General features: G+C 37.9%; 1 protein-coding gene across 1 annotated transcript; it reads right to left on the reverse strand.

The window, feature by feature from the left end:
• Positions 1 to 1,173: 1,173 nt before the first annotated feature.
• Positions 1,174 to 41,900, reverse strand: LOC110170919 (sodium/potassium-transporting ATPase subunit alpha-1). Its single transcript, XM_020936604.2, has 22 exons — positions 41,724 to 41,900; positions 41,279 to 41,392; positions 32,957 to 33,016; positions 29,851 to 29,952; positions 25,756 to 25,857; positions 25,119 to 25,232; positions 23,512 to 23,646; positions 22,028 to 22,145; positions 20,696 to 20,964; positions 17,912 to 18,220; positions 16,271 to 16,405; positions 15,994 to 16,186; positions 15,195 to 15,370; positions 14,970 to 15,106; positions 13,350 to 13,500; positions 11,859 to 12,182; positions 11,635 to 11,758; positions 10,926 to 11,071; positions 9,821 to 9,951; positions 9,263 to 9,364; positions 6,250 to 6,341; positions 1,174 to 1,388 (listed from the first exon to the last, which is right to left on the reverse strand). Exons 1-22 carry the CDS (start codon positions 41,733 to 41,735, stop codon positions 1,360 to 1,362), a joined length of 3,075 nt encoding a protein of 1,024 aa, XP_020792263.2. The 5' UTR covers positions 41,736 to 41,900; the 3' UTR covers positions 1,174 to 1,359.
• Between the last annotated feature and the right edge of the window lie 30,189 nt (positions 41,901 to 72,089).

A 72,089-nucleotide genomic window follows, 5' to 3' on the forward strand; every position in this document is an offset into this window, starting at 1 on the left:
TGTACGAAGCAAGGCAGAGATGGCTGGGTTGAGACTATGGGTGGGGGCTCCGTCTCAATCTTACAATTGGCCCAGCCAGAAACGGGACCCCCCTTGTAGGGGCTCTTATGACTGAAAGACAAAATAGGGGATGGGAGGGTGGGGTCGAGTTAGCCGAGACAAACTGGGATGATGGGAAAGGCTGCTACATATAGGATTCTGGGAAATTCGAGGCGTGGTGGAGGTGAGTTGTGGTTCGCTGGTGAGAGGAGAGGGCGGCTGAGGCCTGGTCCTGCTCCTGAATCTCAGTTAATCGTATTAACTACATTTAATGTCACTTCTCTGTTGGAGGAGACACCTGGAGACGCTATTCCTTTGCCTGGAATGTTCCATAGTGTGACATTAGACGTGTCTATGGTGCAGAGCAATAAAGAGTATTTGAAGTACACATTAGGTAATCTTTACTTGAATACATTTGTTTCCAAATGCCAACGCTCAATAAGTACTTTTACTCCAGTAATATTTTAAATATCTTGTGAGAAATTTACTGAAACCAATACCAAATTACCAATATTTACACTACTACTAAATCTACTGCTACTGCAACTACCACTATTAATTATACTGCAACTGCTACTACTACTGCTCCTGCAACTACTATTTCTACTGCTATTGCACCTACTACTACTACTACTACTACTACTAATTCTTCTGTAACTGCTACTACTACTACTGTTGCTACTGCTACTGTTGCTACTTCTACTCCTCCTCCTCTTTCATTTGGTTGCTTTCAGAACACTTTCTTCTTATTCACTAATTCTAAATAATTTAATTGTAATTGTAATGAAGTTTGATTCTGTGGTTGCTATAGTCGTGATTGCCTGCTCTTGCCTGCTTTACACAGATTTGCATTATAAGTATTACATTAAGTAAATACATTAGAGGCATTCAGTATTCTGTAATTTAGTATATTTTCAAAGTATTCTTCCCATCACTGTCTGGGAATCTACTTTCAGGTACCATATGTAAAAATAAACAAAAAAAATTACATCTTTTTTGCTCTTTGTCTTTTCAAATCCCATAAGTTAATATCCAATAGTGATGTTTCTAATACACGGTTAAACCCACATTATATTTACACAGGATACCACAACCCTACCCATGTACTTTGAATAAACAAACTCCAAACCAGCGTAAAGTACAACAGAACAGTTTTATTGTGAATGACACCAACACATAGAAATGCATAAGTTACTCATGTTTGGCTTTTTCTTTTTCTTTTGGTTGAACTAAAATCTTAAACACAGATGTAACATGGCAGCAAATGTCTCGATTTGATGTGTTTTGATAAATGATTTAACGGTTTCTCCCAGTCTGTGCTCAGTAGTATGTCTCCTGCTCCACCCAGCCTAAAAAACACAACAAAAAAACATGATTAAGGCTGTCAAAAGTATCGAAAAAAGATACGAATCTAGATACTTCTTTGAGCAGGTGTCGATACTAAAAAAAGTCACATTCACAGGACAGAAATTACACTTTAAGCATCGTAATGATAAGAACAAGTCTGGTGAAAGTGATTGGACTTTGAAAACATGGAGGAGCACTTTCTGGAGTACCACCTGATGACATCATAAGTTGAATTTAAGCATTCTGAGCTAGACTTTAATTGGGTATTAACTGCTAACAAAACATATTTAGATCATCACATTACTTTTTATTGTTTTGAATCGTCAAACAACAACACTCAAACTAATTTCACTTTCGTTTTTACCTTTTTGTCACTCCCCCTTCAGAGCGCTATCAAAACACAATGAAACTACTGCACATTGCACCAGGTTTGTGAAGTCGTAGTGTGTAGTTTTGAATACATTTTTGTACATTTATTGAGAATTGTCGTGTGGGAGCATGAGGGATGTAGGATTTTGGGCGGAGCCTTGGACAGGAGGGTTCGAATATGGCCCGGGAGAGATCTCTACATTACTCAAACATGCATGGATGACAACTAAAACCTCTTCGGGCATGTTTTTGATGAGGGATTAACGTTATAGTTTGGTAGAAAGCGCCAAAAAGTCCAAAATTTAGCATAACACACCTTTAATCACTCAAACGTGAAACAAAACGCAACTCCAGATTTTTTTGTGACGACGGCGCGACGTTATAAACACAGCTAAAACCTTAAAAGTAAATTTGCCGTGATATAGAACCCTTAATTGTCTCGAAAAATCCACAACTGTGAACCAAAGCCAGCGACTTTTGACTCAAAGGTCCGCCGGATGATATCGTGGATCAGGTGCGGCGACAGTGATGTGAGGGAATCAGACAGGGTTCGGCAGGGTCGGCACAACGCGCTCTAAAAATAGAGCCGGGTGACAGGAGCGCACCCCGTCAAGACGCGTCCGCCGCGCATTGTTCTACGGGATTTACTCGTCATAGTTAAAATCGCTGTCACAGAGAAGTCTCGGTTCAAAGTAAACGAGACGGCAGATTGGGAATTATTTTGTTTGTACGTAGTGAATTACTTTAAACATACTTTTGCTGTGGTATCTCATGTTTTAGTACTTCAAATTACGACCATTTCTACAACCAGACGTTTTTTTCCAGCTTCATAATAATTGTAATCAACATGTTAGCGTAAGCAAGCAGTAGTAATAAACGTAATTTAACATAAAAAATGCTTTCAGAGAGTCTGGCAGGGATTTATAGGCCTAAAAACTGCACCCGTTTTGACCTATGACGTAACAAACTTGGGAAAATTCAAAAAGTGTATTCTCTGAGGCTCAGCGGCAAAGGACTTTTTCCTCAGAGGATTAATGAAACCAGAGTACTGTCAATAGTCAATTTAAGGACAAAATAATTGTTGAGAGTGGTTTGTGACATTTTTAAGATTTAATAAAATAAAAATAAAGATGTTTCCTTTTAAAATCATTCGTGTTAATTTTTTCACTATAAAAAGGAGCCCAAACAAGATATATTGGATATGGCCCTCTTTTCTAGAAACAGCCCTGCTTGGGTCTAAAACGGATTCTAAATTCCAAACAATAATTGCCGAGAGTGGTTTGTGACAGTTTTAACATTTAATAAAAATGGCCCTCTTTTTTAGAACTGGCCCTGTTGTGTCTATTACAGATTCTAAGTTTCAAACAAATATTATAAAATAGCTTTTGGTGGTTTGTGACATTTTTAAGTAAAAAAAAAAAAATATATATATATATATATATATATATATATATATATATATATAAATATATAAATGTAATCCTTAAAATCATTCTGGTTAATTTTCTCACTATAAAGGGGGGCCAAACACAATACATTGGACATGGCCCTCTTTTTTCTAGAAACGGCCCTGCTTGTGTCTAAAAATTATTCAAAAACAAAAAATTATAGAAGTTCTCGCAAATAAGTAAAAAAGCATAACTTTAAATAAATAAGGATATAAGAATTTTGAATAAATAAGGATAAAATAATTGCTGAGAGTGGTTTGTGACAATTTAATGATTTAATAAAATAAAAATAAATGATGTTTCCTTAAAATCATTTGTGTTAATTTCCTCACTATAGGGTGCTTGTGTCTAAAAAGGATTAAAAATTTCAACCAAAAATTATAGACATTCTTGCAAATAATTAAAAAAGACACAGAATTGGAATGAGGGGGGAAAATGATCAATAAAACGAATTAAATAAAACTGTGACCCCTGACATCGCGTGTGTTTTTCACTCGTTATGTCCATCGGTTAAGCGTGTTCACTGATGTATATGCGGCGTCGACTGTAGCGCAGGTCCTCTTCTGTTTAACAAAGGCTGGGGGTTGAGGGTTGGAATCCCGCGGGGCTCTGTGCATCTGCCACGTGGAGAGTTGGCACGCACACGAAGCGGGCTAGTATACACCTGATTCACTGGGCTACGGGCGTTTGAACAGTCACCACAGCCCTGTACAAGAGTCTCCTCAGGGACCGCGGTTAAATATAGTCCACCCACAAAATGTCACACGGGGCTACTTCATTTTTTATTTATTTGTTGTTTGTATATTATAAGCTGCAGTGTGTAACGTTTCGGAGATTTTACTGCTTTTAGTATTGTACTAAACTAATCGTGTGTTTTGATTACTTAAAAAAATTATAATAAATAAAATACTCTTGCATTCTTCTTACTGTTACTAAGCAATAGCAGTCTAGCCATCGGAAAAGTTAAAACCTGCTCCTAAACTATGTCAAATTTACTTTTAATCTCAAAACAGCTACGTTATGAGACAATGTCCGACCTACGCCATGAAGCTCCTTTGTGTTTTTAAAGTCCGTGCATCGTAACCAGATTTGTTTAGGTATTTTAAGTCAAATGAAACAGAAAACGCACACCAAAGTTCTTGTAGAGGTGCAAATGCGAGGAACAGCAATTAAAAAAAATAATAATAAAAATGCATTGCCGCACTTGGATGGCCGATGTCCAAAAGCTTTTTTTTTTTTTATATTTAAGTTTTGGCAAAAAGCCTTCGTCAGATCATTTCTCTTGCTTTTGGACCACAGTAAAATTAAAAGTAAAGTAGGTATTTTAAGTGCACAAATTGCCCGTGTACGTTTTCTCGCTGCGTCATCCCTACTGACCAGAGGGCAGTGCTTCCAGACATCCAGGATTCAGAGAACCATAGTTACATTTATAACTGGTTTATACACTATGCAGTCACTTATGCTCGTCAAGTGCCATCAGATTTTTTTTATTTTTATAATTACTAGGGCCCAACTGGTATGTCTCCAAGTGCCCATATCAGCCAGCAGATATATTGATTATTGGTTTAAATCTTGCCGACCTGGGCCAATAGTTCAAGTGAGCATGTTGTACCTCTTTATAAAGCTTAGACTCTCTACATTATGTCCATTTAATTTACAGACAGATAAATGTCCTAATATGTGGCACCGCATTAGTATTTATCTGTAGAGTCTGTGTGTGTGTGACGCCGTACTGTCCCTGAATGCACCCAGAGTCATGTCACTCACATGCTCTCGTTTACACCCGTGCACAGTCACAGATCCCCGTGCACATCACTGAGGTGCTGATTTAAACACTCTCATGTCTGAGCCACGATATGAACTATAAATAAAAGTGAACTTCAGCACAGTTTAGGCCAGCAACAATACTGCTGCTTGTTTTTATGAAAGTACAGGGCAGAGAGCAAAGGACTGTCCCACAGACAGAGGACACACTCAGTGGCTGTCAACATGCTGGATGCTTTTTACAGAACATCATTTTGGGTGAGGAATAAAAGGACACTTATTTGTGAAGACTTGTGTTCTAAAAGCTACTTCTTGTTCTTTCTCATTGGTTAGCTTAGCTGCTGTAGCTCGCACACATAAAGTCTGTTTTCTTACAAAGACTTAGTTTAAAGTGACTATAGTGTCTGTACTAGTTACTGGACATGAGGGGTGAAACGATATCAAGTGTCACGATACGATATCGCCACAGCATGAAATTTATTGCGATATTGTGGAAAAGCTCATGATATTGTGGAGAGGGTCACGATTAGGGATGTAACAATATCCAAATCTCTCGGTACGATATTTTCACGATATACAGCTCACTGTACAATATTTATTGCAATATTTTGTGGAGGCAACAAAACTGTTAAAATGCTACTTTTTCCTCTTAAAATGTCTTGACAAGACTTAATCCAAAGAACTAAGACTTAAGAGTTAGAACTGTTATTTCTTCTTGTAGTCTGCAATGAAAAGGAGCAAAGGATCATGGTCTATGTAGTTCCCTCCATCTCTTTTGAGCTCTTGCTGCACCATAACTCTTCATTTTAGCAAAGAGACTTGTAATTCGATATATTGTGATGGTCCACGATATTATTTACCATTTAAGGCTAATAACAGTAGTTTACTTTCTTTACTGGCTAGAATGTCACACAAAAATGCCATTAGGCCGACCTACCGTCTTTAAATATGATTGTAAAGAATAACAATAAATGTCGCCTAAACAAACCCATTTTAAAATCCAGTAGAGCCAGACCTAAGTTTTATAATCAACTGAAGATTTAGAGTGAATCTTTACATCATTAAATATGTTGATATATTTAGTGATGTAAAAATTCACTGTAAATCTTTATTTTATATCAGCTATCAGCACTTCCAACTCCCGTTTTATCGAAATACTATCAGCCGCAAAAAATCCATATTGGTTGGGCCCAATAATGACTTCTGATGATTTACCAAGGTCTACAAAGATCCTGTCTCTGCAAAAGTTTGTTGATTTACACGAGGAGCAGTGTGGACTTACCGCCCGGGTTGCGTCGGAGGATATATCTTCTGGCTTCATCGTATAAGAAGATGAGGAGGGAGTATGGGAAGGCACAGAACCACCAGCTGGGTCTAGACACGGAAAACAAATTAGACATTTTATTTACAGGGAAAAGGAAATTCATTTAAAAAACATGAAGAGAAAAGTGTATTTTTGTGCGTGGAGGAAGAGTGAGAGAAGAGAACGAAAGATAACCAGAGGAAAGTGGAAGTAGAGAAGGGAAAGAAGAGGACAAGAAGAGAGGAAAGTGGAAAAATATAAGTGGGGTTGAAAGGAAGAGGAGAGAGGGAGATGGACAGAGGATGAGAGAAGAAGATTGAGGGAGAGAGAAACGAAAAAAAAGGAAAAGTGACAAGAGAAATAAAAGTGAAATGATGAAGAGATGAGAACGGGGAAAAGGGAGAGAGGAGAAGAGGGGGAGAGAAAGAAAGGACTGGAGAGACAGAGAGAGAAAGGGAAGATTGGAGAGAGAGAAAGAAAGAAGAAATGAGTGAAGAAAGGAGGAGAAAGAGGAAAGTAAAGAGAAAGAGGAAAGGAGGAGAAAACGGGAAAGGAGGAAAAAGAAAGGAAAGCGGAAAGGAGTAGAAAGAAACAGGAAAGAAGGAAAAACAAGTAGGAGAAAAAACAAAGAGGAAAGGAGGAGAAAGAAAAAAAGAAACAGGAAAGGAGGAAAAAGAGGAACCGAGGAGAAAGAAAGGAAAGAAAAAGAAAAGAAAGGAGGAGAAAGAAACAGGAAAGGAGGAAAAGGAAAAAGAGGAAAGGAGAAAAAGAGAAACAGGAAAGGAGAAAGAAAGGAACAGAGGAGAAAGTGGAAAGGAGGAAAAAAGAAAAAAACAGTAAAGGAGGAGAAAGAGAAAGGAAAGGAGGAAAAGGAAACTGCAAAAGAGGAGAAAGAGTGAAAGAGTAAAGAAGGAGAAAAGAGAAAGAGAGAAACAAAAACAGGAGAATAGAGACAGCTATAGACCAGAAGAGGAGAGGAGCAGAGATTGGCTATGCTAATGAGGCTCCATTTGAAGCTGGTGCGCTAATGAGCTTTAGCCGCGCTCTCCAGTGTTTGTAAAAACACTCTCTCCTGACTAACTCCACACATCATATTATGTGTGCGCTTGTGTCTGATCAGAAGAGAGATGAAAGCGAGCCCGCATGAATACCTCCCGTCTGGAAATAGGATCAAACTAGCATCGCGCTGCCAGGCTAACGCGGCGGCTAATACAGGCACATTAGCACAAATAGGATTTTATGGATTACTTCTTTCAAATGCGCGGGAATTATTCATCAATGTGAGGCGTATTAATACAGCGTCGTAAATCAGCGGGAACACAAATAGAAGTGTAATTAGATGATGGGAGCGGAGCATTCGGAGCTATTATGGGTTAGCATCTCTTAGGTTGGCGTCGTATTGTTTGGGCGTAGATCATTTCAAAGTAACTGTGTGTGGTAAATAAGGCTTTGGGCTCCTAGCTAGCACATAGACAAAGTCGCTAAATACTTTTGGATACCATGGATATTAAAAAGAAAGTTATTAATTAGGGATGCAACAATACCAATACTTGTATCAAATATCCCCGTCAGTACTGAAAAATTAGCTGGTTCATGTATAAAGCTGGGCATCATTAAGAGGTCGCTGATATGATACATAGGCAAAAGATTTGATAAGTTTTCGATACAGTGCACTTTCGATTTAAAATGATTCGATACGAGACATTCAAGTGAAAAACAGTCTACAAAGACCACTAAGTCTGTTAATAAGTTAATATAAAAAATACCCATTTTAACTCATCAAAACTGTGAAAATTTCAACACAACTGTTGCCCTTATACAAAATAATTGAGTAAAATATACCTAAAAACACTATTGGCAATATATCAATATGGCAAGACATGATATCAATACTGTATCATCAAATCAAACAATACAATATATTGATATTTCAATATTTTCGCACACCTCTAATCCTGTATCACTTTCGTGATATTTGTTAAACTGATACCTTGGTTGGGCCTTTAATTGGATATAATAAATATTTACATGCTGATTTTGTCATAACATCTCAGACAGATAAAGTCCTACAGTTTTCAAGTTTGGTCACTGGTCACCCAAGCCTAATATTAATATTAAGACAGACGTCCCTGTTTACCCAGGACAGTCCCAGTTTTGAGCCTTGTGTCCCCTGTCCAAACATTTATCCACAAACCAGTGATTTGGCCCAGTTTTATTCAAGAAATGTGACTGGTGTCCCTATTTTTGACCAATCTGATCCCTACAAACAGTAAAAAAGAGAGGCATAAATTGTCATTACATTTTACATTTTGTCGTTACATTACAACTGTCATACAGAAAAGCTGCTTAAAAATGACCAAAACACAAAGAAAATGTGACTGTACTGACTCACCGAGTGCATTACAATTTCCCTTGTATATATTAGTTTCACAATTTTATTATCAACCTCCTAAAACAGATTTTTTGAAATTCTGGTCACCTTAAGATAGGGATCGATCAAGGTTTTTCTGTTCCGATACCAATGTCAATATCGATATTTTGACTTTACGTATCTGCGAATACCTGATGATAAACAAGAACAGTGAAGGAACAGGAAAAGGCTCTTCAAACACAGTTAACTGAAGATCTAACAGATCTCTTGCGCAATCAGTTAGTGTCTGAAGGGCATTTTTCTGTTTCTTCACTAGTATCGGTTAAGTATCAAGTATCAGAACCAAAAAAAGCTTTATCGGTGCGTCCCTATTATTAATATTATGTACTGTGACCAAACTTGAATAGTATAGGACCCTATCTCATCGAATGGACCAAAGTGGACTAAACTTGGTAATGAAACTGGACTAAACCAGGACTAAAACAGGACCAAACCAAATCTACATTAGGACTAAACTCCATGGGCACAAATCAGGACTAAACTGTTGATTACTTAGTTGAAAATAAAACAAAATCAGTATTACAGTATGTAAAATAGAAAACTGACTGAAGTGCGACTTACTTGAGAGGGTACATTCTGAGGGCCACGTCCATACCAGGACAGTAAGAGAGGAAGGCAGCCAGAGCGGTCTCCTCAAACAGCCCGAAGATCAGGATACGGTTCCTGTAAAGCAAGCAGGTAATGAAAGTTAGGGAATATTGTCAAATCATTTTTCCCAGAAACAGAATAATTTTGGGAGTGTGACATCGCAACATTGTAGAATCCGTATAGTTTCAACTGAGCTGGAGTCAGAAGTCTAATTTTGGAATTTGCTTCTTAACTGTCAGATTGCAGATTTGTGGTACTAATTTATTACTTGGCCAATCCACATGAAGCTCAAATCTCCCACAGAATTCTATAGGCTCCTGCCCTCCATCTGAAACTACGTATTCTCCAAATTCTATAACGTGAACCTAATCGACTAAATACAATCTAGTACAAATCAAATCACAACACATCTGGTCAGCCAATTTGTTACGTAAAACATGACCAAACAAAGACAGGAACTTTGTCAAAATTTTAAATGTGTACTCGAAATAAACATTGTTCAGAAGGTGCTCGTGACTGCGCTGTACGTACTTCATTCCCTGTTGTAGAATGGAGTTCCTCCTGGTCTTACAGATGATGAGATCGGCCCACTGCACGATGACGATGCTGGCGAAGAAGGCCGTGTGGCAGGTGAACTCTACGATCTTTCTGCGTTCATATGTCTGAAAAAGAAGCAGTATATAGTCAGGTTTACACTGTACATAGAATAATTGAAAAAAAATACGCTCTTAAAAATGGTGAATTGTGTAACTTTTCTTCTTTTTCATGCTTTTCTAAATGAAGATGTTATTTTTTGGTCTTGAATCTTTCACAGTATGGTATTAAACATTACTATTTTCAACCAGATCAAGTTACAGGTCAGATCTGCGGAGAGGCGACTACGCTCGTGGTCAGAATGTTGGTTTTCTAGCTCAAAAATACCTACAAAAACAACCTATAATTGAATAAATGTAAGGTAGAGCTGTTTAATGTCACACTGTGGAACATTCCAGGCAGAGAAACGACATTTTCATAGAAACAATCAGGTGGCGGACCCCCAACCAAAAAGTTATAGTGTACCTTTAACATTCGAGCTTCATTTTGAATGAAAAGTATTCATTTTATGAGTGTACTTGAAGATTAAGTATTACATTACATTTTAATTTGAAAATATAATGTAATATACAAAATGCAATGGAAAAAAAGTGTCATTATATTTTATTATGTTTTGTTTTAATTTATTTTATTTGACGCTTAAAATTTTCATTTAAATTGGGAAGGAAAATGTATTTAAATTTGAAAAAGGAAGAGCATATTTGGTTTATTAGCATCTACTATGTAAAAGTGCACTGTCATTTTTTGGTTGGGAGTCCATCACCTGCTTGTTTCTTTGTCATTTCAAACAGATCTTCTCCACAGATCTGACTTGTAACTTGGTCTGGTTTAGTCTCCATGAAGATTGAAATGTTCAGTACCATACTGCGACAGCGTGATTACATCTCCTCGGGGGAAAGCATTTGCCAGACCCTCTACCAGAAAAGTTCCAGCTCTGAATCAGCGCTGTGTAAGATGGAGAATGACTTGCAAGAAAGTTAAGTCTTGATTCGACGCCAGATATTTTGGCAGTGTGCTGGAAAAGCTAGCTCGTAACACTCACCCACTGCTGGCCGTAGCTGTCCTCCAGGTCGTTGACGTATTTGTCATCCCACAGCACTCGGATGCCCAGCAGGTCCATGGGCAGGAAGCCATTTTCAGCCAGGATCACAAAGTACGTGAAGAACCCGGCTACGGCCTGCATCATACCTGCACAAAGCAAGAAGAGTTAGAGTATTAGAGTTAAAGTTGATAGAGTAGCCAAACATGTAAGTAAAATAAGGTTACTTCAACTGAATACAATCAAGATATAACCACTGTGTACAACTGCATCTATATTTCACACCAACTTCATGAAAATATGTATTACTCCACAAGTAAAAAGGTATGGAGTGAAAAAGCTGCAACTACAATACTGTTGGACCCAGATAAATGACAAAATCAGCCTGCAAATAGTCTTATTACATCCAGTTTAAGTCTATTTGAAACTGATCTTCAATCAAACCTATTCTCCTTAAACATCGTTCAGTATTGACTTATTCAATTCCCCTCTAATTTAAGTAAAAAGACCCTCATTTATTCTCTCTAGATCACATGGCTACTCTACAAATGTAAACAAATTAAGCTACTAGATAATCACAGTATAACCACAAATGGCAACCATTTTGTGTACTGTGGTCCAAAGCAGGAAAAATGATCTGACGAAGGCTTGTTGATGAAATGTTATTTAGAAATTTAAAAAAGCTTTTGGACATCGGCCATTGGGTACTTACCAATTTGACCATATGCTATACTAATAAGTCTTTCGTTCACGAGTTTGTCTGTTTTGGGGTTTCGGGGCTGTCTCTTCATGATGTCGCTCTCAGCTGCTTCGTAAGCCAGGGAGATGGCAGGGACCTGGAGACACAGCCACAGTCAATTTGCAGCACAGACTCAGCCAGAACGAGCACAAACCGTCACGGAATATTTGTCAAGATTCCACAAAAGAAACCCTTACCATGTCAGTTCCCAAGTCGATACAGAGAATGGTGACAGTTCCGAGCGGCAGTGGGATGTTGGCGATGATGAAGAGGAGGAAAGGAGAGATTTCGGGGATGTTGCTGGTCAGGGTGTAGGCGATGGACTTCTTGAGGTTGTCAAAGATCAGACGGCCTTCTTCCACTCCGGTCACGATGGAGGCGAAGTTGTCGTCCAGCAGGATCATGTCTGCGGCCTGTTTGGACACGTCGGAGCCGGCGATTCCCATGGCAACGCCGATGTCAGCCTTTTTCAGGGCGGGAGAGTCGTTCACACCGTCACCTGTCACAGCCACGATGGCTCCCTGAAGAGAGGATGACGACAGGTGCAAGGTAAGAGAGTATATCAGAAACAGGTAATTCTAGATAAGTAGTTTGTCAATTTTTCTCTCCTCTGGATAAAATCTTATTTAGAACTGCAGTGCCAATGATGAAGGCTAGTCCACTTTTAGGTCCAGTTTAGTCCTAGTTTAGACCTGGCTTAGATCTGGTGGTACTCAAACAGCCAGATCTTTTCTTTGATCACTGGTGAAAGGTTTGAGAGCCACTGTTCTATGAAATATCAAAACATCCATTTCTCAAAGTCTTTCTAAGGACTGAGAATCAAAAGGCAGCAAGGTACATTTTAACAACTTCTCTTAAGGAAAAACCCCAAACTCACATTAGTGCAATTTTTGTGGTAATTGTATTTTTTTGGAGCAGTTTGTTTGAATATACTTGTAACAATGTGATTACCGTATTTTACGGGCTATTAGGCGCTCTGGATTATAAGACGCACTATTAAATGGTCTATTTTCAAACTTTTTTCACAAATAAACCACACTGGACTTTAAAGGAAACACAACAGTGTGATGGGTGAGTGGTTTTGTTTGTTTGTTCGTTCATGGTGACTCTGGGCTTTGTTCAGTTGTGGCGTGTAGGGAGGTGCTGTCTGGGACCAACGGATTGTCGGCGAGTGACTCAGTTGTTCAGTTGTGTCTAGAAGTGGCACATTGCACTCGCTTTTTTTTGTTTGTTTGTTCCTCTGTTCCGTTCCTCGCGACGTGGAGTGATGAGTGTGTCTGTGGGTGTGTTTCTCTGCGCGGTCGCTGTCTGCTCCGTGTGTGTTTGCGTGTTCTGCGGGTGGTGCAGCTTTGTAGTTTACTGAAGTCGTGCTGGGACACCCGAGTGGATTCGTGTATAGGGCGCTCTGGATTGTCGCGTGTGGTCGTTTTTTGATGGGATTAGAGGCTTAAGAGTGCATCTAATAGTCTTTAAAATACGTTATACTTCATTACATTTAAAATGATTGGAGTAAAGTACAATAACCAAAGGTCCAAGATTGATCTAAAATTATACTAAAACAGTGTTGAACATTAACTAAAAACTAAAGTAGTTCTTTGAGTAGTTCATTTTCATTCCATATTTTTTACTTTTATTTATTTGCTGCCAACTTTCCTCTCTCCGGCATGCAAACTTGCTAACACGCTAACCTGGCGCTGGCATCCTTCCACGATGATGAGCTTCTGCTGTGGTGAGGTCCTGGCAAACACAATCTCTGTGTGGTGTTTGAGAATGTCGTCCAGCTGCTCTGAGGTCATGTCTTTGAGCTCACCCCCGTGCACCACGCAGGCCTTGGCATCCCTGCGGAGGAGAGGGACCAAAACTCATTAAAAGTTGTGATCAAATTTTACTTTTGCGAGCTTTATACCATGTTACAATACTGTTACCGGCTCAAAAACATACCCGGAGTTGATCATTTGACATTATTAGTCAGTCTACATTTCCAACACTCAAACTGCTCTGTTCGACTTTGTGACCTTCTAGATTTTGTTCAGAGAGAAGAACTCAACCTAAATATGCAGGGTTTGTGTGTTGAAGATGTGTGAAGGAAACAAAAACACAACTCCAGGTCTGTTTTTGATGAAGAAACAACAAAACAGACCAGAAAATAACGTAATAGGGACCCTTTAAAGTACCACACTGGCGAGGGTAAACCGCTAAGTGCGCCTGCCATTTTAATTGTTCTCTGGGGGACGGGGGCAGGCGAGATTGGAGAACGTTCAGAGGAAATTTGCTGATGAGGGGAGTGCGAAGCCAGCCGCCCGTGTAGATTTATTTCTCTGCAGTAAACGAATGGTAAAAGCCTCTTGGCCCAGTGGAGAACAAGCTTCGTTAGCCAAACTCTGATTACATTTTTTAGCACTGAAAGAACAAATTCGCAGTCTGGCCACTTAAAGGGATTATATTAGGCGTACTTAAAAAATATACAACAGACACCTTAGTTTAAGTATTTCATATTCTATATATACCTTAAAGAGGATGACATTTAAAAATCTAAGCTTAGAGGTTTTTGTGAGTTCCATTCAATTGATTTGCGTAATCCTGTATTGTCATGTGTCTGAGTGTTCTGAAAATGTCTGTTTTCACCTACCCCCCATCTCCACCCACTGCTCCGTACTTACTTGCAATTGTTCAAAGAAAATTCAGACTGTCATTCATGTAGTTAAAAAATGTAAACAAAAATCTTCTACTTGTCAGTTTAAAGAAGAGTATAAAAGATAAAATACAAAGAAAGTTCTGCCATTTTGAACTGAAAGTCAATGGACATATTTCTGTTATTATCCAATTTTAGATTATTATTTTAGTTTAAAATAATTAATCTATGTATATTACAGTTTAAAACTAAAAGAAAATCTCTAACGCCTCATTTCATTTGGATATGCAGATGGAAAACACAGCCACATTTTTATCTTAAGTGAAGTGAAGCAGTGCTAACCCAGCGAAAAACATAATTTGACTAAAAGTACATGGCAATCTAACATCGATAAAATGCAAATCTACATACGTTTTGATAAAAAATATTACGACAAAGTATGCAACAATCAGGCCAAGTTGTTGCATCACATGTTTGCCTAAACCAAATCAGACTCCTACTGTATTCAAATTTTGCCTGTGTTTATTTTCTCATTATTCATTCCCGTTGCTGACAGCAGAGGGAGCTACAACGCCTAAATTTAAATGTCAAAAACAATTATCTAAAGCCACAAGAATGCATAATGCGTGTCCTTTACGGTAATCTAGATTCTAATATCTCCAGCTTGTGATCTTACCTGGGGTTAACTTCAGAAACTGGAACGTTGAGGCGTTGAGCGATGTCCTCCACGGTCTCGTTGCCTTCAGAGATGATGCCCACACCTTTGGCGATGGCCTTAGCTGTGATGGGGTGGTCACCTGTCACCATGATGACCTACCAGAAGAAACAACAAACATTTAACAAAAAAAAAAAAAAAATCTGTGTAGTTTTTGGTGCTGGCTTAAATTTGAGGTCTTCATACCTTGATACCGGCACTTCTGCATTTGCCCACAGCGTCTGGCACGGCGGCACGGGGAGGGTCGATCATAGCCATGAGTCCGACGAAGCACAGGTTCTCGGTGGGGAAGTTCACCTCCTCTGTATCGAAAGCAAAGCCTTCTGGGAACTGGTCATCGGGCAAGCTGAAGTGGCAGAAACCTTAAAGAGAAAAGAATTCCTGAAGTTAGTGATAAGACCAATTTTATTCTCTTGCTTTGGTTTTTTGATCATATTACATTGTTTTATATGTTACTCTATTTTAGTGTGTGCATTTTTTGTATCGTGTACTGGCATTTAAACATGCTCTTGAGTACCTTTGCTATGACATGTGAAGTTTTTCCATCTTAAAATAATGACCATGTACAAAAAACATGCATTATTTTTTTCAGCTTGAGCACTCCCCATGATGGACTGTGATATATGGCTCCATCTATTGGCCACAGGGGGAATTAACATGGGGAGAAAAGCTAATGAATGTGAACTGACGGGAGAAATGCTTAAAACAAATCCGGCAATGATTATGAATGACTAAAAACTGGATTTCTACAACAGGATTTCAACCTATGATGCAACAATCCTGGGAAATTTCAAACCAGGTGTTTTGTGAAGGCTCAAGGGACTCCTAAAACAAAAGAAATAGAACTCCAGGCATGTTTTTGATGAGGAAACAATGTTATGACATTGTTAAAAGCTCAAAAGAGTCAAATTTGCATAAGATGTATCCTTACTAACTGTAATAACTGACAACACAGTGGAACTAGATGGAACTATTACAGGCATACCCAAAACTCTTTCTCCGAGACCTCCCAGCTCTACGTAGGCGTTCTGGAAGGCGTCTTTCATCTCATCGTCCAGGGGCTGTTCTTTGCCCTGGAGCACGATGGTGGAGCAGCGGTCCAGGATCCTCTCTGGGGCTCCCTTCATGACCAGCAGGTGCTTGGTCTCTCCGGGTGTGCTGTTCTTGTGGATGGAGAGCTGAGAACAATAGAGTAGAAAACGTTGATGAAGTCCACCACAATAAATGCGTGAAATTAAAAGAAACAAAAAAAAGAAAATTACCTGGTATTTGTTGGTGGAGTTGAAGGGGATTTCAGCAACTTTGGGGTATTTTTCTCTCATGCCAGCGACAGATCCGCAGCACAGTTCAATGCACTTGAGGAGAGCAGCTTCTGAGGCGTCGCCAGCCACATCTCTCTGCGGATTTAAGTTACAGAAAAGACAAATTAAACTCAATTCAATTACACACTGTTGAAATGAATAATTAAACTATATTCCCCATAAATCTTTTGTACTCAGCAGCGTAGTTGCATAATGTAATGTTATAAAGTGCACTTGCCAAGTAGCAAAGCAGGCAGAAAAAAAACGACATTGTAAATTAATGGAACTCAACAGTAAGTAAGTTTTCCATTTATTTCTCCCGTATAATTGATGCCATTTTGCAGATTTTGAAGTTTTAAATGTGTTTTATAACTGAAACAACTATGTTAAGGGAATTAATTTGTCACATAACTGCTTAGCCTCCGCCGTGCCTTTTAACTCTTCATATTTCAGTATTAATATGCACTATGTAACTTTTTCATTGGGGGTTTGTCACCTTCTTGTTTCTAAAGATATGTCATTGCTCTGCTTGGAATGTTCCACAGTATGACATTAAACAGCTTTAACTTACATTTATTCAATTACAGGGGAGTTTATAACAGGGTATCCCCAGGTTTGACTACCCCAAATTTAAGACTTTAAGGACGTTTTTAAGACCACTTAAATGAAAATTAAGACCAACGTCTCACCCATTATGTGGGCGAAAAACACCAGGTCTAATTCTAATAATGATCAAACAACTACCGGAATCTAAGGCTACGTTTATATGATGACGGTCCTAACAGAAGACGCAAAAGTGGCATCGCTTCTTCACTTTTTATTCCACGTTTCAGGAGGAAATCTGTGTGCATACAGTGACGCAAAAGTGTGTTGAATTCGATTGTGTATGCGGCTCAGTGGTGACGCTCAGTGATGATGTATGTGACATAAACACGACCAGAGTTTTGCATCTTGGGCAGTATAGACGGAACTGATTGTTTACTCGCTGCCGCCGGTGCCAAAAACCAAAGTATTGTTTGCGCATTCACCCAATTAGACGTTCATTCATGTTATGTTAATTCACGTTGTTGTTGTTCTTTCCCTCCGTTTAACATCGCACTGCAGCCCGGTTGAGGTTACAAAAAATAGGCTAATGAAATTTAAGACCTTTGTGAAAAAAATAAGACTTGGACTTTTTAAGGCCTTAATTTAGGAACATGAAATTTAAGACCTTTTTAAGAATTTTAAGACCCCTGCAGCTACCCTGTATAACTCAAATGTACCTAAATAAATACCTATAGCTCAAAAACACAGAAAAACAGGCATTCAGACTGTGAGCGGGGTCGCCTCTCCGCAGATTTGACCTGTAACTTGGTGTGGTTTGGCCTCCCTGAATATAGAAAGGTTTAATACCATACTGAAACATTCCAGACAAAGCAATAACATCTGAACGGAGAAAAGAATTTAACGAAGACTCAACCAGAAAAGTTACAAAATGCACCTTAAGAAAATCTATGGAGAAAAAAAATTATGAAAGTGGGCGAGACTGTTCATGGAGGTGCAGCCTGATGAGTTTGTTACATCTCATTTTAACCATTTCTGTTCAATAAAAACATGTCTCACCTTAAGAATGGGCACGTTGTTTTGGTCAGCCAGGAAGACGGCGCGGTTGCAGAGGCCAGCGATCCTGGACAGGGCTCCCCACGTGGCGGAGCTGCGGTCGAAGGAGGTCCCGCTCTGGTTCTCGGTGGTGTCGGCCTCGTGGATCTGGTTGTCGAACCACATGTGGGCCACGGTCATTCTGTTCTGGGTCAGGGTGCCCGTCTTGTCCGAGCAGATGGTGGAGGTGGATCCCAGGGTCTCCACAGCCTCCAGGTTCTTCACCAGGCAGTTCTTCTTGGCCATGCGCTTGGCCGTCAGAGTCAGACACACCTGGAGGGAAATGTTTGACAGTGAGCTCAAGAGACTCAAGGCCTTCACAGTGTCTGGAAGTGAAACGTCTGTGGAACTGCATTTTCAATTTTTGCATTTTGCATTAGCCGCTACACATCACACATTAAAAGTATTAAAACAAGAGCATTTTGGTGATTGACAAAGACATCTAATTGAAGTAATATTTTCTCTTTTATGTAGTTGTGTCAAGACTCAACTGTACACATTACTACAAACGGTTTTCATATTGTAGTAAATATTTGGTAAATACAGTCGTCCCTCACTATAACACGGTTCATTGTTGTTTCACAGATCTTTTTAGACCAATTTTGCATGCTTTTTAAACAATTTTTATTTTTATTTTTATACAGCATATGAACGTGCATTGTGTTCCTCCTCCTGCGTCCTGATTGGCTAAGGGACGGTAGGCCATTGTCAATCAATCTTCTCCGTGTCTCCAGTACAGTAAATACATAAATGTTGGATCTCTGTCAGTGTGATTCTGAAGTGCAGTGTGTTTGCAAGTTTTCTCCCCGACGAAACCCACAATGTCGACGAAATGTTCTGCATTGACAAAGGCTCGTGTGGTCGCACCCAAAAAGCAGAAGATGATGCAAACCATCGCACAAAAAGTTGGACTTTTGGACACTCTCGAGTATTAAAACAAGAGCACTTTGGAGACTGACAATACCCCAAATACATGCGAGTAATATCCACAGACTGTAAAAAGAAGTGGACTAAGGCCGTATGACATCACCCATGACCTTCGGCTCCAGTCAAATGAAGCTCATCAAGGCCGCCTGCTATAGGATGAAAAATCTGGAGCCGAGCCCCATGTTAGAAATTACGACCCTGAGTATCATAGCTACCGAAGAGCCAATCCGGAGAGAGGCTGTTGAAGGTCATCGCCTCTTCCCACCCGCACTGGTGGTTTAGGAGGGGATGGGCGCTTAGCAACGTTATCAATCAAATCTGTTGGTAGCAGCCCCAGCCTCAGAAAAAGACAGTGCCTGATTTGTCATTGCCATTTGTTATTAATGTTCATGTCTAGATTAACAAAATAGCTCAATAAACACCGGGATTGTGTAGAATGGGTGCCATTTTTTCAACAGAATGTGAACTGGAGCCGAGGTCAATGGAGACAGAAGCACAATCATGCTCACTTCCTATTTGGAACACAGCAACAATCTATGGTAATGTCACTGTGTGGTGGGAAAATGTAATATAAATCAGTGTAGTAACGTTTAGCCTTTTCATTTATTCAAGTATATTGCTCTGAAAATTTGCATAAACGCTATAGCCTGTATGAAGTTATTTACATTTTATAATCTAGGACAAACTCCTACTGAAATAAAATGAGCCACAACTGCAGTAAATACCTCTATCCTGGAAGGGCTTGAAGATAGAAAATGTAAAAGTTTTATTTACTTTACCTACTGACATGAAACAAAAACTGTCACAGCCTGTTTTTTTTTTTTTCCATCATCAGAAAAATCCTTTGTTGACTGATGCAGACAAAGTTGGAGGTACTAGTAGTCAATACTTGTACTATACTCTGTTACAAAATTATTAAAATAAGCATTCAAATGAGCCTCTTACTAAAAATCTGATCATTTGTTTGGAGATTACTTTGATCTGAAACACTGACAACCAAATTCACGCAAGTCCATACAACCTTTTGACTAACATTGGGCCCCTGTATATGATAAATTAATTTTTAAAAAAGGGTCTAAATGTGGGCCCCTAAAACCCTGGGACCAGTGTTGGGGAGTAACAAGTACCAGAGTACAAATTATGAGTACCTGTATTCGGTTAGTTACTGTTTCAGTGAGTGGTAATTGGATTACAGTTACTTTGCTGAAATAAATGGATTACATGGCAGTATTTTCCTGTTTCCCATTTTGGGCTATATCCCTTTTTTTTGTAAAGTGGTGTAATTCCACTCATTGCTGGAAACTAAACCAGGACTAAAACCAGGTCTAAACCAGGACTAAATCAGGATTGAACCACGACTGAACCGAGGACTAAAACCAGGACTAAAACCAGGACTAAAACCAGGTCTAAAACCAGGACTAAAACCAGGTCTAAAACCAGGTCTAAACTAGATCTAAACTAGATCTAAACCAGGACTAAAACAGGATTTAACAGGACGAAACCATGTTGCGCAGACCGTGTCTCCTCTTCATCTATCAATAATATAGACTGGGCTTTTTATTTTCTTTTAACAGACAAAACATGTTATCTTACGATATCCGAGTCTTTGCTTCTCTACAGCAAATCAAGTAATCCAAAGTATTCAGATTACATTACTCACTTTAAGTAATTTAATGGATTACGTTACAAACTACATTTTGGGGTATGTAATCTGTAATCTGTAGGGGAATACATTTTAAAAGTAACCTTCCAAACACTGCCTGGGGCCCAGTACAATAGACCCCTTTGCCCCTTCCTGTCTACGGCCCTGGTTAAACTTACAGTGACAGTAGCCAGCAGTCCTTCGGGCACGTTGGCGACAATGATACCGATGAGGAAGATGACGGCTTCCAACCAGCCGTACCCGAGGATGAGGGACAGGATGAAGAAGGACACTCCGAGGAAGACGGCCACTCCGGTGATGATGTGGATGAAATGCTCGATCTCGATGGCGATGGGGGTCTTTCCTCCCTCCAGGCTAGAGGCCAAGGTGGCGATACGACCCATGACGGTGCGGTCTCCAGTGTTGATGACCACTCCTCTGGCAGTACCTGGGAACACCGCACACAATGGTCATTTAAAAAGAGACACAGTTTGGGGAAAGTTGTATCTTTTTAAAGTTGCATTGCGTTTGCTTTTCCTCTAAAGTTAATACAATGGCGGAAGAAGCACTCAGTTTTCAGTTTTCAGCACAAGCAGGAAAGTTTTGTCTACCCCAAATGTAAGACTTTAAGACCTTTTTTACTACTTAAATGAAAATTAAGACCAACATCGCACCTATTATGTGGGCGAAAAACATCAGATCCAATTCTAATAATGACCAACCAACTACCGGCACTATAGAATCTAAGAGCCGCTGTGGATTAAATCTGCACTTCCCCATGATCCATCCAACATCTTCCTCCACTCCACTGATTGTTTACTCACTGCCGCCGGTGCCAGAAACCAAAGTATTGTTTGCGCATACTCCAAATTAGACGTTCACGTTACATGATTTCACATTGTTGCACTGCTCTGCTCCCGGTTGAGTATATAAAAAATAGGCTAATGAAATTTAAGACCTTTGTGGGAAAAAAATTAAACTTGGACAACATAAATTAAGACTTGAAGGCCTTAATTTAGGAACATGAAATTTAAGACCTTTTTAAGACCCCGCGGTTACCCTGAAAAGTAAAGTAGCAGTTTAAAAATGCACTTAAAAAGGGAAAAAATGAAAGCATCTCGCAAAGATTTTGAGATCTAATAAAGCTTAAAATGTAGTGATTTTGAGTACAGATTTGTGCTGAATTTGATCAACAGAAAGAACTGCATCAATATTTATTTTTTTCCTAGTAGTTTTTTATTGTACATTTCTGTTTGCTCACACTACAAATGTGTTAAAAAAAATCCCTCTGGGCCTTTTCAGCAGGTCTCAAACTATAATAAAAAAAATACTTTTACTTTTCAGTCCTGTTCCAAAATGTAGTGGAGTAAAAAGTAACGATATCTGGTCTCAAATGTAGTAGAGATACCAACATTTTTTACTGAAGTACAGAACTTTACTACTTTTATGTTGTTAGCTTCCACTTTCACAGTCCTTGATGTGTCAGAAATACCATGAATATATGTGCGTACCTTCAACACAGTTTGTAGAGAAGAAAGCGATGTTCCTTGTCTCCAGTGGGTTTTCGTTGGAGAAGTCTGGAGTACGGGTCTGTGGCTCTGATTCTCCGGTCAGGGAAGAGTTATCCACCTGTGCAAACATAACGTATTATAAGCATTTTGTTTTTATAACATAAGAACAGATGTCCACGTTTTATAGTGTACTTGTGTTTTGTATTAAACTGCAATTTGATGTCATCTTAACTCTATTCAGGCCCGTAAACGGAAATTTGGGGGCCTGGGGCTAGAAGCTTCACATGGGGCCCTGTCGAATATAAATTAAAAGGAAGTGGGTCCCATTCCCTTTGTCCCCCCCACTACATTGTACTCATTTTTGTGTAAGATATATTGATTTATAGTTGGTTCAGACTGACATATTAGAAGGGAGTTATTTTTATTTTGTTTTCAGGTTTGCTATTGTTTTTGTCCTGCACTCCAATTGGCTTCAGTTCAAATAAATTAATTATGTTTTCCTTATCTAATTGTTTTAAGTTGATCAAAAGTATATATTTGGAAGAATTTTAAGTAGATTCATTGAAATTCCAACTAAATATGTTAAATTATTTGAATGAATACAAAGACATTTAGTTGAAGTACATTTTTATGTAGTTGTGTCTTATCTGTTAGCAAGACTCAACTGTACTTACTTATGTGACTACAAACTTTTCATATTGCAGCATTTAAAATTGTATGTGTGTGTGTGTGTGTGTGTCTGTGCATATGTGTACAGTACAAAAATGTGTAAAATGGGGTTAAAATTATATTTTGTCTGCATAATATGTAATTTATTTTGCTATATGTAAATATTTGTTAAGTTCTGTGATCAATGTACAGAAGCAACCACATCATTTTTGAAACTATGTCAACAGGGTGGGTTAATACAAGTTTTTCTTCTTCCCACTCCTTTTCGAGAAACGTGCTTTTCTGTTGTTTACAATGTATATGTAGTATACCTGATTATTGTTTCTCTCTTGGCACAAACTCGAAATAAAAACCAATCAATCAATCAAACTTTGGAAAATATTTGTCTATAATAATCAAAAAGGTGAGAAAGTAAGCTTTTTTTTCCCCCCAAGTTTTTCATGTCACAAAGACACTTTTATAGATTTTTAATCATTCACACCATACCTGGTACTTAGTTACTTAGTACTTAGTGTTTTGTTATATTTACTCAAGTAACTTTTTTTAAGAAACTGTACTTTTTTTTTGAGTACTTTTCTAGCAGAATACTTCTACTTCAGATTTTATGCTTTATTTAATGTTTTGCCCTTCAAATTATTAGTCCTGCTTGAGTTCTATTATTTTGACAAAGTAGTGGTCCAAGAAATTACTCAGTCTGACCGAATGTTATTTTTACTTTTTACTTTAATGTTTTGGTAACTTTACCAGATTGTTAATAATTATCAGAGGTGGGTAAATATGAGTAATTTTTCCTTCTTTTATTTTTTTGTACAGACCTTGCAGCCGTGAGCAGAGATGATTCTGAGATCAGCCGGGATCCTGTCTCCTCCTTTCACCTCCACCAGGTCTCCCACCACCACCTCCTCAGCGTTGATGTTCTTCTTCTCTCCATCGCGGACCACCAGGGCTTGCTACGAGATCAAAAGGGAGGAACGCGTCAGGGGCTGTTAAGTGAAGAGCGCGCTTTATCCTGAGAGCAACAAATGTGACAGCGGTGCAATTTCAAATACGGATTACGCTCTTTTGCATAATCCCTAGTTTCATTAGGCGCACATGCAGGTGTAGAAAGCGGACTACTGCCCTGCTCAGACTATAACAGAATTTCTAAATTGCATGTTTTGGACGGCAGTTGAGGGGAGAAGCATTCAACTGCACTGGGCAATAAGCCGCAAGATAAATATTGGTCAGGTCAGAATAAGCAAAAACAAAATGACAGCCTTTGTACTGCAGATGAGCTTGTTTTTCTCTACTACTTTCAGTCTAAAGTGAAATGAAAAGCTACAGAATATTTTATTATGGAATGAAGTTAGTTAAGAAGTACTAAATTTTGTTACCCAAGTATAAGTACAGATACAAAGGTAAAAAGTTACAAAGTAAAAGTATCACAAGAAAAAAATCGACTAAAGAGAGCAATTAAAAGGATGAAATGTAGTTTTTGAAAATAATTTAGCAGATCTGAAGTGATTCAATTTATTTCTTAATTTTTCTAGTCGCATTTGTGTATTTGGTTTGCTCAGAGTTGGGATGTGAACTCAAATTATATGTGTTAAAAAAAAAAAAAAAAAAAAAGTCTCTGTAAATTCAACAATACTCAAACCATAAAGAAAAGTACTTTTTACTTTTCAGTCCAGATCTAAAATGTATCAAGTAGGAAGTACACATACACGTTCTCAGATGTAGTGAAGTATCCACTGTGAAATTTAGCTGAGTAAAAGCACAAATAGCTAAAGTGTGTACTTAACTATTGTACTTTCACTTTTGTACTTCGTTATCTTCCACCGCTGGTTATGACGTTAGTATGAGCAAAGTTGTTGCTGCTTATAGATTTGATTAAGATTAAGATTAAAGTTAAGATTAAGATTGCTGCACACTTTCTAGGGATGGGACGAGATACAATTTCCACAAGATGAGACGAGACATGAGACTGGGTCCACAAGAACAAGACGAGATTTTAAACATAATTCGTAATATATACGTTTCAAGATTCAATTTCCAGTTTTGGACTTACAATTTGATATTTTTGTTTCCATTCTAGTACTTGTTTTGCAATTGTAAAATATGTAAATCACCAATACAGTACTTAACACATTTTTGTCCAATGCAAATGTCAACACAAATCTCACAAGATCATTTTTTTTCATGTGCGTACAATCTTGTGGCAATTTTGTCTCATGAGATCTTGTACCAACCCTAGTACTTTCTGCAATTAATTATGAAGTCTCTGAGAATCAGGACAAATGAGAAACTCTGCTCTGGGATGCTAGAAATGCTAGGAACGTACACTGGTAAGTAAGTAAAGCCTCTGTAAAAAAAATGACTAAATAACAACGAGAGTATACTTTCTGCTTGTACAAGAGGAGGTCAGACTTGTAGCCCGCATTACCTGTGGCACCAGGTTCTTGAAGGAGTCCATGATCTTAGAGCTCTTGGCCTCTTGGTAGTAGGAAAAGCACCCAGTGATGATGACGACAGCGGAAAGCACAACACCCAAGTACAACTGGAGACAGACCGAAAATGCGTTATGTTCAAATAGATCTTTTAGATAGAGAGATTAACTTCTAACACACATTATTATCATTTTAGTTATAATTGGCAAAAAAAAAGAACATAATAGCATGCTTTAGAAGTTTCCCTTTTGTTTATGACGCTTTGAGAATCCCCTCCCTTTGCTCTCTGCACTAAGTCACTCCCCTTTCAGAGCGTGAACACAACACAATCAGCGTCAAGTTGCTCTGCCCAGTTTTGTACCATGTTTTGTATATTTTCACAGATTTGTTGTGTGTGAGCATGGGTGACGTAGACTTGTGGGCGGAGCTTTGAACAGAATCTCACAGTTAATTGTAAAGAGGGTTCAAATATGCCCTGGAAGAGATCGCTAGATTACTCAAACCCGCATGAATGACATCTAAACCCTTCTTCAGGAAAGTTTTTTTTAATGAGGGAACAGTGTTATAACATGGTAGAAAGCAAAAAAAAAAAAAAGAAAAAAGAAAGCATTTGTGTGTAGGAAATAGTCTTACGTTATCGTTGGCGGGCTCGTCTTCAGAAGCAGCTTGAATACCGTACGCGAGGAAGCACAGAATGGCACCGATCCACAGCAGCATGGAGAAACCACCAAAAAGCTAAAAACAGATACATATAGATCAGGAACTTTTTTGGTCAGGCCTCTTTCGACAAGTTATGACAAGATACGACAAAAAATGTAGTACTACAAGAAGACATAATGAATATTCCGTGAATTTGAGGTGTGACAGTTAAAAAAAATAAAAAAATCAAGCTTCGCAAAGATTTCTCAGTGTGCTTTACAGTCCATTATTCAATCACTGCCAACACGCGCTAACCTGAAGTGACTTCCACGAATCGCAGGGTTTGTCTTGCCCAAGGACACAACGGCTGCATTTAACAGGTCAGAGCTGGTTTCAAAGTATAAACCTTCCAGTTATAAACGGGGCCGCTCCAGTCTAATTAAATGTGTACTGTGTGACTTTCCTGGTGAGGCGTTCTGCTACCTTTTTGTCTCTCTAGTGATTTTATTGGATTGCTTGAAATGTTCCAAAGTGTGGCATTAAATTTAAATCTGATCTAAGCTGGGGGATACGGTTTAACGCTGGGCTGTGGAACATTTTATAGCCGTAAAGCCATCACGATGTTGTGTTCTCATCACAAACATACCTGGAGTTGTGTTTTGTCTACCACACTGAAAACACTCTGTTCCACCTTGTGACATCATCAAGTGCTAATAAAGGAAGAACTTCACTGTGTTTTTAAACTCCATATACCATCACTTATTATTTGGATAATTTCAGATATACTCTCATTAAATTAGGATTAAATTAGGGTCAATTAACATAATTCATACAGAACTCCTATGTGTAGATAATAACAGAAAATACAACAAATCAACATGACTACTCAATACATGACTTTACCGCTCGTTGTCCGTGAAAGATACGTATAAAAGCTTAATTCAATTACTATAAAAACCTGCCCCTTCAGTCTCCCAAGTACAAAGAGCAACAGTGTCCAGAAGTGTTCTACCCGCACATTTATTCAGATTTCATTGAGTCTCCAGTAGGCCTGTAACGATAATCAATAAATCAATTAATCGTACGATAACTTTTAACGAGCTTGATAACTTTTCCGGCCGCGATAAATTCTATTTGCTTGCTTGTTTGTTTTCCTCGCTCTCTCTCGCTCTCAAAGAGAATGTCAGAAGGCTTCTATCGCTACCCGAAATCCCACAAGAAACCAACACGACACAGACAGGACAGCGGCTCCCTTATAGTGAAATAACATCCTGTGTCGCGGGTTCATACGAACACTTCAAGATCAAAACTTCGAGGCTCACAGGAGCAGCCACAGAGAGACAAGACACAATATTCCAATGTAAGTCAGTGTCTAAAATCACTTTTAAAGGGCAATTTTGGTACAGAGACTTAGTAATCAATTTTATTTATTGCTTTGGTTGTGTTTGGTTCAACAATGGTTTATTCAAGTGCATTTTTGTGAACAAGTCCTCGCTGTGAGTCAGACACATTAGTGTGTTAACAAGTCTGTTTTATTTAGACCTATTATTTTTGGTTGTCTTACACTTCCTGTGATATTTTTGTTTTTGTTTTTAGAAAGTAATGTTTATTGATCATTGAAAGTGTATTTGCATTTTTATTCCATGGTCATTATATTAGTTGAAATTGGTCTCAAAATGTCAATATTATCGTTTATCGCAATAAATTCTTGGTCAATTAATCGTCCAGCAAAATCTGTTATTGTTCCAGGTCTACTCCCAAGTACAAAGAGCAACAGGTGCACTCAGTGTCCAGAAGTGTTCTACCCGCACATTTATTCAGATTTCATTGAGTCTCCAGGCAAGAAATTGTTTTCCTGTATTTTTGCCTTTATATTTGAATATTAATAGAGTATATTTGACTCACACGCTCAGATTTAAAGCACGTTAGCTAGTTAACTTAGAGCTAGCATCATTTCTGTTTTCTTTCCTCCAATTCATTTTTGGTGTAGTTGTTTGTTCAATAGTCTTCAAGAGACAATATTAAAATTAAATCAAGATTTTAATAAGTAGGCCAATATTTATTTGCTAGCAAAAACTAACCTGCTCCTGGAGTAAGGTGCAGCTAACTAGCTATTATGCTACAGCTAGTTATTTTTGTGGAGATGGCGGGGAATGAATTTCAGCCAAGGTTTCTTGTTATTGTTTGTACACCCAACCACACAAACTCTTCGGCATGTCTAACACGAACAACAACGTCACTAAGACAGAGCTTTTTGGCTCTGAGGGATCATTTTCCCTCTAAAACAGCTAAACAGCATGCTCTGTGTGACGTGGGACTGGTTGTGCGTATAGAATTGCCAAACTTTGAAGCTACAACTATTATTTTTGCCTCACTGAAACATTTGTGCTTCTCAGTGCACCTGAAGATACTGCAGACTTTCTCTGGTCATCTCAACTAAACAACAAGGTAAAATGAAAATATCTTTTGGAAAACTATAATTCTGTATGGTTATTCTGGTGTATTGTAGTAATTAGCAGTTCAATCTAGGAGACAACTAGTGGTTAACCTTCAAACTACCACTGAAATACATCATTTTGGGCTTTGGGGATGAAGACAGTCTTATTATCTGGGATTTCTCAAACATGAGTGAATGAAAACAACTTCAGGCACAGTCAAAAATTTGGACACACCGTCTAATTCAATGTTTCTTTGTCGTTTCTTTTACAATTAATACTTCCTATATATTATACGTAGAGCAGTCATCAAAGCAAAGCGTGGTTTTAAAAATGAAATCCTCTAAAAAAAACAAGTTGAGTCATTTTGAGCTTATTTTTGTTGACAGGCTTCCATATGTGTAAGTCATAGTTGCGATACTATCAGTGAGAATCTACAGGGTACCCCCAGGTTTGAGTACCCCAAATTTAAGACTAAGACCTTTTTAAAGACCACTTACATGAAAATTAAGACCAACATCGCACCCATTATGTGGGCGAAAAAAAACAGATCCAATTCTAATAATGACCAATCAAATACTATATCTAGAATCTAAGAGCCACTGTGGATTAAACCTGCACTTCCCCATGATCCATCCGAAGTCTTCCTCCACTCTACTGATTGTTTACTCATTGCCGCAGGCACCAGAAAACAAAGGATTGTTCACGCATACTCCAAATTAGAAGTTCATTCACGTTACTTGATTTCACATTGTTTTCTTTTTTTTTTCCCTCCACTTAAAAGGGCCTATCTCATGCAAAATATCTCTTTTCACATTGTATCTTCTGCACATACTCAAGCACAATTTGGGTTTTGGAACATCCATTACACAATACTTATGAAATCTTACAGATTTCTTGGAGGCAGTCACAGAACAGGAACTATGAAAGGTCAACTATTGCTCATCCCCCCCCCACCGTGTCAACATCAGCTGAACATTACTGATTGGTAAAGTATTAATAAACACTAGAAGATAAACTTATTATATCGTGTTCACTGCAGTGTAGAACTATTAGCTTATGTTGAGGTGGGGCGGAGGTGGTGGAGGCGGGGGACAGGGGCGGATGTGAAGCACTTTCTGCCGTGTCAGGTGTGTCATCGTTGTAGCAGCTTTAGTTCATTGTCACGTGGGAGGGTGGCAGAAATACACTGCAATTTGTTAAAAAAAAACACTGAATTAATCTAAAAAACACTTCGGTGACATATACAAGGCCCACACATCACTCTTAGAAGGTAGAAGCTCTGAAAAGTTGATTTTGCATGAGATGAGCCCTTTAACATTACACTGCAGCCCGGTTAAGTTTACAAAAAAAATTGGCTAATGAAATTTAAGACCTTTGTGAAAAAAATAAGACTTGGACAACATAATTTAAGATTTTTTAAAGGCCTTAATTTAGGAACATGAAATTTAAGACCTTTTAAAGACTTTTAAGACCCTGCGGCTACCCTGGTCTATAATGTAAATAACCATGGAAATAAATAAGAAAAAGTAAAGTAAATGGTGTGTTCAAACATTAGACTGGCAGTGTTTGTTTTTGAGGAGGTTACGGCGTGATAACACCGGCAACGTGCTCCTGTTAGTCACTTGTGCGTAATGCGGCCCCTTTAACTTACCTGTTTACAGAACTTGACCCACTCGGGGGTGGTGGGGGGAGGGGTCAGTGCGTTGGGCCCGTCCCTGGCGAGGATCTCCTTGGCCCTGGACCCGGACAGCCCCTGCGGAGAGCCAAAACAAACAGCGCAGTGAGAGCCACGCCTTCTCTTGTAATGCTGCTAAGCCTATGAAAGGAAAGCTATGCTAACACACGCCGCAGCAGCACATGTCCAGGGGCCAGTGTAAACTAAAGGGAACCCCATAAAGAAACAAGTAGAGCCGGTCTCTGCTCTTTACTCATCCGTACTAAAAAGGTGCATTGTGTAACGTCTCTGGTGTCCGTCAAATGATTTTCTTCATGGAGATGTTATCGCTTTGTCTGGAGTGTTTCACAGTTTTAAATCAGAATAATAATAATTTAATTCTGAATAAAAATCAGTTCTGTTTAAAAAGACCATGTAAACACTCCTAATGAAACTGATTATTCGGAATTAAACTTAATTTCGAATAACTGAACTTAATTCCGAATAATAAGTAAGTGGGTGGTTTAATCCAATTTTAAAGCTGAATTAATTTATTCCAGGATCATGTAAACGTTTATTCTTTTTAAAAATAATTCCGGTCGTTCAGTGCATGCTCGTTCGGTCTCCCTTCTGGCGCGATCCGAACAATTCGGCTCCACCAGTCCTCGCTTCGAACTTTCATCCACTGTCGAATCAGAACCCTTCCTGACCCCCAGATGTTGAGAGGAATTAAATAAAGGCGATTTAAACCTCAATTCGGAATTATTACTTCCATGTAAATTTGAAGAATATTTTAATTCAGAGCAATTAAAATCATCATGTAAACGTGGCCAACATGGTATTAAACCTCTCTATCTGCATGGAGACCAAACCAGACCAAGTTACAGGTCAGATTTATGGAGAGGCTACCCTGCTCACAGTCAGAATGTTTGTTTTTCTACATTTTTCAGCTATAAAACCACCTGTAATTGAATAAACATAAAGGTACAGCTGTTTAACGTCATACTGTGGAGCATTCTAGACAGTGCAATGCCACAGAAACAAGAAGGTGATGCAACCCCAACCAAAAAGTTGTGCACCTTTAAGTGTTGGTTTGGTCTATCAAATCAAAACGCGCATGTATTCAGTAAGAAATGTTATGCTTTTGTTTTTAGCGATTTTGGATAAAAAGTTTGTAGTAGTTCACAAAATTTAAGATCTTTAAAAGAGTCCATAATCACACAGTTTTCTGATCTATGTTAGAATGCTGTTTCCTCATTACAAACAGATCTGGAGTTGTGTTTTGCTCTCAAACTGAAAACACTCTGCTCCACCTTGTGATGTTATGTGGTGATAAATGAAGTGCTCCACTGTGTTTTTATACTCCATACATCTTAACTGGAATCATTTGGATAATTTCATCTATGGAATTGCCAATCTCTACTGAACTAAAAGTAAAAGGTAGCTGTTAACTTGAAATCTACCACTTCATGACATGACAAGGTGAGTTTTGGAGATATAGACAGGCTAATAATAAAGAGTTACTCAAACATGTGAATGAAACAAAACAACTCCAGGTATGTTTGTGATGAGGAAACAACATTACAACATAACCTGAAGCTCACAAGACTCTACTTTGCGCAATATAGGATCTTTACATTTTCAGTCATGTTTGTGAAAGATAAAGATTAAAATTAAAAATGACAATATAGTCCACTCTTTCTTCTTACAGACATGAGAAAGGACTTTCATCTTGCGTCCTCAACCTCAAAGCACATCTCGTACTGTTCCAAGGTCAAGACTGTACTTCCTTTCTCTTTTTTTTCCCCAGGAATGTACCGTATAGCAGCAAGAGTGAAAAGAGCACCTTCTCTCCTTGTTTGTGCGTCAATACGAGCAGTGTTGGGTCATGAATGGGCCCATTGTTTTGGTGTAAACTAGAAGGATCAGATCACGGGAGGATAAGTGGAGAGACTGAGTGAGATGGGGGGAGTACTGGAAACTACGGGGAGTAATTATGGCCAAACATTTTCAAGACACTGCCCATAAAGATTTTGAGGTCTTGATTTGGTTGAAAATTCTATAACTGTGCGCTAGATCAATTTGTAAACAAAACTATTCCCATTTTCAGCTGAACTTTCTTGAATACAAATTGCTCTGGAACTCTACAAACCAATGTGCAACTTTTTTTTTTTTTGGAGGGTCTGTCAAGTGTTTTTCTTCATGGAGATGTTATTGCTTTGTCTAGAATGTTTCGCAGTATGGCATTACGTCTTTTTAGCTTCATGGAGACTAAACCAGACCAAGTTACAGGTCAGATCTGTGGAGAGGCGACTCTGCTCACAGTCAGAATGTTGTTTTTCTAGGTATTTTTGAGCTATAAACGCACCTGTAATTGAATAAATATAAAGTAGAGCTGTGGAACATTCCAGGCAGAGCAATGACGTATCCATAGAAACAAGCAGGACTTCCAACCAAAAAGTTACACAGTGCACCTTTAAATATGTAGGAAATTACTGAATCAGAGCAGTTATATAAAACTTGCTTTTTTTATCAACAACCCCGAAATCCAGAAGTGGGGAATACTAAAGAAATTGTACTTTTCAGAGTACTTTTCTAGCAGCATACTTTTACAGCTACTTGAGAAATATTTTCATTGAAAGTAACAGTACTCTTACTTGAGTAAAAGTTATATTAGTAATATGATTTGAACATTTGTATTTCCTGCACAACTCCATCTTCTCAGTCTCATTTTTGTGTCTAAACTTTGAAACTCCCAGATTTTGTGTATTAATTAATGTTTTGTCCTTTACTTACTTTAACTTAACTTGAAATTATAAATCAGAAGTTACGCCCTGACTTGACTCGTAGTTTTCCTGAATACTTTTCTTACTCATCATTCAGTCATTTCTTGGACCACTACTTAACTTTTACAATTTTCAGCTACTCTACCAAAGACTTTCACATTGTTATTTTGACATGGCAACTTTTGTGGTTAGGAACACAGTGTAAAATTTGACAAAACTTTCCGTAATTTGGATAATACTTTGTTTAGAAGTGCCGTACTGTAATCCAGTTTGACAAGTGTTTATACAGCTTAAGTAAACTTCGCTTGCATACTTACCCTGGTTAGATCAGTTCCATACTTTCTGTGTAACTCATCAAGGGTCAACTTGTGATCATCCTGAAAGAAAACGAAAGACAAATGCATTATGAGTCAGTGATTCCGAGCTATGCGTTATTTTTAACCAGTGACAGGGACTGCTGAATGTCAAATAAGAGCACACGACAGCCAGGCGTATGCTGTAAAAATACATGTCAAAAAGCAGCAGCAAATCACTTGAATCTAAATGTTTATCTTGAGTAGTTATGACTTCAGTGGATTTATTTTCTAGTAAACCCAAATAGTTTAGTCTAAATATAATTCTAGTATACGACGAGTATATCTGGTGAATTTTGACAGTAAAACTATGACTATGATGGCTCCCAATAGTCAAAATTAGACTTCATTCATATGAGAGTGTGAGGTGCTGATAAGAAAACGCATCAGCCAACTCCTTTTGGCTTATGTATGCTTCCATGTACACATGTAATGTAAACTAAATGTAAAGAAAGCCCAAATAAATAAATGTATTACATAAACTTATAAAAAGAGTCTCCACAGGGAGCAATAAAAGAATTGAATGAAATAAAATTATTCACGCCATTATAATCTACGGGAAACACTGTACCGCCATAATATATTATACGACAATTTCATTTTAATTCAAGAGTAAGTAACAAAATCATCCTATTTCTATTTCTATTATTTTATATGGAACATTCTAAGGGCTTTTTCAATTTTAAAAGTAAGGTAAGCTATTTAAAGTACACTGAAAAAATAAATAAATGAATAATATATATATTATTTATTTATTTATTTATTTCTATATCTCTAGGCAAGTTAAAATTACTTAAATTAAGAATATTTTACTTTATTTGAGTAGATTCAACTTGTAAACTTGCAAACTAGTAACTTGTAAAATTATCTACCAATGGAATAAGTGTGTTTTACTTTTAATTTACGCAACATTACATTTTGTTTGTCTTATTTTAAGTGCAAAGAAAGATGTATTTTCATATTTTAAGTACAAAAAGTCCACTGGTAGATAATTTTACTCATCAAGTGAAATTTACTCAAATCATGATGAAACTTTCTTAGTCCAAGTCATCTTTACAAAAAACAAACTGTAGTTTTCAAGTTGAGTATGTTAGCTATTAAAAATCTATCTAAATAAAAGCTAAGATATTAATAAACATGATTTAAAAAAAAAAAAAAATCTGCAAATTTAAACACAACAAGTCCAAGCTACTGAAAAAAAAAAAAAATAAAATAAATAAATCAAGTGCCTTTCAAGTAACTTCTTTTATGAATCTTATTTTTGCAGAGTAAGGTTGGATTTTCGTTGAAAGTTTTACAATGAAGTAAATGAACTTTGGTCAAAACAATTGCTTTTTACAATTTTAAAGATATTTGGTTTTAAAATTTTAATTGCCAAGTTTGTATTATAAGAAAATGTTGACTTTTTAAAACAATCTTGAGTTCAATAAGAGCAAAAAATTATTCAAAACTAGTCAAAATGCTGAGGTAAAAGTTTGAAGTTGTGTGTAGTTTTTGTAGTGTATTACCAGTTGACTGATTGCAGATAGGCGGCTAACCATACCAAGGCACAAGTGGCATTAGTGCAATAGCCAACCTAGCATAGCGTGGGTGTTTACATTGAGCAAACAGTCCCTGCCCATCCATCTCCATTTACAACAGCTACGCCAATGTTTTGACGATGTGTGTCCCTCGTGGAGTGGCCCTTTTCTAGCGGCTGAACCAATTAGCCATTAGCCCGCTAACGTAGCGTGCCAAATCTGGTGCGGGGGCCGTATAAAAACGCCCTATACTGGTCAAGTGGTCCAGAACCGATTGATTTAATTTCAGTGGCGTTTGCGATAATAAATAGATTAGAAATATGCAAAGGGCCCCATCTGCACAGAAGGGGCCCCTCAAGGCTTAAAGTGTAACCTTAGAAATGATTAGGAATTTTCCAGTTAGGCTAATTTTAGTTGAGGTTGAAGGGCCCATATTTATGTTATTTTCTCATCTGTGTTATGTCGTTTCCTCATCACAAACATACCTGGAGTTGTTTGTGATGACCCTGTGTCCTTCTGAAAACACACTGTTCCACCTTGTGATGTCATTGGTAATACAGGAAGTGCTCCACTGTGTTTTTAAATCCATACACTCTCACTAGAATCATTTGGATAATTTCAGTCTTTAAATTTCCAATCTCTACTGAACTAAAAGTAAAAAAGGTAACTTGAAAACTACCACTTCATGACATCACAAGGTCGAACAGAGCATTTGCAGCTTTGGACACACACATTTTTGATGCAGTAACAATATTTTAGCATAGTAATATACAATCTTTAATATAAACTTGACATAAAATTATACTTTTAACCTAAATCTTGAGTAGTTTGACCAGTTGAGATGTAATTCTAAAACAAAATATTTAAAAGTATTTTCAAATTATTGCCCAGATTGTACAAATAGGGATGTAACAATAACCGAAATATCGTGATATCGTATCGTCAAAAGTCTCACAATAATATCACGGGGTGTTACAATATATCGTGTTACAAAATCTTTTGCTTAAATGCTTTGATTTATAGTACATATAGCTAATAAACATCGGGACTACTACGGATGTAACATTAACCGAAATATCGTGATATCGTATTCGTCAAAGTTCTCGTAATAATATCGTGGACCATCACAATATATCGAATTACAAGTCTCTTTGCCTAAATGAAGAGTTAAGGTGCAGCAATAGATGAAAAAAGACAGAGGAACTACATAGACCATGATCCTTTGCTCCATTTCAGTGCAGACTACAAGAAGAAATAACAGTTCTAACACTTTTAAGTCTTAGTTCTTTGGATTAAGTCTTGTCAAGGCATTTTAAGAAGGAAAAAGTAGCATATTCACAAAATATCGCAATAAATATTGTACCGTGAGATGTATATCGTGAAAATATCGTACCGAGAGATTTGGATATTGTTACATCCATAATCGTGAGAATCCCCCACCATATTGCAAGCTTCTCCATGATATCGCATTGAATATTGTACAGTGAGGTTCATACCGTGATGATATTGTATCGTGAGACTTGGATATCGTTACACCCCAATGTACAAACGACTTAAACTTAACTAAACTACTGAATTGAATTTAGCAAGTTTTTATTTTTGCAAATTCCAAAGACTTTTTACTCCTGAGGTTGAGTTGATTGTATTACTGGATGTTGTCACTTTTTTTTTTAGGATTTTCACTATTGAAACCAAATCTCGCCAAGGGCCCCCACAAACAGAAATGTCCCTGGATTGAATGTAGGATGCAGAAATGTGAAGTGCTCAAATGAACATTGGACGGGCCTACACAGTGTTTTGAATACGCCTACAGAGCCTGGGTGAATAGGCAAAGGAGTTATGCCAGTGTAACGTGATGAGCTACAATGCTACACAACCTACGTGTTCAATGTAGGAAGAACAAAAAAAAAAATGAAAATAAGGTCATATGATTAACTGCAATCTAAAATCTAAAAACAATTTCATGATTCACGATTCGCAAACTCTACGAAAGCTGCTAAGCCTGTAGTTAAGACCTCTGCAAACATGTTCTGAAATGTTCTTCTGTTTCAGATGCCCTCCCTGTGTCTCCACGGGGTCTTATTTTGTATAAAACCTTCTAATCCTGTAGTTTAGAAATCCACAAACATGTTCTGAAATGTTCTTCTGTGTCAAATGCTCTCTCTGTGTCTCCATCGGGTCTTATTTTGTGTAAAAGCTGTACACACTGTAGTTTAGAAATCCACAAAAATGTTCTGAAATGCGTATGATTCTTGGATTACTTTAGAAATTCAGATTTGGGTCTTTTTTTTTTCTTTTCCTCCCGTGTTAAAGCTCCGGGACACATTTAACTGTGAAATGACAATTTAAAACTAATTCCAAATCTAATCGCAAAAAAAAACAAATACTCCAAACATAAAACTGCAAAAAGTAAGATCTAAAAAGAATTAATATTTACTAGAAATAAGTCTGGTTTCAAACTCAAACTCAAATTCACAAAGGGCCAAAATTAAAAACTAGGACTAAGTCGCGGACCAAACTAAATATTTAAAAACATCTGCATGTTTTCTCATCTTTCGAGATCTGTAATGTTAAATCTTTTATTAAAATAAATGTTTAATAATAGTTTTGCTTAAACACTGAATCCAGAACAAGCAGAATATAAAATAATAAAAAAATTTTAAAGAAATGTCTCTATAGTCTATCTGTAGCTGGCAAACCAGCTCTAATACACATTTGATATGATCTCGCGGGCCAAATATAATTATATCGCGGGCCAAATTTGGTCCCCGGGCTTGAGTTTGACGACATGCCAGTCAAACGTGGCATGTGCTTCCACTTGTTTCATTCCCGTCACTCTTGAGCAGACAGCAGTTGGTTGGGATGCCTGCAGAGAGCGCCTGGTACAGGGGTCACGTTTGGCTCTATATTCGGTTGCTCATCTTGTCGCGTTAGACTGAATCACCAGCTGCTTGGGGTTGCCATGGGAACATTGTGGATTGTCTTAAAATGGACTTTGAGGCCAGGAGCTATTGTATAACGGCGCAATAATCATTAACGTGGCCGTTTCATAGCGTCCGCTCGAACTTCTGCCACTGCCTCTGTGAATTGATTTTCAATATTTTATGAAACTCTTTGGAACAATGTGCAACGCATAGAGAATCCTGTCAATAGAGTGTGAAATTAAAGTATAAATCATGTTGTACACTGCAAAACGTAATATCTACACAAACAATATTTCAAATTTAACATATCAGCTGTGGATTTGAGTATATGACTAAATACTAAACTAAAATATTAAGTTGACTTTAAGCAGACTGACCGTTTTTTCTAAAGATTTTGTGTTATTATAATGAACTTTGGTCAAAATATTTGCTTTGGATCAACTTAAGATACATACATTGTTAAAAGATTACAACATTTAAGTTATATTTAAGTTATATTTTGGAGTAATGGAATCTTGCAACATAAAAATTCCATCTACAAAAAGGTAAAATAATAATAAACTTGATTGAATGTGCAGCTTTTTTAAGCAACAAATCCAAGCTACTTAAAAAATTCAAGTAAATTTCAAGTAACTTATTTTATAGATCTTATTCTTTTGCAGTGTAAAGTTGGATTTTCTGTTCTTTCTATAGAAATATGGCACCTGTCTACACCTGTCTACACCTGTCTCGTATAACCTCTGTCCCACACAAGGTCACTGAAAACCGGTAACTCGAAGTCATTGGAGTGACCTTGAAAGTCAGAGATAATACTTTGAAACTCGCTTGTGAAGTTACCGTACACTAATCATTAATACGTCCGCAGGCGGAAGACGGGACTTTGACTCGGTGTTACAATATACGCTGGGTAATATTCACTCACATGTGCCCTTTATTACCTATTAACCCCCAACTACTATGACCTCTGCCTTGACATTGAAGTAAAGTTACTACTATACTGCAAAGAAGTGACATTGACTTTGTGAGTGCAAGTCATGTTAAACCAATCTGAATTTAAGTAGTTCTGACTCATTTAGACTGATTTACTTGATGAACTTCGATTATCTGAGTTGATTCAACCCGTTTCTTACTTAAAAACGCAATAAAACAGAAATGTCAAGTTAAATACTTAAGGACATGCACTTAATCTTATCTATTAAAATCAAGATACTGAATTTACAGTTTTATCGAAGGCAAGATACTCATTTTTTGCAGTGTACATGCAAGAAATTAGCTTTATTTTTGGATTACAAGTAATTAAGTGAGTGTAATTTTCAAAATCGAACACGAGTGATTGTTTTACTGCAGTACTGAGGTAATTAGTTTTACTGCATGTTGATTACAGTCTTGTGAGGAGCCCTATCTGCTACTCCTATGACCTCGAGATGGCTACTTCACTGACCTCTAAAAGAACGGGATTTCATTGTCTTTTTAAAACACAGCAAAAGGATACACATAAAACTAATCTGAATTACATTTTAGTTGTTCTACTTACTGACTATACTGTAAAAAGATCTGAAAGTTCAAATTGAAAAAGTAAAAATCTTGAGTAGCGTTGACAACTTTAGATTTACTTTTTGGAACTTATTCTACAATATTTTACTGCTTTCAATATATTTTCAATTAAATTTCAGTTAAATTGTAAAGTATTTTTTTAAACCAAACACAACAAATTTAGCTTGAAATCATAAAAAATACTAAAACAAGTCAGAGTGATGAATCTAAACAAATCTAAACAAGCCAAAATGATTAAAAATATGTGTATATATTTTTACTGTAATATCCATTCAAAGAAAAAAGTACATTCTTAACGCTGCTCAGAACTTATTAAATCCTTAGGCATTCGACCTTGGGAGGTGACCTCAATCAGAGCTACAAATGCCGGTACAGAAACCGCTGACAACAGTGGAAAAAAACTACACTGTTTCTTTTCAATGTTCATAACCAACTTTGACAGACTGCGCGGCGAACTTCCTCCTCACAAAGAAAAGAACCTTCGCAAATATTTCAACAGGACTTTTGAGTAAACCCACGTACTCTCAGTTAGGCGATATATTGCTCAACTAAACCAGAAAAAACTCAAATGTGTAGGTATAGCTGTAGACGGTAATAACACGTGACTTTATTGTAGTGACAGCAACAACTAAGACTTAAATCTGAACTTCTAAACTGATCCAAGAACACTTTCAGAAGATGTTTGTAGAGGTCCAAACTATAGCATGTTTAAGACAGAATCAGACTCCATAAACACACACATTTGTTGAGTAAAAAGACTCGTATTGCCAAATGAGGCTTCGAGCTTTGCCAGTTCAGACTCTGATTATAGTTAAACCTGCAACCAAAACACGTGACTATCCGTCGGGGTCAAATTAGCGGTTTTCTTGTCTGACCATATCGTCACTAATGCTAACTTAGCGTGGCCCGTGCTCCACTGTCATTAAGTATGAAGAAACGCATCTCGCCCAGCGGAATGATTTACAAGAAAATGTGTGAGCGTTTAACCGGCATCCTGTGAGACTGACAACCCCCACCGGCGAAAGCAACTGTTGAACACATGATCCAGATTAACTCAACTCAGACTTAGGGTTAAATCTCTTTTTAACCACTTTTTAACCAGGTTTTTTGAGTAGGACAAATTGTAATCTTAAAATACTCTCTAAGTTTTGAACAATGACAAGTTGCAGTAGTAGTAGTAGTAGTAGTAGTAGTAGTAGTAGAAGTAGTATGAGGAGCCAATGTCCTTGTAAACTGTCCTCTTAAATGAATCTTCAAAAAGTTATTTAACTTTCAAAACACAAGACGCTGCTCTAGTGGTGGTAGTAAAAGTAGTGGTAGTAGTGGTACTAGTAGTAGTAGTAGTAGTAGTATCAGGAGGAGGGAATGTCTTCGCAAGTTGTCCTCTTAAAAGAATCTCCAAAAAGTTATTAACTTTTAAAACACAAGGCGTTGTTCTAGTGGTGGTAGTAAAAGTAGTTGTTGTAGTAAAAGTAGTTGCAGTAGTGGTGGTAGTAGTAGTAGTAGTAGTAGTAGTAGTCTGAGGAGGAGGGAATGTCCTTGTAAACTGTCCTCTTTAAAGAATCTCCAAAAAGTAATTTAACTTTTAAAACACAAGTTGTTGTAGTAGTAAAAGTGGTTGGAGTAGTAACAGTAGTTGGAGTAGAAGTAGTAGTAATAGTAAGTAGTAGCTGTAGTAGTAGTATGAGGAGGAGGGAATGTCCTTGTAAACTGTCCTCTTTAAAGAATCTCCAAAAGTTCTTAAACTTTTGAAAGATGTGAGGTTTTGTAGTTGCAGTAGTAGTAGAAGTTGTAGTAATAGCAGTAGTAGTATGAGGAAGAGGGAATGTTCTTGCAAACTGTACTCCTAAAAGAATCTCCAAAAAGTTCTTTAACTTTCAAAACACAAGACAAAGTTGTGGTAGTAGTAGATGTAGTGCTAGTAAAAGTAGTAATAGTGGCAGTGGTGTCTTTGCAAACGGTCCTTTTAAAAGAATCTCCAGAAGTTCTTTCAATTTTGACAGATGAAGTTGTAGTTGTTGCAGTAGTAGTAGAAGTAGAAGTAATAGTAGCAGCAGTATGAGAGGAAGGAGGGGAGAATGTCCTTGCTAGCTAGCACCCCAGTGGGGGTAGTAGCAGCCCTGTGTTTTTGTAGTAAACCTCTGCTGAAAGTGAATGGATCACACTGGAGTCACAGGCAGCAAAAGAAACGCGTGGAAATGACAGGCTATAACGTAAGCATTAAGCTAGTCCCCTGCCTGATCTGCTCCACTAGCTTAAATCCAGTTGTTTTTGTGAAATGTACTCACCAGATCCACTTCTTTCTTGAGGTCATCCATGTCCTTCTTCTCCTTAGCCTTCTTGGCCTTTTTGCTCTTATCATTGTCGGACGTGGCCGCCAGTTTGTACTCATCTTTCCCTCTCTGTGAACAGGAAAAGTTGTCAAAATTAGCCGCACGCTACGTCTCCAGCACATGTGGACATAGAAAAAAGCGCGCATACACTTCCTCCTTTGAGCTAGAAGAAAAAGTGAAAACTACACAAATCGTTTTTAGACTTTGATCTACATTTTTAGTAGTTATAAAAGTAGATCTGAACAATACAAGTTAACAGTGTCAGTTTAGAACAACTTTCGAAAGTAGCAGTTAAAGTTTTTGAGGTAAATCTAAGCTGTCAAAAGTAATCTTAGTTTAAAAACAAAGAAACTATCAAACTAGGCCGAAATATTTCACACACTAGCGTCATTGTACTTACTCCCAGCCCCATGTTTGCAATGAAGGTCTCCAAACAGTCTATCCAATTGTGTTTAAATTGCAACTTTTTCCTACTCCTCCTCCTTTCTCTCTCTCTCTCACTCACTCACTCTATCTCTCACTCTCTCACTCTGTTTCTCTCTTTCCTGCCCTCCCCTCTCCGGAGAATGGTACTTTGCCTTGTATTTCCATACCTTTATACTTACCCAAAGTCCTACCCCCTCCTGCCCAGTACCTGCCCCCAAAACAAGGGAGGAGCTCCGGGTTGATGCAGAGGGGGAGGGGAGCCTGGATGGTTGGAAGTTGGTTGTTTTTTTTTTTTATTACAGATTTTCACATACAAATCAAAACAGCACCTTATGCAAAAGTACAGAATGTTATTTTATTATTATTATCATTATTATTATTATTTTAATTGCAGGTTTTCAGATACAAGCCAAAACAACACTTATGAAAAAGTACAGAATGTTATTTTATTATTATTTTAATTACTTTAATTGCAGGTTTTCAGATACAAGTAAAAACGGCACCTTATAAAAGTACACAGTATGGTTTGATTTTATTTTATTTTTTTCTGATTTTCAAATACAAACCAAAATGGCACCTTATAATAAAGTATGGTTGGAATTTATAATTTTTTATTTTTTTTTTTCAGATTTTCAGATACATTATTAAATATTATTATGAGATACAGATTTTTATTATTATTATTATTATTTTTATTTATTTTTATTTATTTTTTTTTAATTTTCAGATACAAACCGAAACAGCACCTTAAAAAAGTATACAGTATGGTTGGATTTATTTTTTTTTTTTTTTCCTGATTTTCAGATTTTCAGATACAATCCGAAACAGCACCTTAAAAGAATACAGTTTACAAAATAATAATAATAGTAAATGCAAAAAAGCACAACAGTGACTAAAAGTGTATTCACATACTGTATAAATAAAAGTTGCAATTTCAAAGCTCTAATTTAAAGGAATCAATTTGAATAATTCAAAAAAAAAAAAGAAAAAAAAAAAAAAGCCTCTTTTCTGTTATGTTTGGTTTAATCTAAAAAAAAAAAAATTAAATAAAAAATCCAACCACCAGTCATTTGTGAATAAACTGACCTCGTATGGTTAGAAGGTGAAACTGACAGACAGGTAAGGCAGGTTTTTGGGGCCCCGGGGTCCAAAGTGAGGGGAGGGAAAGAGGAGGAGGAAGTGACAGAAAGGGGAGGGATGATGAGTCTTTTTTTTTTTTTTTTTTTTTTTTTTCAACTTCCTGGTTTTGTTCTCAAGTTTTCAGTGTGACGCTTGAAGTGACTGCAACTGCAAAAATATGGAAAGTTGGCAAAGAAATGTGAATATTTTAAGTTAATTTGAGTCGTTTTGACTAGTTTGGAATTAGAAAACTTAGACTTAGACAAACTTTACTGATCCACAAGGGAAATAATTGACACAGTGGCTCAAACATCTCAATATAATATAATAACAAAGAGTAAAAATATAAATGGTAAAAAAGTGCAAGAGACACATGTCAAATAAGATTTAATTGTATAAATGTAAATGTACAAATCAAAATAAAATAGAAAAGTCTGTAGAGATTTGTTGACGTCTAAATCGTTCTAAGATCAAGTAAGTTATAATGTAATTTCTTATCTAAAGCAAAATGATCTGAAGTCTAGTCAAATTATTGGTGTGTTACAATGACTAAAGTTGCATAATGTAACTTTTTCAGCTTCTTGTTTCCATGGCGATGAGTGCTTTGTTTGGAAACTTCCACAATATTGCATTATATTTATGAAGATTGTTGGGCTATTACTTCAATTAAAGGTGCATAATGTAACTTTTCTGGTCAGAGTGTTAGCCATTTTCTTGTTTCCATGGCAATGACTGCTTTGTTTGGAAAGTTCCACAGTATTGCATTATTTCTACGAAGGTCGTTGGGTTATTACGTTGATTAAAGGTACACTATGTAACCTTTCTGATGAAGAGCCAGCTGTCTACATGTTTCCATGGTGATAGCTTGGCTTGTAAAGTTCCACAGTATTGCATTAAAGCTATGAAGATTACTGAGCTATTACAATGATTAAAGATGCACTATGTAATCTTTCTGGTGACAGATACCAACTGGTTTCCATGGAGATGTTATTGCTTTGAATGGAATGTTCCACAGTATCACATGACAGCTATGAAGATTATTGGGCTATTACTTCAATTAAAGATGCATAATGTAACTTTTTTGGTCAGAGAGTTAGCCATCTTCTTGTTTCCATGGTGATGATTGCTTTGTTTGGAAAGTTCTACAGAGTTGCATTACATCTATGAAGATTATTTGGCTATTATGTTGATTAAAGGTGCACTATGTAACCTTTCTGGTGACAGATACCAACTGGTTTCCATGGAGATGTTATTGCTTTGAAACGAATGTTCCACAGTATTGCATTACATCTGTGAAAAGAATAACAGGAATTAATGATGGAATGGAATTAATGTGTTTGTTAATCTTAAGGCAATACTTTGGAATTTTTGAGGAACATCTCCATGGAGAATCTGTGTATCCGTTCATTCGTTTTTCACTATAAAACCAAAAATAAGTAAACGAAAAAACTACTGTTTTCTTCATTTTTTGTCTCCAAAACCAAACTGAAAAAAAATGGAAAACAATTAGTTTTTTCAGTTTTTAATTTTGTGTTGAAATGAAAAATGGAAAAAAAAAACTGATAACGTCCGTTTCCTGTTTCCGTGACTTAAACTGTGATGCCGGAGTTTTGCACCGCCTACGGACTGAACCAGGACTGAACCAGGACTAAACCAGGTCCAGGACCACACCGGAACCAGACCAGGACTGAGACCAGGAAGAGGACCAGGACTGAGACCGGAACCCGACCGGGACCGAGACCGGGACCAAGACCGGGACCGAGATCGGGACCAAGACTGGGACCGAGATCGGGACTGAGATCGCGACCAAGACCAGGACCAGACCAAGACTGAGACTGGGACCAGACCAGAACTGAAAATGGTTTAGTCCTGGTTTAGTCTCGTTTTAGTCCTGGTTCAGTCCTGGTTCAGTCCGTATGTGCTGCAAAAGTCCAGTATCACAGTTTAAGACACGGAAAGGGGAAACGGCTGTTATCTGTTTTTTCCATTATTCATTTAAACACAAAATAAAAAACTGAAAAAACAAATCATTATCTGTTTTTTTTTTGTTTTTTTTTCATTTTGGTTTTGGAGACAAATAATGAAGAAAACTGTTGTTTTTTCATTTTCCTATTTTTGGTTTTATTTTGAAAAACGAATGAACATATGACACACGGATTATGGAGACGAGCAGGTGACAAACTCTCCAAATGAAAAGTTACACAGTGCATCTTTAATATAAGTTTAATATATGACTTTCTTTCAATCCAGTAGCAGATAATTTTGCTTGTAATAAAAACATATGCTAAGAAACCAACCAAAATTCCAGCCGAATTCCAGCCATTTTAACTCCCAGTAGTGTAGCTGGTAAACCCAAATGTCCTTCAAACCTAGCTTAACATTAGCCGAGCCCACTGTCTTTCTCAGCGTTTAGAAGTATACAATACAAACAAAAGATGAAGCTCTATTGGCCGAGATAGCCGCTCCGTCAGTGATAGTGATAAGGGCCGGTCCCGAGGTGAAAGTCCGCTCTGGGTGACTGATACCGGGCGGTCTTCAACTCCAGCCACAATAGAACTACGTTAAAAGAAATGAGTTTTAACCCCATAGGCAGCGCTCGAGTCTGTAGTCATAACAAGAGGAATGTAAGGAGTACTTTCACAAATACTTTCTAAGGTCACTGTGTCCTGGAAGTACATTTTTGAAGTTTAAAGCGGACCCATTATGCATTATCGACTTTTTAGACATTTTAAACATGTTATAGTCGTTTCTCCTCAACATTTATTCAAGTAAAGTTGGATTTAGAGTGAAGTAGTAGGCGTGCATGTTTGAGTGATCTTTATTCTTCAGTTTTCAAGATGTCAACGCACCGATCTACACCATTTTCACCTTCACTGTGACGTACTTATTTCGTTCTCCAATATATTACACAAAATGGATTCTTGTGGCCTTTTAAGTTATGTTATAATGTTGTGTTTTGTTTCATTTGCCACATTTACCCGAGAGCTTTAATTCCAAATATTCTGAATAAAAATTAATTCCAGTTTAGAAGGACCATTTAAAGACTTACTTCCTAATCAAAATGATTACTCAGAATTAAACATGATTCTGAAGTAAGTGGGTGATTTATTCCAATTTTAAAGATGAATTAATTTATTTCTCGATCAGATAAACGTTTGGCCTGATTCATCAGCCAAACCTAACCTAACCATTAGGATTCGCTCGCTTGACAGGTACTGCTTTTATTTAACCAATCGCTGCTATTTGACTAACTGGTATATTAAACTTTTCCCAAATCCGGTAGGAAGAAGGACAATAACGTCTTTCCCCTTGATAAAATTCACCAAACATTCTCTTTGTTCCGGCTTTTAATCCTTGATCTCAGGAATCGTTGCCAACATAGAATATATGGTTCTTTGCTGTTTGGCTGGTGTCTGGACTTGCACTTCCAGGGTTTTTGCAAACCCTCTAGTGTATTCTGATTCTTGACCTAGTCACTGGAGAGAAATGAAATTGAGCAGAGGCACTAGGTGGCACCATAAACGTTTATTCTTCTTAAAAATAATTGTGGTCATTCAGCACATGCTCGTTGTGTCGCCCTTCTGATGCGATCCAGACAATCCGGCTCCACCAGTCCTGTCTTCGGACTTTCATCCACATCTCTTTAGATTTGTGAGCGGGATGTGGGAGTGGGCTGAGGTAGAGGTTTCTTCCTCCTTCTCCGACACTCTTCCCTTCTCCTCCTCAGCTGACAGACGTAAAGCATGATGAGACAGTTCTCCAGTTGCTGTGCAATTATCATCCTAACAAGTGCGGAAAAAGTTTGGAAGTTTGGATCTGGATGGTGTTTGTGTCCGTGGCACAACGACAAATCGAGATGACAGAAAAGCTGGTAGCAGCTGAAGTGTGTGTTTTCTTCTGGTCGACGTAAATACATTTGTGTCTCTGTCTAATCAGAACCTTCCCCAGCCCCAGACGCTGAGCACAATTAAATAAAGACGATTTAACAAGTTTTCCATGTAAACCTCAAATCAGAATTATTATTTCCATGTAAACTCGAAGGAGAAGATTTTCATTCTGAACTATTTAATTCAGAACAATTAAGTCTGTTCCACCTTGTGATGTCATGAAGCTGTAGTTTTCAAGTTAACAGTTCCTTTTACCTTTAATTCACCAGAGAGGCAGGGCTGAAATCACTAAAATTGGAGTAAAGGTGTATGGAGTTTAAAAGAACACAGTGGAGCATGACGTCACAAGGTGGAACAGGCTGTTTTCTGTTTGAGAGAAGGACTCAGCTGTGTTTTTAGTTTAAACATGCGTGAATGAAACAAAACACAACTCCAAGTATGTTTATGATGAGGAAACAACATTATAGAGTAATTCTTTAACCTTTTTTTATCAGCGGTGTACGTAGAATTTGGCAACGTCGCAAATCCATTTTTAGCGACAAATCCAGCTCGCAACTTTGAGGCTCTTGTTTCTTTTATTAAGTCGTTTTAGAGGAATATTGCGATTGAAAATGTCCAAATATAACATAATTACTAGGCCTGGGTATCATTAAGAAGTTGGCGATACGATACACACCTTGATACATAGGTCACGCTACGATACATATCTCGATACACTCAACTTTCGATTCAGTACGATATATTTCAAATCGATTCGCAAAATAATGGCAAAATCATGGATGTGATAGTAAAAGTCTTTGTTAAACCACTTCTTGTGCAAAGTTCATATGAAACACAAACATTTTAATCATCAAAACAGTGAAAATGTCAAATGTGTCGCATAAATGAGTTTCCTTCCTCTAAACAAGAAACAAAACTGTAGCTCTGTAACAAAATATTTTAGTAAAATACACCAAAAAATACTCATGGTGATATATCAGTACAGTATCATCACATTAAACAATACGATACATCAATATTTTGATATTTTTGGACACCCCATATTGTTCAGACTCAATATGTCTTCTTTAATACTGTCTCCTTTTTGGTCTAAATCTAGACTTGGTTTGGTCCAGTTCTAGTCTTGGTTGAGTTCCAGTTTTGATATTGTGATTGTGCAAACGTGAACGCACCCTGAGTTATACTATCTAACTACTTTCACTGATAAAACAAATACGCAATAAACTGATTGCAGAGGGAGTAGCCTTAATGAGATTCAAGGTCCTCTACTATGAATATTGTGTTATGATTTTATTGGACTATTTCTGGACATTTTAATAAAGTAATTCAACTTTTATGTGCGTATTTTACTTCTACGGGGTATTAACTGCTAACACATAACATATTTAGATCACCGTGTTGCCTTTGATTGTTTAGAAAATGCTATGTTCGCCGAAAAACATGCGTTAACATCAACTACTGCACATCGCGCCAGGTTTGTGAAGTTGTAGCGTATCATGTTTTTGTATATTTATAGAGAATTGTCGTGTGCGAGCATGGGTGATGTAGGCTTGTGGGCGGAGCATTGTAGAATCTTACAGCTGACCATTAAGAGGGTTCGAATAGGGTCTAGGAGAGACCGCTAGATTACTCAAACATGCATGAATGATATCCAAAACCTCTTCAGGCATGTTTTTGATGAAGGAACAACGTTATAACTTGGTAGAAAGCTAAAAATAAAAATAAAAAATTGCATCACATCATATTCCCTCTTTCAAAGGAAAAAGTTCAAATGAGTTAAAAAAAAATATTAGTATCTAGCTTCAAAGTTTATATATTCTAGTAACTTATGAAGTGAAATGAAAGTAAGGCTTTGTTAAGACTGCAGGGTTTAATGCTCAGGGGTTTTTTTTTTTGTTTTTTTTTGTGAAATCCAATTTTTTTGCAAGGTTGTTCAGATTTCCAATTAAATGTGACTTCAATGTAAACTTTAAACTCCCCAGAAGTGTCCCGTTTATAGAAGTAGCCTAAACATTGCCTAGAAAAACCCATGGACACGAGCACCGAGCAGCTGGAGATTTTAAAGTTGCTGTCATACTGGAGCCAGAACATGTACAGAGGATTTGTTTTAACCAGGAGATTGAGAAGGAAGAAAGATGAGGTTTTTGGCCGTGGCGTTTTGTGGGGCAGTAGCACCAATGTCCGTAGAAAGAAACAAAAGAGTGGTGGGATTGCGATGTGCTTCACTGCTTCATTGGCATGGAGTTCAGACACAATTTTCATCTGACAAGAAGAACATTTGTGTACATTTGTGAGCGCTTCCTTCTTCTACTACACTTGGGGCAGGAAACACGTCTTCACTGGCCTATTTAAGTAAGCAAACGTGTTGGCTTTGGGTTGTATTGGCTCACAACTGGTGCTTGTTACCATGTTGTTATGACGTAACATAGGTCGGATGAATGTGACCTGACCGATCAGACTGAAGTCGCGTGTCAAAAGATCAGATATGTATCGTTTTTAGGAGCACATATCCAAGTGGCCTGGGTCGCATTTGAAAAAATCGGATCTGTGTCGGTCAGACTGTCATTAAAAGATCAAATACAGGTCACATAGGGGCCAAAAAATCAGATTTGGGTCACTTCAGGCTGCAGTGTAAACATATCCAAAGAGTCTGTTAAAGTAAATGAACTTTTAACATTGCATGACTGAACACTTCCTGTATTACCATTCACACACATCACACATCACAAGAATAAATAGCGCTTTTTAGCTTTGGAACCACGTGTGAATGAAACAAAATACAACTCCAGATATGTTTTGGATGCAGAAACAATATTTTAACATTGCTCAGCTAATAAAAAAAAGCTATAAAAACTATACCCAAATTCTTTCTATTCATAGTTTTGTTAATCTGTAAATCTTAAGTGCTTTATTTAAAACGACACTTGAATGATCCTCCTGCGTAAACCTGTAAAGATTAACCAAGACAGTCTTAATGAATGATGAGTACTTTCGGAATAAACCAGTGCCCTTGAAGACACTGCGCAGCCCTGGAGCTCACTCAATAAAAGTCTGCGTAAATTCCCAGTGACTTTGTGATCCCAATGCTCAGAATTGGAGAAATTGCTCAGTTAAACTTCATATATCAAAGGGTATTCATGACTTTTAAGCGCATATGACAGGTTAGACTAATCATTTCACAAAAAAATAGTTTAAAAAGACATATTGTGGATGATTATGTTATAATTTGGATATTTTAAATCGTAACATTCACCTAAAACTAAACGTAATAAAAGAAACAAGTCTGATGATGTCTGCGTTAGAAAACTCCGGTGCTCAACGGGAGCTGACATCACCGTAAACGCCATCAAAACAAAGAGCCATGTAGCTTTCGGCACCTTCGATGGATAACTCATAGACTTTATAAAGAAGTGTGACGTTATCCACAGCATTCAGCGCCACTACCTCGGGAAACGAAGGCGTCTTTTTTGTCTTATTAATGTTCATATCTTGATTTATGGACAAAATAACGAAATAAAAACACCGGAATCATTTAGAGCAGGTTAATACGAACATTGTAAGACCAAAATGCTGAGTCTCATTGCAGCAGTTACAGGGAGAGTGGTGATGATTTATTCTATAGAAAGTGAATTGGAGCCAGAGTCATGAACTGGAAACGCGGCCATGCACACTTCCTATTTTGAACCAGACAGCTTGTGAGGTTAGCTATGTCCATTTACATATTACAGTCTATGTATTTGAGCAAAATGTGTCATGTCCCAGTACAGAAATATTGTATAAGCAGCTCTTGAAGTCAAAATAAGTTTCAATAGAAAGTGAACTGAAGCTGGAGTCAATGGAACCGGAAACACATCCATGCTCACTTCCTATTTGGAATGGTAGGAGGTAAGCCCTGCCCATTTATAATACAGTCTATGGGATAACTGCACATCACACTAGCAAAATACATATAATATCATAAATAGGGGTGAGCAAAAATATTGAAATATCTACATCTTATCATTTAATGAATCGATATCATGAGATGCTGTTTCGATATATATCTGAACGAAGCAAAGACAGAGATGATACTGTTTGGATCCGGCAGTACCCTTATTGATGTGGGACCCTTCAAAAATGATGTTCACCACAGTCACCGACCTTGGAGTCACCTTAGACAGGAATTTATATTTGACAAGCAGATCAATGGTGGATCAGTTTTCATCATTTGTGGCTTTTATGCAAAGTCAAACCTTTATTATCTTTAAACTTTTTGAACAAGTTGTGCACGCTTTTATTTCAACACGCCGCAACAACTGTCACACACTTTATCGACTACAGTGGGTCCAAATCTCTGCGGCACAACTTTTAACAGGAACCAAAAGAAGAGAGCACATCACCCCAATTCTTACATCTTTGGACTGGCTTCCTGTTCATTTTAGAATTGATTAAAAAAGATTTACTGTTTGTTTTTATAGCTTTGAATGTTCTGGCCCCACAGTACATCTCAGACCTCATCCAAATTTACACCCCCATGCACACTTTGAGGTCCAAGGGTCAGCTCCAGCTCTTGGGGCCTAAGACGAGACTTAAAACCAGGAGGGACAGGACCTTCTCTGTGACAGGCAGAGGTGGGACCAAGTTGTTGTTTTGCAAGTCTCAGGTAAGTCTCGAGACTTTGTCCAAGTCAAGCCCAAGTCGTCTGCTTTCAGCTTGAAATCATTTGAAGTCTTTAAACCAAAGTCCCAAATATAGCTTAGATTTTTGCAATTTATATGAATTTTAAGCCAAATTGTACTTAAAAAGTCATGGTATATTTATATATGAGTATTTATTTAAGAGCTGTAGAAATGTAAATTGTCTTGACAAGATCTTAGTGTGAATTATTACGGTCCAATAGAAAGATTTTTTTTTTTAAAGTCTCGTCTTAAACCCATTTTTATTCTCTGGCTTTTAACACCATGTGAGTCGTGTGGTCCTCTGTGTCTTTTATTTATTTTGAATGTATTTTATTGGTTTTATTTATTTATTGCTATATGGTTATTTTATTAATTCTACTGGTTTTATTGTTTTAAGACTAGTATGATTAAATCTGAGCATTTATTTTATCATTATAGTATATTGTTGTTATTAGTATGTAACTGTTTGTTTATGAAATGTCTTACAGAAATACAATGGATTGGACAACCAACAGTATTATTTGGTATATTTGACTAAATTATTTTGTTACAGCTAGAGTTTTGTTGCTTGTTCAGAGGATGGAAACATGTTTATGCAACACATTTGACATTTTCATGGTTTTAATGAGTTCAGTATTTGTGTTTCATATGAACTTTGCACAAGAAGTGGTTTAACAAAGACTTTTAGTATCACGGACATGATTTAGCCTTTATTTTTTTATTGAACCATATTGAATCGACTTGAAATATATTGTATTCAAATCGAAAGTACACTATATTGAGATATGTATTGTATCATGACCTATGTATCAAAGTATGTATATGTATCTGTGTCTGTATGTATCTATGTATCTATGTATCTTATCGTGGTCTATGTATCGAGGTATGTATCTTATCGTGGTCTATGTATCGAGGTATGTATCTTATCGTGTTCTATGTATCGAGGTATGTATCGTATTGTGACCTATGTATCCAGGTATGTATCTTATCATGGCCTATGTATCGCGGTATGTATCGTATCGTGGCCTATGTATCGAGGTATTCATCGTATCGTATCGTGGCCTATGTATGGAGGTATGTATCGTATCGTTGCCTTTGTATCAAGGTATGTATCGTATCGTGGCCCAGCCCTAATCATAAACACATATCACTGATTAAGAAAATAAAATTGGAGATTTTCTTGTTCAAATGTACACAAATCACTAAAAAATACAACTGCAGTGAAAGGGTAAACGAGAACGACTGTATAGCATGGTTAAAAGCTCTGAAAAGTCAATTTTGCTTATTAAACGACACCTCTGTTCTTGCGAAAGTGTCAGAAAAAAGGCTTCCTTGTGGCTTCCTTGGCTTCCTAGTCTCAGTGCTACTTCCTGTATTTTTGTACTTTTATTCTGAGCTGTTTTTTCCCCTAAATTGCCACGTACCTGATGTAAAACTATGATAAATACAGTATTAACCACAGGTACTATCCCATCAAACCAAGTTCAGAATTAGAAAAACATGAAAATACACTTTATGTTATAATGTTCGTCATTACAAACAGACTAAAACTAACTCAGGATAGAAAGCAAATCCAAGAAGCTGGAGGGGTAGAACGTAGGAGGGGAGTAGAAGAGGGAGCGTCCTTGTAGTGGGGACAGTTGAATGTTTTTGTAGTAAACTTTGAGCTGTTTATAGTGAGTAGATGATGCAGGAGAAGAGAAAGCAGAGGTGCAGGAAGTGACAGTAAATGAGGGTAACGTTGTAAGCTATTGTAGGCAAGTGAGAGTAAAGCAGATCTTAAAGTGTGTACATCAGGTTAGACTACTCAATTTACTAAAACACAATTAAGTTTGTAAAATTTAAGATTTGTTTTCACAATTTGGGCATTTTGTAGGTTTAAACATTTGACTTCCTGGTTGAAAGTCCTGACATCACACTAGGGAATTCTATAACTAACCAAGCAACTCCTCTAACCTGCACGGAAATGATAATCTGACAAATACAAATATAAGAAAATGCTTTTATTTTGTTAAAATCCTATTTAAAGTATCAGAAAAAATGTGTTTCTTATGTGTAAAATACACTGAACTTTTTTTCAACATATTTTTCAACTTTTCTTCACAAATTGCTTCTTGATTTTTGTAAAACTATAATTTATATTTACAACAGTAATCCCTCATCTATAGTCATGAGCTTTGGGTAATGACCGAGAGGACAAGATCGTGGATACAAGCGGTCGAAATTAATTCCCTCTGCAGGGTGTCTGTGTGCTCCCTTAGAGATAGGGTGAGGAGCTCAGTCACATGGGAGGAGCTCGGAGTAGAGCAGCTACTCCTTCACGTTGAGAGGAGTCAGTTGAGGTGGCTCGGGGATCTGTTCCGGTTGCCTCCTGGATGCCTCCCTCGGGAGGTGTTCTGAGAGAAGGCCCCAGGGAAGACCCAGGACACGCTGGAGGGACTATGTCTCTGGACTGGCCTGGGAACGTCTCATGGTCCCCCCAGAGGAGCTGGAGGAAGTGTCCGGGGTCATGGAAGTCTGGGAGTCCCTGCTTAGACTGCTGCCCCTGTGACCTGGGCCCTGGATAAGCGGAAGAAAATGGATGGATGGATGGACAGTTATAATCCCACCAAATTAAATCCAAATTAAAGAATCAATAAACATCTCAACAACTCATACTCATACTCATGTCATACTCATTTGGGTTTAGTAAAACTTGACATCAACAAGACTTAAAATGTTAGAGTAAGCTTTTTGTTTGATATATATTTATATTTATTATTTAGTTTAACATTTACTTCTTGACTTGAGTGCTAAATAATAATAAAAACATATAAATAAGTATTAATAAATAAAAATAAAATAGTGTATAAAAAAAAAGGTAATGAATATTTTGTTTCTCGTGAATAGGCCCATTTTTATTGCCCATGTAGTCATTTTGGTTTACTTTTTTTTTTTAAATAAAAAAAAAATCTGCGTGTGTAGCTATCCATATGGGTGACAGTAGCTCAGTTGGTAGAGCTGATCCAAAGGTTTACTCTTGACATACTCTTGACATTCCGCTCTTGACATAAAACATCATAAAACACCTGTGCATCCACTGATGCACAGGTTGGGCTGATGTGATTCTAGCTCCCACAGATGAATGCTGTCGTCCTTGGGCAAGACACTTAACCCACCTCTCCCTCAGTGTCTGTGTACTCTGGTGTATGAATGTGTGTGTGTGAATGGGTGAGTGGTTCCTTGATGTAAAAAGCTTTGATAGCCTTGAAGGTGGAAAAGCAGTGTATAAAAGTATGACCATTTACCATCCATCGGAGGGGCCAACAGCTACATGACGCTCTATTGTGATGTTGTTTACGGCGACATCAGCTCCCATTGTGCACCGCAATTTTCTAACACGAAATCAGCGCACTTGTTTCTTTTGTTTTGTAGTTTCAGATGAATATTGTGCTTTAAAATGTCCAAATTATAACAGAATGATCTACAAGTGTCATAGGTTGCGTTCAGGCTGCAGCCTGAAGTGACCCAAATCCAATTTTTTGGCTTCTATGTGACCTGTATCTGATCTTTTAATGACAGTCTGAATGACACAGATCTGATTTTTTCAAATGTGACCCAGGACACTTGGATATGTGCTCCTGAAACTGATACATATCTGATCTTTTGACATGTGACTTCAGTGTGAACGGCCAAAGTGCATTCATTCGACCTACACGTTATCAACAAGCCACAAACGTCACTATTCTGCGCTGAAGCAGGAGAAAATTGTTAATGAACTCCATGTCACTGAAGTGAAGCACATCACCACTCACCACTCTTGGCTCCGTCTCCACATCCACACGTTCCTTTCAACGGACGTCGCTGCTGCTGTCCCACAAAACACCACGACCAAAAACCTCGTCCTTCTCCTTCTCAATCTCCTCCTTAAAACAAGTAAGTTGTTCATGTTCTGGCTCCGGTACGAGAGGAACTTTAAAATCTCCAGGTATTCAATGCTCGCGTCCATATTTGGACAACGTCCGTAAACACAGAGCACGCTCGCTGCGGTTGACGTCGCCGTGTCTCCATTGCGCATGCGGGACACTTTCGAGCTGTTTACTGTTCACAATGGAGTCACATACAAGTTGCATTTAATTGGAAATGTGAACGACCTCGCAAAAACATCGGATTTCACAAAAAAATCGGAATTGAGCGTTAAGTCCTGCAGTCTGAACATAGCCATAGATTATAAGTATATAGCTACAATATTTCTTTTTAAACACGAGGTTCCACCATAGACTCCTGACCTGTTCTCCATCTCAATTTTCGACCCCTGTGAACTCAATGCACCTCTTTTACAAACGCGCTGCTTGTAATCTTTTCAGTCCCGTTAGTTCCGGTTGTGTTCGAGGGAATGAAACAAATGAGACGAGCGAGGAGAGCTGATGTAACAGATAACAGACAGACGAGCGTGAGGGGCCTTCAGGGAGCGCAGGAATTATAACGCTTTCTACTCTCATCTGCACAGATATGACTCAAGAGTTACGATAAAAAGGGCTTGTGGGATGATATGAAAACTTTTCATTTAATATTGAGTCACCACTGTGTAACATTTTAGCAGGGGTCGTAGGAGTTCGAGCCAGGTCTTATTAAAAAGTGTTTTAATTGTGGCTTAAAATCATCGCAACTGTTTTTGGACACATTTGCATGCAGTATTTGACGGTGCATTGTGTAACTTTTCTAGTAACTTTGCTTGTCTCCATGGAGATGTTATTGCTTTGCTTGGGATGTTCCACAGTATGAGTTATCTATCACCATGGAAACAAACTGGTAACAAGCTTTGCACAAGTGTATTTCTTTTGAGGACGAGTAAAGCTTAAAGTTCCTAAATTAAACAAAATGGATTCTTGATAGCTTTCGTTAGAATGTTGTTACCTCCTCAAAAACACTGCGGGATTTTCACTGTGAACGATTTCAGTATCGGGCTGAATTTTGATGTGTTGTGTTGATAGAATAATTTTAGAAATAAAACTAGCCTTGCATTTGAAGGATTTATGTGTGAGCAGCAGCAATGAGTTGTACTTCCTGATAGAAAGCTCGGCAGCGGCGGACTGATATATGAGAAAATAGTCCCTCAACATGCGATAATTCATGCGATGCAAGGTTAGTTTTTATTTCAAACATTATTTTATCAACACAGACATTTACATGGACAGTCTGGTGTAATAAGACTGTTTTTAGTGGCAGGAGAACTATAGCCATTGACATGCACTAGCCTAGCACCAGCGACCTCTGCAAATACAAGGACTGGATGGAATATTTCAAAGTGTCTCCACACGTCTCCAACACTCTGGCTCACTAGGAAATGAAGTCCTATGTCCAAAATTCTGAACTGTCCCTTTAAATCAATCAGAAAATGACTTAAAAGTAGTGAAATGATCTGTCTATGCCGCAAGATCATTTTACTTGACAAGTTCTCTTAAAATAAACAACCTCTAGACTAGAATGAAGCAGTCTCAGACCTAGTAAGTCGATAATAAATCTGAAAACAATATGAAGAACCTGATATAAGTTTAAAATCTTGTTCAAATCAGAGAAATTTCAGTGTAGAGTTGACTGAAACGGGTTATTTTTTCACATTTCCCAAAGCTTCACAGTTCACTTTATCAGACGTTGGACAAAATAGAATTAATAAAGTAAAAAAAGTGGCATGTGTGAAGCTTATTCTTTTGAGTGGAATCGTAGTTGCCTCACTTTTGTAAATCACTGTGATATTTTCTCCCGTTATTCCCGACAGTCTAACAGTAACTAGGACTTTTATTTATTTTAATACATTTCCCCTCTGCCGGCGATGCTCTTTTCTGTCTACACCCCGACAGCTGACACACCTCTGGCCCCGTCTGAGCCTCCGTTTACAGTCCCAGGGGTCGCAGCGGATGGCTAAGCTCGCTCCCACGCCGCTCCGCCCGTTAGCCTCCCACAGCCCCGGCTCCCCCATAATTACAGCGGAATGGTTTCTTGTTTAGCCCCAAACACAGTCGCCGCTGCAGGTAAACAGAACGGCAGCAGCTCGCGTACTATGAGACCTTTGAATCGTCACAGGATGAATGGAAAGACTGGTTCGCCGTGTTTACACAATACACAATTACGCTGTGAAGACGACAATGATTAGAATAGGCTCTGACAAACGAAACGAGCTTTGAAAGGATAGTGAAATCTCATATAGTGTTAAAGACATGACATTAAACAAACAAACCAAAAAAAAAATGAATTAGTCTTACCCCATGTGGCAGTAAATGTGGTAGAAGACCTTCAGAGGAAATCCTTTGAGGGAGTGAACACAAAGGACTGTTTTATTGTGCGAAATGGACTGTCCATGGAGATCATGCAAGAGCTCAAATAAGGAGTTAGTTGTGGTATGGAGGATTTTTTTTGTTTCAAATTGTCAGTGAAAGTTTAAAATACCATTACAGAGACGCAGCAGCCTTGTAATTATGATGACCCCCCAAAAAAAGAATGAAAATCTATAAACTGTGGACGTAGTGAGGCCAGATAAACATCAGCCAATAGAAAACGAGGCTACCTCTTTATCTATTGGCTGTTAGGTTGTCAATCAAACTCCCTACGTTTCTACTGTAACTGACTCGTCGGCGCGCAGGGATTATGTGGTTTATGCAGCAGTTTTTAGAGGCTTGTTTAATTAAACTGTAGCTTCCTCACAGTTTGCGCAAAGTTTGTTGCGACGGCCGACAAGAATCCATGACCAGTTCACCGCAAAAGAAAGTCAATTTAATTCCTAATGAAAATGATTATTGTGATTAAACCTAATTCCAAAGTAAGTGGGTGGTTTATTCCGATGTTAAAGCTGAATTAATTTATTCCTCGATCATGTAAATGTTTATCCTTAAAAATAATTCCAGTCGTTTAGCGCATCAGGGTTCCCACTCTTTTTCACTGACAAAATTTCTAGACTTTTCCATGACTTTTCCATGACCTAAACTAAATTTTCCATGACTTTACAGCACCTACATGTGTAGAACTGATCAGACTTTTAGGGTAAATATGAAATGTTAATCCTTTCCATTCACCATATGGTTTGCAATTATAGTTTTTGAACGTTCAAAATGTCAGTGCATCATCAGTAAATCAGTGCATTTATTGTTGTCTCTCTCTAAAAAAAAAAAAAAGGCACAGACATTCAGAAATGATAATAACAGCCTAATGAGAACTTAAGTGAATGCTGTAGTTACGTGAAAGAAATACTAAAATTCCATGACTTTTCCAGGATTTCCTTGACCGTGTGAGAACCCCGACACATGCTCGTTGGGTCGCCCGGCTCCACCAGTCCTCACTTCAGACTTTCATCCACGTCTCTTTGGATTTGCGAGCGGGATGCGGGAGTGGGCTGAGGTAGAGCAGCTGTTCACTCAGGGACTGTCCACATGACAACGTTTTTTGGTCAAAACTGAGAAGTTTTTATTCGTTTTGGCCTTTTGTCCACGCGGAGCCGGCATTTTGGGTGGTCGAAAACGGAGTTCCAGAGTGGAGAAATCTGAAAGCTGGCGTTGCGTTGTCGTGTGGACAAACAAACCGCAGCTTTTGGAAAACGATGACATCACGATCCCGTCATCGCCAGGGTATTACATCGTTTTCACTCAGTGCTCCGTTGTCGTGTGGATGTGAATATTTGCTGATCCGGCACGTGTGTGGACGCAAATTTTTTTCAACCCGCAAAGAAAAAAATCCAGGAGCGTTGTCGTGTGGACATAGCCTCAGTTTGTCGTCTTCCTCCCTTCTCTGACACTCTTCTCTTCGCCTCCTCAGCTGACAGACGTAAAGCGTGATGAGAGAATTCTCCAGCTGCTGCGCAATTATCAGAATGACTACGGAAAAAGTTTGGATCATGTTTGTGTCCGTGGCGTAACAACAAACCGAGATGACAGAAAAGCCGGTAGCAGCTGAAGTGTGTGTTTTCTTCCAGTCGACTTAAATACGTTGGTGTCCCTGTCCAACCAGAACCCTTCCCCACCCCCAGACCTTGAGCGGAATTAAATAAAGACAATTTAATGTGTTTTCCATGTAAACCTCAAGTCATTCTCCCTGTGTTTGCAGGTTTCCCCTTTAAACGTGGACACTGTAGGACTCCCGGGGCGGGTAATCTTTCTCAGCGGGGTTTTCTTGTTTAATTAAAGGTCAAATAAACACAATAATAGCGTTAGTGTCCTACTGTTAGTGTAGCATAGCCCCCATACATGCATAATTCATCCGTACATCATTTATTTTCCACCCTGACAGATTGTGACCTTCCAAGAGTCTATAAAAAGCATGTGTGTAAATGTTTAGCTCACAGAGAGTGGCTGCTCTTGGCTCAGATGCCCTGCCACTCTGAGCTAATGGACTTGTATTGTGTTTAAAGTGCACGTGAGTGGTGCATTGTGTATATTTTCTGGTGGAGGGTCCATCACCTGCTTGTTTCTACGGAGATGTCAATGCTCTGCCTGTTTATTCATTTACATGTGGTTTTAAAGCTTAAAAATACCTTGAAAAACAGGCATTCTTACTTTGAGTGGCGTCACCTCTCTACAGATCTGACCTGTAACTTGGTCTGGTTTGGTCTCCATGAAGATAGAAAGGTTTAATGCCATACTGTGAAACATTCCAAAGGTTTCATAGTTATTGAGACCAGTCTTTGTTTTGAAACCAGCCTCGAGAAGAGAGAATGTTTTTTTACGGACTTAGTGTTGTCTCGGACTCGACCGTATTTGGACTCGGCCTTGTCTCGGTCTTGAAGGCGCGTGGACTCGGTCTTGTTTTGGTCTTAAAGGTGCTTGGACTCGGTCTTCTCTTGGTCTTGAAGGTGCTTGGACTCGGCCTTGTCTCGGTCTTGAAGGTGCTTGGATTCGGTCTTGTCTCGGTCTTGAAGGCACTTGGACTCGGTCTTGTCTCTGTCTTGAAGACACTTGGACTTGGTCTTGTCTCGGTGTTGAAGGCACTTGGACTCAGTTTTGTTTCGGTCTTGAAGGTGCTTGGACTCGGTCTTTTCTCGATCTTAAAGGCACTTGGACTCACTCTTGGACTCGGCCTTGTCTCAGTCTTGAAGGTGCTTCGACTCGGTCTTGTCTCGGTTTTAAAGGTGCTTGGACTTGGTCTTAAAGGCGCTTCGACTCGGTCTTGTCTCGGTCTTGAAGGCACTTGGACATGGTCTTGTCTCAGGTCTGACACTCGAGGTCTGACACTCAACAACTGATAAATTGGAGATAGATTTATAAAAACATTGATATAAATGTGTTTAAATTACTGTAAAATACAAATAAATGTTGAAAATGACAAAGATGGTCTCAGGTTGGTCTCGATGGGCTGTGGCCTTGGTCTTGTCTCGGTCTCAGCCTTTAAAAGTCTTGGTCTCGTCTCGGTCTCGATGTACATTTTCTGGGAGAGAGTTCATCAAACGCTTTGCCCTGAATGTAGTATTGCAGTCAAGACCGCGCTAATCGAGACCAAGACCAGTCCGAGACCACAGGGTCCCGAGACCAGGACAAGACCAAGACCTCTGACAGTCGAGACACAATGCACCTTTTGTGATACAAAGTTGAGAAGAAAAGTAGAGGAAGTAGCAGTGTGTTCTAACATGACAAACCTCTACCTCTGCAATAAACAAGTGTTGGCCCTTTGTTTACATATATTACATTAATAACAGTTATGGACAGAGTGACCAGATGAGATTGGCTGAAATTCTGCCACAAGAAAACAACATAAAAATCATTAACTCAAAATGTCATCATGAAAAAATAACAACGCACCCACTCTGGCCCGCGACTAATTCATCACTGCTGCTGCCGCGCTGCACATTCACTGTCAGACGCTCAGAAGCCGTCAGGGGCGTGTGCAGTCGACTCAACCTCTTAAAGTTCATCAGAAAATAACTACTCAGCATTCTGTTTGAGTTTTTTTTAGTTCGTTTTCGGAACATTTAGGGCCGGATTTGGGACTTGGGCCAACAGGTTAGATTTCGGGATGTCTGGTCACCTTATTTATGGGATTACGTCCGTATCCAGGAAGTCAAATGAGAAATATCACCAAAAATAAATAAAACAACATAGAGAAAGCATATAATTATATTAATAAATACTCCATTGTTTCCCAAAGACCTCAGGTGCGTCGCAAGAGTTATTTTGGGTTGCCTTGTCACATCTCCACATCCTCACTTTCTTCTCCGTACACAGAATCTCTGCTCACCGCCCCGACTCCTCACTTTTTCCACAGCACCGCCTTGCCTAACCAATTTTCTGTGGGAAACACTGATTACTGTTTTTCCTTTTTCATCATTAAAACTTGAGTAATACTAATTGTTCAGAGAGACACAATCACTCAGTCAACAATAAAATATCCTCATTAATGTTCAATAATGCTCAAATCCAAAATAATGTGTATTGTCTTGGGTCGTGAAGGTTTGTGACTTTTAAAATGTGGGACCATAAAAAAAAAAGCTCTACTCTATTCATTCCTGGAGTTGTCTTTTGTTTCCTTCATGGATAAATCTGACATATTTAGTCCGTCTCCCGCTTCAAGAGCTAAGAGTATTACATTGTGATGTCATCGTTGCTCTTCAATCCTGGGCTCCTTTGTGTTTTTAAATCCATACACCTTCAGCAGAAACACTTCATCTTTCACAGCTTGTGTTTTTAGTCGGGTTTGAACTGCTTCACTCCTCAGTGCGACAGTAGAGGGCGAGTCCTTGCACCCTCTGCTGGCAACTGGAACATTAAACATAAAAATACGCCTTGATTCGATTTAAATAAATGCATTCAAATATATTTATATGAAAAGCAAAAGTATTTAAATTTTAAAAACAGCTTTAATACACTTTTAAACGTGCACTATGCGAAGTGTTGGTGTTGGACTCCGGAGGGGAGTCCAACACCTGCTTGTTTCCATGACGATGTCATTGCTTTGGAATTGTATTCACAGTCGCATACAAGTAAATTCAGTTACAGACAGTGTTGGGAAGGTTACTTTTAAAATGTATTCCCCTACAGATTACAGATTACATACCACAAAATGTAGTTTATAACAGAATCCATTAAATTACTTAAAGTGAGTAACATAATCTGAATACTTTGGATTACTTGATTTGCTGTAGAGAAGCAAAGACTCGGATATCGTAACATAAGATGTTTTGTTTGCTAAAAGAAAATAAAAAGCCCAGACTTTACTTAAACAAATTAAAAATATTATTGATAGAAGAGGAGGAAACACGTCCACGCAGCATGATTTAGTCCTGTTAAATCCTGTTTTAGTCCTGTTTTTGTCCTGTTTTAGTTCTGGTTTAGTCCTGGTTTAGTCCTGGTTTAGACCTGGTTTTAGACCTGGTTTTAGACCTGGTTTAGACCTGGTTTAGACCTGGTTTTAGACCTGGTTTAGACCTGTTTTAGACCTGGTTTTAGACCTGGTTTAGACCTGGTTTTAGTCCTGGTTTAGATCTAGTTTAGACCTGGTTTAGTCCTGTTTTAGACCTGGTTTAGACCTGGTTTAAGACCTGGTTTTAGACCTGGTTTAGACCTGGAAAACAGGAAAATACCACCATGTAATCCATTTATTTCAACAAAGTAACTGTAATCCAATTATCACTCACTGAAACAGTAACTGTAACCGAATACAGTTACTCATAATTTATACTCATAATTACGTAACTCTGGTACATGTAATCTGTTACTCCCCAACACTGGTTACAGGTGATATAAGTGCTAAAAATACCGTGTAAATTCTTCAAGGATTCTTCATTCTTCAAGGTCGTTTTCTGGAATGTTCCACTATGCCATTGAACAAACCTATTTTTATTTTTTATAGCTCAAAAATACAAAAATTCCAAAATAAAAGCATGAATTCTTACGTTGAATTTCCACGGATCTGACCTGTAACTTGGCCTTTACAATTCATCATGGAAAAAACACAATTCTAACTCTAACATCTCAGACAAAAGCATACATCTCCACGGAAACCAGCAAAGTGTCAGTCCCTGGGTGAGAAAAGTTCCACAGTGCAGCTTTAGCCTGTGTGTAAATGTGGGTATAGGTGGACTGTGTAGTGTTAGAGTTTGTCGTGTTAAAGCGGTCGTGATTGCGCGGCGTGCGATTCTTTCAGCCTCAGTGGTTTTATTGTCCGTCTCTGTTGCAGTTTGTAACCATCAAACAAACGGAACACAAAGTCAAGGACGATGTGTACACGAGGAGGAGGAACAAGAAGAGGAGGAGGAGGAGGAACAAGAAGAGGAGGAGGAGCGCACAAAGAGACGAGAGTACAGGGACGCGCTTCTGTGTAACAAGAATGGTAAAGAACTGTACGTATCCTACTCTTACCGTTTATAAAGACACATATTACAATGGGCCCATATTTTCTGATCAAAAAAAAAAAAAAAAAAAAAAACGGACCTGGAGTTGTGTTTTCGATTTTGCCTACGACTATTTTGTGTTGAAAATTCCGTTCTATTGTCTTAAAAGAGGCAAGGATTTTAGAAGCACTACAAGCAAAAAATGGGAAAAGAAAATTCATGTTTGCCTTTATTGTCTCTGTAGAGGAATGTGTCATCTGCATTTGACCCATCCCTTTAGGTCTATGGGTTAAACTTGAATTTGACTCATCCTTCAGGGTCTCTTGCTTAAACCTGAATTTCACCAATTTTACAGTGCATCTGGATCAAACTTGCATTTGACCCATCCCTTTAGGTCTTTGGGTTACACCTGCATTTGACTCATCTTTCAGTGTTTCTGAATTAAACTTGCTTTTGACCCATCCTTTAGTGTCTCTGGGTTAAACTTGCATTTGTCTCATGCCTCAGCGACTCTGGGTCCAACCTGCATTTGACTCATCCTTCAGCATTTGAGTCAAACCTGCATTTGACCCATCCCTTTATGTCTCTGGGTTAAACTTGAATTTGACCCATCCTTCAGTGTTTTTGAATTAAACCTGCATTTGACTCATCTTTCAGTGTCTCTGGGTTAAACTTGAATTTGACTCATCCTTCAGTGTTTTTGAATTAAACCTGCATTTGACCCATCCTTCAGTGTCTCAGGGTTAAACTTGAATTTGACTCATCCTTCAGTGTTTTTTAATTAAACCTGCATTTGTCTCATTTTTAGAGTAATTTTAGAGTCTTGGGGTTAAATCTACATTTGACCCATCATACAGTATTTCTGGGTTAAATCTGCAATTAACCCATCCATCAGTGTCTCTTGGTTAAATCTGCATTTGATCCATCCTTCAATGTCTCAGGCTTAAACCTGCATTTGACTCATCTTTCAGTGTCTCTGGGTTAAACTTGCACTAGACCCATCCTTCAGTGTTTCTAAATTAAACCTGCATTTGACTCATCTTTCAGTGTCTTAAATTAAACCTGCATTTGACCCATCCTTCAGTGTCTCAGGGTTAAACTTGAATTTGACTCATCCTTCAGTGTTTTTTAATTAAACCTGCATTTGTCTCATTTTTAGAGTAATTTTAGAGTCTCGGGGTTAAATCTACATTTGACCCATCATACAGTGTTTCTGGGTTAAATCTGCAATTGACCCATCCTTCAGTGTCTCTGGGTTAAATGTGCTTTTGGTCCATCCATTTGACTCATATTTCTGTGTTTCTGAGTTTGACCTGCATTTGACAATTTTTTCAGTGTTTCTGAATTAAATTTGCTTTTGACCCATCCTTCTGTCTCTCTGTATTAAACCAGCATTTGACCCATACTTCATTGTTTCTGGGTTTAACCTGTATTTAACCCATCTCTCAGTGTTTCTGGGTTAAACCTGCACTTGACCCATCCCTTAGTGTTTCTGGGTTAAACCTGCAGTTGATTCATCTTTCAGTGTCTCTGGGTTAAGCTTACATTAGACCCATTCTTCATTGTTTCTGAAATAACCAGCACTTGGCCCATTCTTCAGCGTCTCTGGGTTAACCCTGCATTTGACCCATCCTTCAGTGTCTCTGAGTGAGTCTACATTTCATCCATCCTTCAGTGTCTTGGGGTTCAACCTGTATTTGACCCATCCTTCTTTGTCTCTGTTTTAAACCTGAAATTGACCCATCCCTCAGTGTCTCTGGGTTTAACCTGCATTTGACCCATCCCCAGATCTTGGAGCCAGTCTTGGTCAGGACTACCTTAGCTGGAGGATTTGACCCAGTGTGCATGTTTTGGGTTGCTTACAGCCTTCCAAACTGGGGTACAATAACTCCTTAACTCAGACTTTTGAAACTTTTTCTTCTCCAAAACTTCACCGACAAGTCTCTGTGCAGCTACTAGAAACCCAAATAGATTAAATACAGGATTTGCAAGTAATTTTGTAGAGTTCAATACTTCAAATACTCAGATTTAGAATGCGTTTTTTTCACTTCAAGCACCAGAAAAAGACCTGCTATACTCGTGTGAAATTCCCAGCCCATGTGACGGTGACCCAATCTCCCGAGCTTTTCTCCAGGACTTCTGAGCCTGGATTTCCACACCGGGTTTGTACTCAGAACGGGGTTTATTTCTGATAGACTTCATCACTTTTCCTGGAGATATTTTGAGTAAGCAAACACGGGTTGCCAGAAAATGAGACTGCAATCTTTTCTCAGCGTCTGGGCCCGGCGCACGGCAGGTCTGTGTGAAGGTTGAGCAGGAAAAACAAAGATTAAATGTTCAGAAATAAAAATGTGAGTCATAAACAAAAAGTTATGGTAGATTGAAATTCCAAAAGTTGTTTCTTAGATGCTTTTCGCTCATAAGGACACAAGGATCAGCCCTTAAAATTGCATCTATACTCGCAAACGTTATACTTTTGTACTTAACACGATTTTGACGAGAAGAATTTTTTGTATCTAATTCCAAGTTTGAAGTTTTAAAGGTGCATTGTGTAAATTTTCTTCTGGAAGGTCTGTCAAATGTTTTTCTCCATGGACTTGTTATTCCTTTGTCTGGAATGTTTCACAGTATGACATTAAACCTTTCTATCTTCAAGGAGACCGAACCAGACCAAGTTACAGGTCAGATCCGTGGAGAGGCGACCCCATTCACAGTCAAAATGTTGTTTTTCGAGGTATTTTTTGAGCTTTAAAACCACCTGTAATTGAATAAATGTAAGGTAGAGCTGTTTAATGTCATACTGTGGAACATTCCCGGCAGAGCAATGACATCTCCATAGAAACAAGCAGGTGATGGACCCCCGATCGAAAAGTTACATAGTGGAACTTTTACTCAAAAAAACAAAACAAAAAAAAAGGCGAAAAGGCGAGGCAAAATTTTAATTTTTAGGCAAATTTTCAGATTTTTTTCTTTTTTTTTTTTAATGTATCTAATATGTCAACAAAAAGGAGAAAGAATTTTAAACTTGGCATTTTTCATGTTTCAGTTTTTTATGCCCCAAAAATGGTCAATTTTGTTTTTACACATAAAATGCTTTATTTTTAGGTGAAAACATTACATAATAAAGAACAAAAAATGTTCTTACATGTATGTGAGTAAACTCCTTCAGTGCCTCTGAACAACTGACCAAGCACAAAGAAAAACACAACAGATTTTTAAAACTACTTTTTCAATTTTTGTAAACATAACATTATTAACAAAGAAAATCCATTCAAGGTCCTAATATATTAAACAATATTGACTCTTGTGAGTTTTAAGCCATGATGTTTTTACCTCATCAAAAACATGCCTGGAGTTGTGTTTTGTTTCATTCACACATTTTACACATACAGTATAATGTTGTATTTTTATGAGAACATTACATGATGGAGAAGCTGTACTACTTTTTGTTCTTACATGTATGTGAGCAGACTACAGTAGATGTTTGAAATAAATATCTGTACATTTAAGATTTTTTTTCCTCTTCACCTGCATTGTTTCACATTATGAACCTTGATAAAATGGTCCATTACCAAAAGCCTAACCCTAACATCTAGAAATGGTTTTAGTTTCATTCACATTGGAGTAACCCTGACCCATCTTTCAGTGTCTTTGAATTAAACCTGTATTTGATCCATCTCCAGATCATGGGCTAGTCTTGGTCAGGACCAACTTAGCTGGAGGATTTGACCTGTTGTGCCTGTTTACATTTATGGATGTACATTTGAAATATATATCTGTAATAAAAAAAAAAAAAAAAAAAAAAAGCCTAGAAATTGGTTAAGTTTCATTCACATTACCTTAACTTATACTTTTCAGAGTACTTTTCTAGCAGTGTATTTTTACTCTTACTTCTGCTCCTACTAATATTTTTGATTGAAGTAACAATACTGTTACTTGAGTAAAAGTTGTGCTTCCTCTTCCCACTGTGAGAAAGTCTAAAAGTGACAAAAACTTCATGTCGACAATTTGAAATGATTTGAATATTTGTATTTCTTCCAGAGCTCCTTTAGATCTGATTTAGTTTGTCTCATTTCTGCGTCTGTACTTTGAAAACACCAGATGTGCTTCGTTATTTCATGTTTTGTATTTTGAGCTAAAAAAGGAGATAGCAGAATCACACAAGAGCAAAATAAAACAAAACACCAGATGTTTTGTATTTTTTGTTTCATAAACATACAAGTTGATTTAAAGAAAAGAATTAAACAAGTGTGAAAGAAAATACAGACTTTATTAGTATGCACTTTTTTAGCTTGATAACCACACAACATGAAGCAAAAAGAAGAAAACATTTGGGCTCAAAGAGTAGAATAATAATAAAAATAAATAAATAAAATAAAAATAATATTTTTAGCAAAAACAATATATCCGTAAACATTGGAACAGCACATTATACGTGACTTCCATTCATTTTAGCAGTAGTAAATATGGCCCAGACCATGGGCGTGGGTTACTGGGATACTGCTGTTCCTGCCGGGGGCGACTGAGAGGACGAAGCTGCACCACGTCCTCTCGTATTTGCCCATGCACTCGTCGTTGGCCATGCGCTTGTCATTGCCCATGCACTCGTCCAAGCGAATGCAATAGGCCCTACACCCTGTCAGGGCTCGGGCCTAAAGCCCCATATTTGACCTTTAAGACAGTGGAATCCTCTCACTTACTGGGTTTCATTTTAAAACACATAAACATGCAATTTCAGGACTGAAATTACCAAAATGATTTCAGTGAAGGTGTATAGAGTTTACACAGTTATAACACACTTCCTGTATCACCACATGACATCACAAAGTGGAACTGAGTGTTTTCAGTTTGAGAGATGAACTCAGCCTAAATCTGTAGGGTTTGTGTTAAATGTGTGAATGAAACAAAATACAACTCCAGGTCTGTTTTGTTTTTGAGGAGGTAACAAAATTCTAACACTCAGCTCACAAGTCAATTCTACATAATATCAGAGCTTTAAATGAAATAAACGTTAAAAATAAAAGATATAATGTGAAAAGTTGCACTGATAACATGAGCGTTCTTTACATAAATGTTCTTAGTGGGAGATGTTTTATGGAGCATCATGAATACAACGTGAAAAGTAGGTCACAATATGCACACACCAGAGTCTATTTATAGAAGAGGAAGAGGGGGAGGAGGAAGAGGCACCACAGTCTGAGAGAGAGAGGGGAGAGGAAGAAGAGAAACCAGGGTCTGAGAGAAAGAGAGAAGAGGACGAAGAAGAGAAACCAGGGTCTGAGAGAGCGAGAGGGAGAGGAAGAAGAGAAACCAGGGTCTGAGAGAAAGAGAGAAGAAGGAGAGAGAAACCAGGGTCTGAGAGAAAGAGAGAAGAGGAGGAAGAGGAGACACCAGGGTCTTAGAGAGAGAGAGAGGAAGAGGAGACACTAGGTTCTGAGAGAGGAAGAGGAGGAGAAAGTACCAGGGTCTGAGAGAGGAAGAGGAGAAGGAAGAGGAGACACCAGGGTCTGAGAGAAAGAGAAGATGAGGAAGAGGAGACACCAGGGTCTGAGAGAAAGAGAGGATGAGGAAGAAGAGATACCAGGGTTTGAGAGAAAGAAAGCACAATGAAGAGGAGACACCAGGGTCTGAAAGAAAGAGAGGAAGAGGAAGCACCAGGGTCTGGGAGAGAGAGGAAGAGGAAGAGGAAGCACCAGGGTCTGAGAGAAAAACAGAGGAAGAGGAGACACCAGGGTCTGAGAGGAAGAGGAGGAGGAAAAGGAAGGATCAGGATTTGAGAGAGGAAGAGAAGGCACCAGGGTCTGAGAGAGGAAGAGACAGAATAATCAGATAATATGAATCCATTTGTAAATATTTCTGTGCATTAGTGTAGGATTTAAGACTAAAAACAAGAAAAAAAAGAAAGAAGAAAAAAGTAAAAGTAAATTGAGTAAATATGGTTAAAAATATGGAAAATATAAAATGATCATGGTGTAAATGTAAGTGTAAATAGGAAACATGAGGAAGGTAGTTTTAGGTTTAATTTAATGCATTTCATTTTTTATTTTTGTTTGAGCAAAGGTCAACACAACAACAACATGTAAATGTACATGTACATGTACATTTACATGTGTGTGTGCATGTTTGAGACGTAGTGTTCAAAAGGAAGACAATGAACTTTAATAAACTTATTATGTCATACTCCCATTGTTTTACATAATCACGTGTTTGACACTTTTTTTTTTTTAACACTTTTAACACTTTGGAGTGCTTACCTATCGAATGCACTGTATAAATCTACACACACACACACACACACACACACACACACACACACACATATATATATACATACATACACACACATACATACATACATACATACATACACATACATATACATACATACATACATACATACATACATGCATACATACACATACATACATACATACATACATACATACATACATACACACACATACATACACATACATACATACATACATACATACATACATACATACATACATACATACATACATACACACACATACATACACATACATACATACATACATACATACATACACATACATACATACATACATACATACATACACACACACATACATACATACATACATACATACATACATACAACACACAACATACATACATACATACATACACATACATACACACACATACATACATACATACACACACATACATACATACATACATACATACATACATACATACATACATACACACACATACATACATACACACACATACATACACACACACATACATACATACACACATACATACATACATACATACATACACATACATACATACATACACACACATACATACATACATACACACACATACATACACATACATACATACAACACATACAACACACATACATACATACATACACACATACACACACATACATACACACACATACATACACATACATACGATACATACACACACATACATACATACACACACATATACATACATACACATACATACATACATACATACACACACATACATACGAACATACATACATACATACACACACACATACATACATACATACACACACATATACATATATACATATATATACATACATACATACATACATACACACACATATACCTACATATATACATATATATACATACATACATACATATATACATACACATACGTATTACATTACATACATTCAAAATATGTACACAAACATACATATGCATAACACAAATATACATCAACACTAGTGTTGTAGTCAAGTCCACACTAAATGAGACCAAGTCCCTAGACCAGGACAAGAACAAGACCTCTGAGAGTCGATACTGAGACAAGACTGACACTTTTAAAGGTCGAGACCGAGACAAGACCAGGACCATGGCCCATCGAGGCCAAATCAAGACCAGCTTTGTCATTTCCTACATTTATTTCTATTTTACAGATACTTTAGCACATTTATATCAATGTTTTTATAAATCTATCTCCATTTGATCTGGTTAATTAATCTTAATTAATTTTTGGACTCTCACCCACAGTTTGAGAACCCCTTCTTTAATCCCACTTCCACTGCCATTTTACAGAAAACAACTTCAAAGTGAATCAAGTGGGTTTTTTCAAGTTCATAATGTTTAAAGTGACATTCTCTTACAGGTTTTGCAGTGATATTTAGTTTCTGAACATTTACCATCCGTAATGAAATATGATCGCACTCATCGAGAGTCAGACCTCGTGTCCGAGTTAAGACAGAGACCAAGCTCCATCAAGATCAAGACAAGACCGAGTCCAAATGTGCTCGAGTCTGAGACAAGACCAAGACCGTTAAAAAGCAGTCTCAGTCTCAGAAGTGCTCCTGTGTGTTTTAAAATTCAGATAAAACTCTGGAAATAAATGAAAAGGAAGCATATTTTGGCTTTGGTTTCTCCCCTTTAGCTCCAAGTCAAATGAACACAGCGGAGTAACAAAGTAAATAAAGACAGACACAGAGGAACAGCAGTGGGATTTCTGTACAAACACATGATGAAGAAGAGGAGGAGGAGGAGGAAGAGAATGTGACAAAAAAGAAGCTGAAGACCTGAATGGAGTCGTCTGTGAGAAAAGAACATGTCCACAGATCAATATGAGCCACAACAAGCTCCTATAATCTGAGGAGGGATTATCAACGCAATTAGAGGAACGACAGAAGAGAAAGAGAAAGAGGGAGGAAGAGAGGGAGAGAGAATAGAAGGGTAGGAAGAGAGAAGATATAAAGAGAGATATATGTAGAGAGGGCAGAGTCGGGGTGAAGAGATAGAGTAAAAAGGAGGGAAGATGAAAGAAAGGAAAGATAAGGGGAGACAGAGAAGCAA

The sequence above is a fragment of the Boleophthalmus pectinirostris genome, unplaced genomic scaffold (genome assembly GCF_026225935.1).
Source record: "Boleophthalmus pectinirostris isolate CB_2022bp ecotype Guang Dong unplaced genomic scaffold, ASM2622593v1 HiC_scaffold_11, whole genome shotgun sequence".
In the NCBI taxonomy this organism is placed as follows: Eukaryota; Metazoa; Chordata; class Actinopteri; order Gobiiformes; family Gobiidae; genus Boleophthalmus; species Boleophthalmus pectinirostris.

Excerpts from the sequence above, each read along its gene's own strand:
- LOC110170919 (XM_020936604.2), bottom strand. Across the intron at positions 18,221-20,695 it reads GACTGCTGGCTACTGTCACT|GTGTGTCTGACTCTGACGGC; the intron begins GTAAGTTTAACC and ends ATTTCCCTCCAG. Across the intron at positions 9,952-10,925 it reads ACAGCTACGGCCAGCAGTGG|ACATATGAACGCAGAAAGAT; the intron begins GTGAGTGTTACG and ends CTTCTTTTTCAG.